This window comes from Erigeron canadensis, chromosome 5 (genome assembly GCF_010389155.1).
Source record: "Erigeron canadensis isolate Cc75 chromosome 5, C_canadensis_v1, whole genome shotgun sequence".
Classification (NCBI taxonomy): domain Eukaryota; kingdom Viridiplantae; phylum Streptophyta; class Magnoliopsida; order Asterales; family Asteraceae; genus Erigeron; species Erigeron canadensis.
In genome coordinates this window covers 40,952,181-41,024,269 of record NC_057765.1, presented here as the reverse complement: position 1 = coordinate 41,024,269, position 72,089 = coordinate 40,952,181, and the positions used below count along the sequence as shown (strand labels likewise).

Below are 72,089 nucleotides of genomic sequence, written 5' to 3'. Positions count from 1 at the left end.
AGAATTAATTATGTGCAGACATATAAAAGATCAATTGCTTGGAAGTAAAATGTTCTACGTGCAGATCCGTAATGCCTAAGGTGTCGGCAATTTTAAAGAATGGATGTACCATACAATTTTACATAAAATTTTATACTCCTTTTATTCTATTATTCGAGTAAAAAACTTAATGCTAAAGAATTAGCACCATCATAAATGTGAATATAATAAATTACTAGCTTATAAACCCAGGTAATACCCGGGGAGATTAAAAATACACTACTCACATCTTTATAAAAAGTGACAATAAAAATAAAAAACCATATGACTATGATCTGACTTTTTTTCAAAATAAGTGATCAACACTTAGACGAAAATACATTTACGTAACACAATATATCGTATCGTTTACTATACTCATGTCTAACTGTTATTAGTGAACTCATACTAATAAATGATACTAATGAAATACAATTATGAAAAAATAAATAAATTTTACATTAGATTTGGTTAGGTTTTAAAAAAAATTAATAGTAGAAGGATTAAAAATGAAAAACTGAAAGATGATATCATAAAACAATTAAATGAAAGTAAATAAATTTCAAAAGAAATTCTAAAGATGCCATGTAAGATATTTTTGAAAAATAATTATGTCATCAAAATTTTATTTTATTTATATAATAGATAGATTTATAAGGAAGAAGATTTACAATTATTAGTTAATATATAATCTAAATAAAATTACTATTGTTATTATACCACCATTTAAATTCATATTTTAGAATAAGAGCAACTTAATATAAACTAAACCTATGTCCGCACAATGCGGAGGCGTTGGAGATAGTGATGGCAGAGTTCGTGGTGGAGACAGTGGTCGGGGCGGCAGTGGGGACGACAGTGGGGCGGCGATGAGAGCGGCGATGGTGGTGAATGTAAAAATAATTGATGGTAAAGTAGCGTAGTCATTTTAGGTGTTGAGAGATCTATATTGTAAATTATTTCATTATGGGTATTATAGGTATATTAGAAGGAGACGTTTAAATTGGTGAATAAACGATAGGGGTATTTTTGGTTTTCAAAGACAGAAAATCTTAAGAAAAAAAGAAGGTGATTTATTTTATTAGATAGTATTTGACAAAAAGGGGTGAGCCAAAGTTTTGGCTACCTTTTAGTTCTTTTTGGCAAAAACACGTGGCGACATTTGATTGGCCAAAAATAGCCAATTTGCCAAATTGTAGTACTACACCTTTGCCCCTAAGGGCGGAAGAAGTACCCATCGGGTAGGGCTCGGTTTCAATGAACCCGATCGGTTACATTGTCGCCACCTATTGGGTATCGATCGGGTATGCAAAATCGGGTAAGAAATCGAGCATGTAAGCCGATGGTTGGGTATGCAAAGTTGACCGTTGGCTTGTGCCCCCACCCTTTACACCAAAAAAAAGGCTACATCTCTTTGTTTAAAAATAAAAAAACTTTTTTTTACCATCTTTTTCATTTTTTCACTCATAAAAACCCAATTTTTCTTTCATTTTTTACACTACAACTTCCATATAACCAAAATTTCTCCCATTTTCACAATTTCATGTTCACACACACTTTCATCCAATATCTTTCAAACTACACACACATCTTTCCTTCTTTAATTCTTAAAATGGCAAACAACAACACAATGTAACTTTGGGATTGTGAAATGGTTATGCAAGAGCACATGAAAAACGATGTCAACCACCGATCTCAAGTAAACAACGTTGAAATCAACCAAATTGAAGCTCCCACTCGGGTTTGTAGTGCAGCCGAAAATGAGTATCTTGAATATCCATGAGGGAAGATCAAGTGGCTGGATCAAGTTATTTTTCAGCTTATTGTCGCCTCTTCAACGCTGACAGCCACACCAGACCATGTGTGTTTATGCCAAGGCAATATTGGTGGTGTTCAGTATGTAGATTTCGATACTGACCCGGGGGAGTAGTACGTATCTCCTCCACCCGACGACCCTGTCGGGTCTCCTAAATACTACCGATACATTCATCGCAACGACGACGACAATACTATGGACTCTGACTATTCGAGTGTTAGTCTTATTAATTTTTAGTATTAAGAATTGTTTTTATTATGTGTTTTTTAGTTTTATTTATGTATTTTAATATTATTTATGTATTTTAGTATAATCAATTTTGTTTTATTTAAGTTTTAATGGAATTATGTCCTATGTTTGTATGGTTTTAATTATATGTACTAAAAATTGAATGAAAAGAAAAAAGAAATTGGGTAAGATTGAGTATGTTATGTCTAGGATTTGAGTAAGAATTGAGTAGTTGTGAGTCGAAAGATTTTAATTGGTGGATGAATTGGGTAAGATTAAGTAAGAGTTATGTAATCCCTCCACCCTAAAAGCATTTTAAAAATTACGAATACTTATGTAATCATGAATTTAAATACAATGGTAGCATAATAATATTTGTCAATTTAAAAAGAAAAAAGAAAATAAATATATAATGAAACATAATGATTATAGGTGTTTACTTCTCAGCTTGATAGATGTAATAATGAAAACTAGAAAATTTTGGAGCCCGCGTTGCGGGTCTCAATTCCTTTGTTGAAACGGTTCGTTATTTTAGTATATATGCCGTGAATTTTAGACAACTTAATAGAAATAATTTTGTCATTAATATGTTTGTTTAAAAGTATGCAAGAAAACAAAACGTAACCCGTAGTAGAAACTTGAACGGGATGTGATATGACAAAAATATTAATATATTAATTCAGATATCAGGTGGATGCGATATAGCAAAATGCAAGTAGTGGTACGGGGTGTATCACAATAAGGTTGAATGACAATTAAAAAGTGTGAAAAAAACAAAAGAAGTAACCCGTAATAAAAAATCCGAAAAGGAAAAACAAAACTAAAAAAGAAAAAGACGTGACAAAATCCGAACAGGATGCAATGTGGCAAAATCCAAACTATAGGAAACGTGCGATGTGTCACTTTATAGCCGATGCGACGTGTCAAATTTTAATAAGCATGGTGACTATTGATAACCATGTAAAAAAAAAAAAACGAAAGAAAAAACTCAAAATGGGATCCGTAATGTCAGAATCTAAATAGTTATGCGGGTATATGATGAACCAATAAAAGAGATCATATACGCAAAAAAAAAGGTATCAAAAAACCAAGAAAAACCAAAAGATAAATAACCTTAACGAAAATAGAAATAACAAAGGAAAAATTAAATTTTGTGTAAAAGTTTCCAATATATTAATTCAGAACACAGAAGCCAAAAAACTATGATGAACACCAAGAAAAAACCCCAAACTGGATCCAAAATGACAATATCTAAATAGTGATGGGGGGTATACGATGAACCAATAGAAAGAAACACACAAGCAAAAAAATTATGTAATAAACCAACAAAAACCGAAAGAAAAATAACCTTAACGGGATCCGATATAGCAAAATCCGAAAAAACGCGGGGTATAGGTGGACCAATAGAAAGAAAACACAAAAGCAAAAAAAACTATATAGGAAACCAAGAAAAACCGGAAAAAAAATAACCTTAATGGAATCCGATATAGCAAAATCTGGAAAAAACACGGGATATAGGCTAGTCCAATAAAACAACGCCACATGGCACGTGACACTGTTCATAAGGCCCGCCATTAATGATAGGGTAATAATAATTAGTATGTTGAAATGTTCCCATCCATCAAACAAAGTTGACACACGTATAATGAACAGTGCCTTAAGATTATTGGGTAACAAAAATTTGATTTTGGGCCTAAACCTACTATACTTAGATCAAGTCTAAGGTTTGTAAAATATAATACAATAATATAATTTCAGCCGGGTCCGAAAGAAGTGCTTGAAGGCCATTGGCTGAAGAAAGTCGTAGGCTTAAGTTTTTTAAGTTTAAGACTTCAAACTTTAAAGGCTTTTTAGTTTGACAAGGCATGTTATGTACATTGTACATATTATTTTGTCGTTTTGCATATCATGTTCCATACCTAAACTTTGTTATCCGCCTCTCATCCATACATTAGAAAAAAACGAACCCTGGGTTTCTTTCTTTTCCAACACCTCCATACATCAAAAAAATACAGAAAATGGAATCATGGGTTTTTGTAAATCGCCTGTTATCCATACATCAAAAGACAGGAAATTGAATCATGGGTTTCTGTAAATCGCCTCTTATCCATACATCAAAAGAATCCCGTTTTTCGTCTGTTGCAAGTGCCAGATCTCTATAAAATGGTACACACATATTTTACTTGTAAATAACAAACAGATCTAGCAGACAATTTACAATATAGTTATATACATATATATTTCTTGATCTGTTTTTTTTTTTTTTTTTTTTTTTTTTTCTTGCATATAACCAACATATTGATTTTCACAGGATATACGAAGGTGGATTTGTGCGATAACATCTATCTGGCCTCATTCGAATCTAGAGATTTTTAAAAAAGGTACGCACAAGTAATTCTTAAAACTATAATTTACAGATCATGACATCTTGTTTTGTGTTAGATTCACTTATTATTTTGTGGTTGTTCTTTTAAACCTTTGCTGATCTGCAAATATCAAATATACATGTAAAAAGTGGATGATTAGTATTAACTATTAAGCCAACAGTTTGTGTTCACGTTTTTAGTTCTTTAATATATCTTAAAAAAAGGGCATAAAAAGTAAATCCAACAATTTTTGTTACATGATTAAGAGGATCTTTCTGTCACTGCAGAACTGCAACATAACCTTTGCCTCGTTTCAAGTTTTTTTCCCACTTCTTTAATACTCTAATATTCATGGAAGAAAGTTATAGAGTCACGATCCAAACAAACAACTATGTTGTCAATGTACAATGCAATAGCATCTTATTGTGAAATGATCAACACGATAAAATCTATCATTTAAAAGAGAAAATAGTCTACCAAGAGTACTAGAATCCAATTCACCACTTAGTTTCTATCTTTCCCACGCCTTTGCTCAAAATCGTCTTGATTACCTGTCGCAAAAATAAAAAATCTATGGCTCAGATATTATGTAGGGTAATATATAAAGTAGACAAGCTATTTTTCAAACAAGTAAATCGTTTAACATGTACAAAAGTTCAAGTTTGTTGAAGGGAACTAAAGTTTTAAAGTAAACATTAATAAATAGAGGCTAATTTGAAAACAATTATAATAGTACAATCATATTAATATTTCACAATTCTAAATAGTATGTTGCAATTACCAAATTTAAAGTATTCAAAGCCTACAAAGTTTCATATTTAAATCCATAGTAGTTAGACTCTTACGTGTCACGAGTTGACAGTCAACTCACTACAAGAACGAGGCGACTTTTACAATCCGAGTAATGATTTGAGTTACGAGTCAAAAAAGCTGATTTGAGTCGAGTCAAAAAGTACAAGTTGATAACTATGTTTAAATCCCACTGAGGTATTATGGAAACACATACATTTGCATACAGAATCACATAGACTGAAAAAAATAAATGCCAGACATATGTAAAATGAACTTACAGATCCAAATCTACTCTGTGATAGCACGGTAAGCACTAAACCACCATTCAACTTACTTGAACCTACAAACCTAGGGCTGACTCATATACCCCCTAAGTCGAAAATGGCCAATTCTATTATAGCACACAATGAAGAAATGCCATGAACTGATCACATTCCCTCGGGCGGTGTCACACCATTAATGCCCCCAAATCATGTGCTTTTAGTACCCTAGAGGTGAATTTTAGCTGGAATTTTTCAAATCAAGTTCAAGTTCTCTTATCTCAAAACAACTTGTAAACAACTTTTCAAAGATTCTTATCGTACGTACAAGATTTTAAAGCTTTTCAGGTCTTAAAAGACATGACAGTATGACACAATTAAACTAATGATTGGGGCTGTTAATGGGTATGTGTTTGCGGGTCAAAAGACTTTGACCATAACTCGTCCTGATAAGCATTCCCTGTCAGAACTTTCAATCTAAACCCAACACGTGTGACCCGATAAATGGCAGGTTGGTTGGCCAAATGGGTTGGTTTTAGGGAAAGTAGGTTGGCAGGCAAATGCTTTCTAAACATATCAGGTTATTAGCTAACAATAATGCTAATAGAAAGTAGAAATTCATTATAAGTAAAAAAGTAGAGTACATCGTAAACAAAACATTAAAACTACAAACTGTACCAAAGTATCATTAATTCATTAAAGTACATGGCAATTGATAACCAAGAGTAAATTATAGGGGATCAGCTTACAAACTAAGAGTAAACGTGTATAGAGGTTCAACTTTAGGTTATTTTAGGTTATAAGGATATAGGGAATCAGTAGTCGGATATTGGGCCATATGTATATGACTATATTCTGGAATATGGATATTATATGTAATTAAATTAAGATTAAAATATATCAGGTTCTAACAGACCAAAATCTAACCCATAAAAATCCGGTTGGCGGTTTAAATATACCCAACCTAAACCTAAATTTATTCAGACCGGGTATCCAGTTGGGGTCAACTATTGACAACCTTACTGATGATAAAGTTGCACTGAATGAACTGAAGGAATAAAAATCAAAGTTCTGACATTTAAATACAGTAGAATGGAACCTGTACCTTAGCAAGTGTTTAAACAGTAAATCCAACGATCACCAGTCTCTCAACAAGATCTACACTCAGCAATACATCTAAGTTTAAAATCTTAATAGTTTCCCAATTTCTCTAATATTTATATTTCTTAAGATTCAAAGTCCAAAGTTTTCATCTCCAATACCGGCATCAGAATTTCATGACAACATATTTTGATCCTATTTATATGTCTTTGTTATTAGTTATGTGATACTTGTTTCTATTGTATTGCTTCTACATGTACATATGCATGGAGTTTTAATACAACAATTTGTTTGGTGTTGTAGTTTATATATAAGTAAATCCTGTGTATATCCCAAAATCTATTCACCTTCTTTCCACCCTTGATGCGTAATGATTTAATTTTAAAGTTATGATTTTAAAGTATTAACAAAATGGTTAATAGTTGACTGAAAGAAATGAGTAAGACTGGTACTAAGGATCAAAACTACTTACAAATTGTTACTCAAATTAACGTAGTATAAATGAGTTTGATTTAAGATATACCTCATTCGTGAAAAGATTTGAACTCTAGCAGAAAAACCTTTCATACCCAGTGTTTATTACTATTATGTGTTCTCCCTCTATTTATTCTCCTAGAGTTTGTAGTGTTGTTTTGTTTTATAGTGAATGAATGAACGTATGAGACATATCTGTAGCCAAGATTTTACCAATACCTTCGAAGTTAATGGGGTTTCGGTTAGTGGATTTTGACCTCACGCTTCCTAATCTATCAGTCAAGTTAATTAACCTTTATCCATATCGGCAAATAGATATCTGTTTCTTTTAAAATGTCATTCGCACCAAAATTATTACTAGCAAATAGCAATATATTTTTTAAAACTAAGGGATATTTATATACTCAGTCATAGATTTCTATGTTATCTTAGTAACATATGTACATATCTATATGTATTTTTAGTTTGTTGCATACACACACACACACATATATATATTTTAAAAAAGAGTAAAAGTCTAAAGTTTTTGAGTTATTAACTCACCTGTTTGCAGCTTTTTTCAACCTTTCCACAAGGCAAGGAACATCTACAATGGTTTCTGAAAGTTTATCTGCATCTCGAGTGTTGTTGGTTGCGTAATATTGATGCAATCGACTGCAAAGTTAATAAACATAATAGTATAAATTATATGCTAATTCTGTACTTAATTTGTGAGGAAAAATTAATAAAAGCTTACTTTAGTTTGCTGAGTGTATTCAACTGCAAAGCATGAATTGGGTATTTCCCCCAAAGTTTCTCTAAATCATCACCATTTGTATCCCATTTAGGTAGGAGAATATCTAGGATCATCCTCATAGTGTAATCTGTGGCGAACTTCTCGATTTCTTCTAAAAGCTCAAGTGCGAAACTGGTATCCATTGGTTCCTTTTCTGCTATGGCAGAAAATAGCTGATCCAACAAAACTACAATTAGTTTGAGCAAGAATTATCTTTTGCCTTTGTAGTCGTAGTCTCATTTCGATAAATTTTTCTATAGGTTAGCATCTTTATTCTACAGCTCAGCCTAAGTCTATGAGTTTTTCCCATAGGTTTTTATGTGAAAACCGGTTTCCATAGAGGTTTTTATTCAATTTTTTTTTTTGTAGTAGTTACGTTTTCTTTTGATTTGTAGCAGGGGGTTTCCATGGGATTTGTTAAGTTTCGGTATTTAACTTAAATGTACTTTTTTCCCAAGATACTGTTGGTATTTTAAAGTCAACAAATATGATACGTGCGATATGAATTCTAATAAAAGACACAGATGGGGAAGAGACAAGTGAATATCAAAATAAAAAGTATAGGTCTATATCTAACTAAAAATGATAGCTAATAAGAACTTAATGACCAAATGAGGAATAATTATATTGGTGTCTAAATCTAAGGTTACTTTTTTTTTTGTTTGGTCATGTAGGTAATTTTCCCATGAATGCATGCAAGTTGGGGTATGTTTTAGATACCATCAGCACAAAGTCATCATCAGGTAGTTCTTGTACGCTGAGTTTCTTGAGGAGATCCACAATTTCCCTGTTTTAAAATTTTAGTCAACAATTTTAGACAAGTTTAAAGCAGGAACTACACAGAATGTTATATATATATATATATATGTACCCTATGAGCTGTCGCTTCCCACAGTAGAAAATCACATTCTTAAAACCTTCATAGTAATCACTCTCATCGAATCTTCGGAGATGGTTTAAGTACCTCTTCAGTAAAGGTAGTTTATCATCGGTGTATATAAACCTCTGGTAAAAATGAAAAGATATAAGAAAGTTTTAAGATAAGCTAAATGACACGAATCTTGTAATAATTCCTAAACAGTTGATTCATAGAAACACTTACCGTCATTCTGATAGCAGTCCGTGCTTGCATCTGCTGCCCTAATCTTTCACAGACTATTACAGCTTCACTTTCATAACCTCCCATGATGAGAACCATAGCGTACTGATTGTGTACTTCAATGTCATCGACTGTCTCATAAACTTTACGTGCTTTGTTTATGCTGCCAACTCTTGAATAACCTTTCAGTAACTCAGTATTAACTTCCACATCTGGTTTAATGCCACTTTTTTGCATTAGATCTACAACCTACAAAAGAATACTCACTGTCAAAATCATTGATCATTTGTTTTTTCATTTAACTAAAACTGGTAGGTTTAAAAGCCCGCAATGCGGTCAGTTATTCTGTTTCTGTCTAAGACAAGATCAGCAAACTGTGATATGGGGCTTAAAAAGTTCCAAGACAAAAATCTGCTTAGGACCCAATGGCTGCATGAGGCCCCAAAAAATTGACTATTATGTAAAGTTTGAAAAGAGAAACAAAAACATTCAAATAGGTAAGAGCTAGGATTTAAACCATGACCCTAACCTATAAAAACCAAACACCATACCACTTGATCTACAAAGCCTTTTGTTTCTTATTTCATACTTCAAATATATAGTAAATTTGGTATGTTATTGTTCATCATTTCAATCCTGGTGATATCATATATAATTTGCCTTACCCTTTGGATGTCTGCATCATCGAGGCATCTACGTAAAGCCTGACTTACAAGCCTTGGACCCTCGTTTGGTTTAAGTGACTTTTTAAGCTTTTTCTCTAATAATTCATCAGCAGGTTTTTTCTGGTTACTTGTAGGCTTAATGCTTAGCCACCTACGCTGTCCCAGACCATGTTTGTATATCTGAAATGTGCAAGTTGAGAATTAATGATATCACCATATAACATAAAAAAGATATACCAAAAGGTGCAAGTAAACCAAACCACACACAATACCCTATCCATGTAAATATATATATCATGTATACATATTATATATATATATGTAATATCTTGTATCAAAAGATGCACCTCTGATTTCATATCAGCATCCTTAATTGCTTGCGTTTTGATACATGCAGTATTTAGTGATGCGGAGTGCAAGCTATGAATTATTTCCTGGTTGACTCTTGAGCGGATATGAGAACCAGATACCGAGTTGCTACTCTCAAACTTCCTGACAGCAGCTGATAATGCAAAACAGATATTAGGTTTGAATTATCACTGGTACTACTTTATTTTATGCCGGAAAAGATTTATGCTGACAGAGTTGGTTGACAAGGTCAATAAAAAAAAAGAATTCTGGATTGGCAAATTATATGTTTATCTTATGCTGGCAGACTGTAGTTGGGCATTTAAATCCCCAAACTGTTACTAAGGAGATTGAAAACTTCTTAAAAAAATTAATGTGGTGTGGGGAAGTGTCCAAAAGAAAGACTAAGGTTGCATGGAAGGATTTCTGTAAACCAAAGGAGTATGGGTTAAAGTCTCTGTCTGCTTGGAATGATATGTTAGTAACTAAGCACTTACGGAACATCTGTACACCGGAAAAATCTTTTTGGGTAAGGTTTATTTACAGTATGAGGCTAAAGACTAAATCAATGACTGAATGCGGGTGGTTAATTCAAATGGCAAGGCTGCTGGAGCTGGAAAGGCATTCTAAAAGGGAGAAACATAGCAAGGTGGTAATATGGTATGTCGAAATCAGTTTGGAATGATATATGGTGTATTAGCCGTAAAAAGAAGACTCAACGCTCAGGATAATAATATATTTGTATTCCGTGAAAGATGAAATAGAAATAGGTTTTGGAAGAAAACACACAAACGATTTAGATTATACCTGCATCTGTCAAAATAGGTCCAGTTTTGGGTAATGCTGCAAGTCCTTGTGTACAACCAGGTATGCCAGACCATACTTTAGGAACTTTTTGTGAATTCCCCAAAATCCTTGGCAGAACCTATTATACAATATTAATCCACAATAATTATTTTGCAAGAAGAGGTTTATTTAAACTAGGTTTTAATACCGGTGCATGATCCACGGTTTGATGTGAAACATTGTTAAACTCAAATTATTTCGCTGAAATCGGCAATGTTTTAGAGTTATATAACTAATATTTTTGTTTATTATCATAAATATCAGAATCTAAAATCAACAATTATACAATTTTTTCCTACTTTTTGATGATGATAGATTAATAAGAACATATATTTTTCTATAAATAAATCTTTACTATATTTGATCTGAAGATGGAAAGCTTATTGTATTTAACTGAAATGGATCAAGTTATATATATACATATATATAATATATATACATATATATATGTTATATATAATTGAATTGAATGTGTGTAATTGAATTGTATATATATATAAATATATATCGAGAGAGAGAGAGATCGCCGCGTACCTGTCTTATCATTTTTGGGAAGAATTATTCAGGTGATTAATGTCGGAGTTGGAAAGCGGTTGCTGTAGAAATATCTTTTATTATTAGGGAAAGATGGAATGTATGTGGAAGAAGGATGCGTAATTATAGTGTATATACGGAAATTATTATTACCAATATTATTAAAATATAACAGAGCACAAAAATCTTTTGTGAGTTAATTACTGGAACACGTGTTTTCCTAATTATTTAATTAGAAAACCATCAATTTTTAAGTTGCGCGCAATTACATTTAATCGATTGGAAAAAAATTGGGTGTAAAAGTTTTATGTGATTTAATTATCCAATTTGACACGGCCATTTCTATTTTTTCTAAATATATAACAATAGTTGGAAGGATTCTTTATTTTTATAACATATTAAGTGTTTATAATTATATATTAGGGACCTGTTAATAAATTCTGTTAAGGAACTTGTTAAAAAGTACGATAAGGGACCTGATAATGTTTTCTATCGTGTCTTACCGTGTTCTGAACGTGTTTTTGACTCGTCTTTAACATGTCTTAAGTCACATGTCCAAATATATACAACTTGTCGTATCGTGTTTTAATAGGTACGGACCTGTTAAGACACAGATAATATTCGTGTCTTAACAGGTCCGACACGAAACACGCTAAGACTAAACAACGAAAAACGAAAAAACCAGGTCGTGTCGTGTCATGCTAACAGGGTCTGTGTCAGAAATTGTGAGCTCTAATTGGAAGAGTTAGTTTGGCTTTCATATGTCATACACACGATAGGGTTAAACACGAACACGACACGATAGCTAATCGTGTCAGTTTTTTGACACACGAACACAACACGATTTTTAACAGGTTACACGATAAGGGACCTGTTCAGAGTCCTATTAAGGGACTTGTTAAAAGGTACGATAAGGGACCTGCTAACGTTTTCTATCGTGTCTTTAACTCGTCTTTAACGTTTCTTAAGTCTTAACATGTCCAAATATATACTACTTGTCTTATCGTGTTTTAGTAGGTCCAGACCTGTTAAGACACATATAATATTCGTATCTCACACATGTGTAACTTACACATGATTTTCCGGCGGGCCCGTCGCCGGAAAATCATGGTGGTGGTCGGAGATGATGATGGTGGTATGTAAATTACAAAAAAGACGAGTCCCAAGTGTCCCTAAAATAAAACAGTCCCTAAAATAACTTTTCCCTATATATATATATATATTGGCAATCAAATGAGAACAAACTTAAAATGAGAACACTTAAAAACTACATTTTGATGCATTAAAAGTCCATAAAACTGACATAGTGCATAACTAATTATCATTATTTAAGTGTTTAACAACACATGGAACCGTCAAAATCGAAAAAAATCACGTTTTTTGTTGGATGCATCATTTTGATAATATGTTGGAACCGTCAAAATAAAAAAACGTGATTTTTTTGATTTTGAAGGATCAATGTGTTGTTAAACACTTAAATAATGATAATTTGTTATGCACTATGTTAGTTTTATATATATATGGCTGGGTTATTTGTAGTACATGTACTTTTTATAGTACATGTGTAACATGTGTAACTTAACTTACACACTTCTTTTTCCTTCTTCCTTCCATCTCCGACCACGACCACCACCATGATCATCTCCGACCACCACCATGATCCTCCGGCGACGGCGACCATTTTCGGCGAGAGTTACACATGTGTAACTACAACTTACACATGTGTAAGTTCACATTCCGGCGAGAATCAGGTTCGTTTTCGGGTGGATACGGTACTGGCCAGAGGCCCTCATCCGTTCTAAACTTAATCGTCAAGGGACGCATATGGGAATCGTATGGATTTGATGGGCGGCGATCCAAGAGATAGTGGCGGTGTGCTACGGTACGGGCTCCGCCCTTGCTGCCGGCGCCATCGTTGGGTGGTCGGAGATGATGGTGGCTGGTGGTGGTTGTCTCGCGAAGGAAAAAACCTAGAAATTTTAAACGCTAAAATGCTAAAAAAAGTTGTACTTACATGTGTAAGTTAGTTACACATGTGTAAGTCTCGCCGGAGATGGTCGCCGTCGCCGGAGGATCATGGTGGGGTCGGAGATGATCATGGTGGTGGTGGTGGTGGTCGGAGATGGAAGGAATAAGGAAGAAGTAGTAGGAAATACCTTGTACTTTTTGTACTTTTTCAAACCCCTGTACTAAAAATAACTTTCCTCTCTTTCTCTCTCTCTCTATATATATATATATATGGTGGGTTATTTATAGTACAAACATTTTAAAAAGTACAAAAAGTACATGTGTAAGTTAACTTACACATGTTTGTTCTTTCCATCTCCGACCACCACCACCACCACCATCATCTCCGACCACCACCATGATCCTCCGGCGACGGCGGCCATCTTCGGCGAGACTTACACATGTGTAAGTACAACTTACACATGTGCAAGTTAACTTTCCGGCGAGAATAAGGTTCGTTTTCGGGTGGATACGGTACGGGCCAGAGGCCCTCATCCGTTCTAAGCTGACCGTCAAGGGACGCATATGGGAATCGTATGGATTTGATGGGCGGCGATACAAGAGATGGTGACGGTTTGCTACTGTACGGGCGAAACCCTTGATGCTGGCATCGTGGTTGGGGTGGTCAGAGATGATGGTTGCTGGTGGTGGTTGTCTCCTGAAGGAAAAAACCTAGAAATTTTAAACCCTAAAATGCTAAAAAAGTTGTACTTACACATGTGTAAGTTTCGCCGGAGATGGTCACCGTCGCCGGAGGATCATGGTGGTGGTCGGAGATGATCATGGTGGTGGTGGTGATGGTCGGAGATGGAAGGAAGAAGGAAGAAGGAGGAAATACCTTGTACTTTTTGTACTTTTTCAAACCCTTGTACTAAAAATAACTTTCCTCTCTCTCTATATATATATATCTACCTGGATTACAAGATGAGTTTTTGAACTGTAACATGGTAAAAAAAAGCCACCTCAGCCTAAATAATGACTTACTGTTAAAAGTATGGGTTTTTCAGTATCACATCAGCCCCCAACAAACATTAACCCTACTGCAAACACACACACTCTCACACCCGCCTTTTTGTTACAAAGCACCGGCGGCCTCCCCCCTTCTCTCACCGGAAAAACACATACACATCCAGATTCGCGACCTCGACCATCACTGCCAACGATCCCACCACAACCACCTAAGCAAACGGCAGTCCCTCTTTTGTGTGGGTTGTTATTTGGTGAGTCTCTTCTTTTTCTTTTTTCTTTTTCATTGTCTTTGTAGCTAATTTACTGAATGTCATGATGTAGTGGTGATGATCTTGATTCTTGAAGAAAAAAGATGATGGTATAAAGGTAAAAAAGAAATTTCCTAGTTTCTAGGTCATGACAAAGATGATGGTGTCCGTCGAAGTGGTGTATCTTTTCCATTTTTTCTAACTTTTTATAGTTTTTATATTTTTTGGTTTGGTTTTTGTCTAATATTTTTGGGTTTGTTTTAGTTTAATTGGTTTTTATGATATACTTGAGATTCTTCGATGTGAATGATTATATTGTTATAATTTTGTTGGGGATTTGTGATTTTTCTATTTTAGATTCTTTGTTAATTTTAATAAGTAACAAGGATTTATTTTAGTAATAAAAGGGAACTATGAAAAGAGTTTCCAAGATTTTAATTTGTGCCTACAGTGATAGATTGCTTAGGCCGAGTTCAGTTAGCAGCTCATGTTTCTTACGCCTTCTTTTGTACAGCAACTAGATGGAATGGAAATTGTTATGAAAATATGTGTATGAAATTTTGGATGATGCTACTGATGTTGACAAGTTGGTACTTGATCTTCCTTTCTTGCTCGAAGTAATTAAATTGTTGTTGTTGTAGTCTATATTATGCACTGATATTGAAAAAACCGAGCTCCCCCCCCCCCCCCCCCCCCCCCCCCTCCTTTCTGGTTAAAAGAGCTTCAAAAATAGTGATTTTTTAATGTGGAAATTACCTATATAATAATGGGTAGTTTCTGTTACTTGTGAATATAGGGGTTTTGGTGAGTATGAAGAAATAGAAGTGGTCTGGGCAAGTAAAGTTGTATGTTTACAAATCTCGAAACCTGTATGGTGTGAAATAAATCTACCTCAAGACTTTGGAACTTACCGCTATTATAAATTTCTGTCCTTGGTCGGTTGATGCTACTAAGAGGAACATCAACTTTGTTAACAAAGATGCTTACTCCTACTCTTACAAGTTCATTTTTTGGTTGCTTTTCACCCTTTCTCGTATAAAAAAGCTTTCAAGTATATAATTGTTTGTTTATCGTGTATGCAATAAAGTTAATTCGTGGGAATCATTAATGTGAAATTGATGATGGGTCAGTTATCCATTTTGTGAGAAAGTGGATTTAATTGTAGATTGTACTAATCAAAAAAAGGATGTTTTCTAACCATAGAAATTTTTACGGCAAAATGAACGAGATTTTTGAATGTGTGTTTTTGCCAAGTGATTATTGTGATTTAGACGATTAACATTGATAACCAGTCATTTAAAGTTGGAGATGCATAAATGTTTACATTTAAACGCTGTTTGGTTCTGGAGGTGATCAAAATGTGGGTTGGCCTGAGAAATCCAATGAAATGGTCGGCAAAAAGTCTGGAACCATTATAACATGTTAAACCCCGGTCCGGTCTATGATCCCTGATATTTAGAAAAGTTGGTCCTTGGGTCAGGCACGGTCTGAAGGTATGCAAGAATAGTTCGTAAATTAGCCTAATCGTCGGGTTTTCTTGGATGGTTCTGTTTTATTGCATGTACCTCTATTTTGTCTTGATCATATGCATTTAGGCATTTATTCCATCTTATGCTTGAGCTTTATTTCTGTCTCATACTTTTTTTTTTTGAACAGCAGAATTTCTGTCTCATACTTAATAATGCTATTTGCAATACAGGTGTTGTTTTGTTCCTAATTGTAGTTTGTTCTATAAGCAACTTGATTGACTAAATTAGCCTAATTTTAGGTTGTCGTTGATCATTGATCCAAGTTGAAGCTCCTTATAGGCGTGGTATATGTATATCTTATGTGATGATGTTTTATAAGCAGCCACATGATTCTAAAATGATCTTTATTTTTGTTGTGTTGACATGGGACATTTAAAACTTGTCCAGGTTCGTCTTTGTAGGGATGCTGTCAACCGAAGGATAAGCTTTGCAACCACTGGGACATCGGCTGAGGTGTAGGCACTACTCATGGTCTAATATAGGGGTGACTGCATCAAATGGTAACTAACTCTAGACACTTTTCTCTTTCAGTTTCAACTCTTTTTGGGACAAAAAAAACCATCTGGGTTTCAAAGTTTATCATTAAAAGTAAAAACGAAACCAAGTTGGTCAAAAGTTAATGACATAAAAAGTTAGTGACATATATCAGTTGCCATTTTTGATGGATTTCCTTGGTCATATTACTTTCATACTTTGAATCAAGATTTTTGAGAATTGGTTACCAATCATAACTTTTTTTATATAAAATATCGATGGGTTTTTCTCGCAATCTGCCCAAAAAACTCGCTGTTTCAATAAGTTGGGAATTAGATCAAAGTTGGTTACGATCTTATGCACTTACCCCTAGATTGTGATATTGATTTGCAGTTTGTTTTGGTTTGTTTCATATATATTTTATTTTAATGAATTTTAGATTGTTGTACCAAAGTGCAGATTTTGACTATGTTGGTTGATGATCATGTAAAGAATGAAGATGGATAATAGTAAAGCGTAAAGGTACTTCAAAACTATTTTATCTTAGTAAGTTTTCTCTAAGATAAAACTTTTTAGCTGTTCTCAAGAGTTGAGTATTATATTGGCTGTTCTCTTTTGTATTGTGATGAAAGGTGTTCAGTGAAATGTCTTTGACTAAATGGAGTTTCATGGTATGCTTTATGGTATTGTTCATGTTACACTTTTGTGTCCAGATATCATAGACTTTGCTGTTCTTTTCAAGTTTATACAATGACCTTGGGAAAGTTGAAGAAGCTGTTGGTATTGAAGTAAAACAGTAGCCACACATGTTTCTTTGAATTTTTTACCCTAATCTCTTTTCCGTGTCTTTGTTAAGCTGTTGGTATTGAAGTGAATGTTTATCTGACCCAACAACATGTTTTCCCCGTTTAGTGTCCCATTCTACCTGAGTACATCTTCCAAACATCAACTAACTAGGTATTCAAGTCGTGTAACGGGTTAACATGGATGTCAAAGCAAGCAACCCATTATAGATGCGCATACCCATTTTAACGTGTTGTGTGGGAGAAAGATATAACTCCAGGTCCAAAAACTTTCTGGGTTTATGACAATGAGGGGACGGTGAGTGTGTGAGTTTAAATTTTAATACCACCTGAACAATAAGTTATGCTTATTGTTTCATCTACAAAATTCATATAAAGTAGTTTTCTTTGAACAGTCATAGATATTCATATGAAGATTACAAATATCATGCCTTGAATTTTATCCAACGGTCAAGATGTTTCCAAGTTGAGGGGATCCCCTTCCGACTATTTGCATTGACCTTCAGTTTGACAACTACAAGATGTATGACAAAACGATGTGATGTTCTCATTATTGGGTGATCTTTTCTTAACAATGGGTTGATAAGGACCCGAGCTTAGCTATAGCTTTTTTTTGAAGTTTTCAACCTGGATGACACATTATTAACTGTAGTATACCTTTCTAGGCTGGGTTTGAGCTTCAATCAAGCTGCTGCAACTTTGGGCTTTGTGTTTCATGCTTGAGGAGAGTTCACTGTAAGGCTAAGAAGTGAGTAATTCAAAGAACTGTTATACAACTTGATGATGTCATAATAATATGCTTTATATAACTTGTTCTCACCAAAGCCATGTTTGCTATAGGATATCTGAGGAAAAGTATGTCAAGGCCATCAACGAGGAGATCTTCAAAGTTGTCCATCCCTAGGAAGAACTTGACATTGATGTGCTCGTCCACAGAGAGACAGGTATATTTATATTAAGTTTCAATATATTATGCTTCCCTACCATTTGGCCAAGAAAGATGTCTAGAATTCATCTAATGTTTCAGAGACAGCCTGGTCAAGTACTTTGGGAACAATTATCTTCTTTTCCCTTCACCGCCATGGCGTCTATGGACGGGTGCAGTCATATGGATCTCGTTTTGTCAAGCCACCAATTATCTATGGTGATGTCAGCCAACCTAAAACTGTGACCGGCTTCTCGTCCTCCATGGCTCAGGAAATGACCAAGCGCCCAATGAGAATTATGAAGAAAGATATTAGTAGTCAGTTGGTTTATACTCTATACAAGTGAATGTTTTGAAACAATTCTATGATCACTCTTCTGCATCTCAATAAGGAGCCTCTAATATTATACGCATGGTATTCATTATAGTGGGCCGTGCAATGGCTATATATTCATTATAGTGGGCCGTGCAATGGCTACGTATATATATATATAACATCAATTCAACTAAAGATTCTCCCTTAATTTCTGTTGTAATTGTGGTGTATTTCGGGGCGAATGATGAAAATAAATAATCACACTATTTGTTTAACCATGATTGTTCATGAGATTGTGTTTCTCTCATATGCATCTTTAGGTTGTTCATGTAATAGTCACTTCCACTTTGGTGCTCTTTATTTTAAGTGTATGTTGGACCAGTTTTGGTACTAATTTAAAATTCAAAATCCAGGATTTTTAACACATCTTTTCCGAGCAGCTCTTAAAAGTTGGGTATCGCCACTATCGCCTGGCCCCGCTCATTGTTTATTTCAGCAATCGATTCATATGGTGTGACAGCCGTTATCACATTGTAGCGTATTTGTGCTGTGTATTTTTTTTCAATTCGCAAGATGATCAGAATTCAGGGCACATATTAACCTTTTTTTTTTTTTTGGTATTTTACTGTTTCGAGGATTAATCAAGATACTTCAAGTTCATCAAAAAGCTCAAACTCATGAATCTTTTTTGGGTAAATTATACCCAGTGAATATTAATCAAGTTTAACTTCAAACCAAAGTCCCCATGTTTTTTAGATCACAAGTTCTATTCGCCCTGATGACCATCTCTCTGGCTCCAGATTATCAAAGGTCACGACGACAGTGTATGTGTGAGTGTATATGGCCGTATAGGTGACGTGTGGCATATGTATTTTGTTCAGACTCATTTGATAATTTCTCACCACCGGATTTCGATACAAAGGTTAGTTATGGAACCAACTCACCAAGTATGCCATGGCTACCTCTCATCATAGTGAAAAAAGTTCCTCTGTAGTTTAAACGTCATAGTTATGACTTTTAGAGTTAACACAAGTTTTTTTCCAAATCAAGTTTACTCTTAACATATACTTGCAGGCTATTCTTATTAAAAATTTGAAGGCTTTTTGGTGACTTTTAACTTGACAATTACTACTTTTGACTTTGAATAAAATCCTCCGAGATATAGGAATGTGTCTAATAATAGCATTCTTCCACATATATATATATGGTTGGAGTCCCATCTGATGTTTTTCAAAAGAAAATAAAAGTGATTAAAGATGTTTGGAGACCCATATGGGATGAAGAGTTTACATTTCCGTTGACTGACCTTGAACGGGTATTATTAAGTGAACATGATGTGTTCCCAATTTCTTTTGGTTATGACCAGATAAACATACAACTTTCCATAAAATCAATTGGAATTCATCCATGTTGTGTAACACACGGGTTTTAAATTTAGCCCTCGTTTTATATAATTAGTAATTTGTGTTTTTTAAAAGCTTTTATCTGCCCAAACTAGGAGAAGAATGCAAGGGGAATGTAAAGAGACCCATATAATAGTAACATGTTTTACCAAAGTTGCACGTATACCACGATTATTATCAGTGGCGAAGCCAGCAATTTGATACGGGGAGGGCCAAATTATTTTTTTTTTTTATTTGGATAAGGTCGAAAAATGACAGCGAAATAAAATCGATTTAGTTTATAAACAGTAACATGAAATTTTAAGAACACCCATATAATTTTAATAATATATCGATGTACGGATTTTGAGATAAAGGATTTTGAATGACTTAGAAGAATAAAATGATTTATAAATGGGTGTGAAAAACATGAGTGGTTCAGATTTCAATAGAGAGGAAAAAATGAGTGGTTGAGATTTAAGATTATTATAGGTATTATTAGGTAGAGATGTTTAAATTAGTGAATAAGAGTATTTTAGGTAGTTCAAATCATCTTTTCTTAAAAAAAAAGAAAGGCAAAATACTTTATAAGATAAATATTAGATATTAGATATATAAATAATACACACTTGTTTAATTGGAATAAAAACTTACGAAGTAGTAAAAGAAAAAAAGAAATAGAATGAATAAACTAAAATACCTTTGTTAGATTGACATAAGAAAAAAAGAATGAAAACTATTAAACTTCCATAGTTAGGCTCTGTTAGTCCAAGAAAGAATGACTGAGAAAAACATGTTGTTGTGCAGAGTAAGAGACATTGATGGGATGGACCAATGTTATTTTTCATTTTATTGTGGTGAGATGGGTCAACTTCATTATAAACCTAAAACTTTATCAATCTTCTACATATAATTACAGTATGAGTAGTCTGTTGCGGCGGCCTTGGCCCATCCTAATGCCAATGTGGCTCCACCCCTGTTATTATTCACTTTAATATAGACAAAAACCCAAAGCAATAGAAAATAGGAATTTGCAGATCAAGCGTCATTGTAATCGAGCTTTTATCGACTTGGTGGGTGTGATGGTTGTTAATGTTGGCTAACTAGAAATATATACAAGAATGTAGATAAGAAGATTGAAACGGGTGTTGCGTTTCCAACATGTTTGTCTGTGAACAACACGGTCTCTCATTTTTGGCTTCTTGCCAATGATGAGACCATCTTAAAAGAAGTTGACATCTTGAAGATGTAAGTGGTGAAGGTGTTTAATCACCTTGTTTACTCAAATTCATGATTTATAGTACTGTTAAGAAGAATGTGAGCAACTGATTGTCGTTAGTTGGTTTTAGTTTGTGGTGTCATATAGACGGTTTTATAGCTTTGTTGGCAAACACACATGCTCTTTAGGAAGGTCCAACAGCAAGGAGAGCGGATCATGTTATCGTTGCCAAGACCCGGAAAGAAGGTATATCTCTTATATATTTCTACTAGTCTTAAGGCCCGATAAATGGATAAGTGGTTTCAAATCACATAGTTTATAATTTTCGTTTCAATACGTGGTGTTGTTATGATAAATTGCAAAGTATTTCACAACTATTATGTGAATTACTTCTGTTATGTTGACTAGAAGTATGTATGTTTCTTTTCTTAACATTAGAATATATCACGCGATGCAACATTGTAATGACGGTGGTAATGGCCGGTAGTGGCGTGCAACGGTAAAGGCAGTGGTGGCAGTGGAAATTGGTGGTGGTGGTGTAAGAACCCAAACCCCTTTTGAACAAAATCGAATAAATTTTTTTTTTTACCCCCACTGCGACTCAGTGGGGTTGTCGCAGTGGGGTTTGGACACCTCCCACTGCGCCTCAGTGGGAAATTTTTGATCTGCGAGTGAAAAATCCCCCACTGCGCCGCAGTGGGGTTGGACAGCTCCCAATGCGCCTCAGTGGGAAATTTCTGCATAAAACCTTTGTTCCAAAAATCACTTTCCTGCACTAAAGGACTTGGTTTCAACACATCCAAAACACCATTTCATTTCTAAACTTTTCAAAACTGAACCAAACTTGTTCATGACATATAAAACACCATTATATCAAACTTACCATTTATACAAGATTCAAGGTCCCAATTGATCAACAAGTGGGTCAATTACCCATCTTGGATAATTGTCAAATCATTTACAAATTTCATCAAATCTTGCATTCATGACATGACCACAAATCTTTTTATAGTTCACCAAAATAAATTGACCAAAGGAGACATGTATCATGAGCCAAAAGGTACCAAAGGGATGTTCTATCCAAATTTACCCAAATTGCCAACCTTTGAGATGTCAAGAACTTCCACTCGATCTTCACTAACACTTCTTTACTCTTGCTACTACCAACTCCTATAAAAGAGATAAACAACTAAAACGTAAGCTACGCTTAGTGAATACATATATATATAATATAATCATAATCATGTCATTTACAACTTTGTGCATCAAGCACCACATAAGGCCTAGCAAGCTAGCCATAACATGCATAACAACATTACACATACATTTTCAACATGGCCATGGATATTTTGACTAGTAGGAATTTACCCACCTACTAGTTCTTTCATACAATCAACTATGGGTCATAGGAATTTACCCACCTATGACCTCTTTAACAAGAATATGATTATATACATATGCACTCACCTCAAATTGGCTACTTGACACTAAAAGGCTACAATTTCACAATTCGATCTTCAACACCTATACAAGAATAAACATATAACATCTATGAGCTCCATGACTCAAATACCTCACATGAATCTACTTGCATTCATCAATTCTAACACTATGGTGTTTGGCTACTCAACATTTTCCAACAATTCAAATTCTCATAAAAGAGCTTTCTTTCATAATTTCTAGCCAAACACCACACGCTATGATATTCTTCTCAAGGGGAATTTTCATTAACTTCAATTCTTTCAATCAAATTATCATTTATCAAACACATTTAGTTAGGGTTTCACTTGAAAATCTCCAATAACAAAAACCCCCAATTCTAATGCTAAGAACCCTAATTTCAATAACAAATGGAGCTAGGGTTTTGAGAAATCAATACCTCAAGGTGGAAGACAAGGATTATGGTTCTCAAATTCACAATTCTTCCTCTTTTCTTCCTAGGAAATTTCGGCCACCACCACCACCTTCACAATCCCCAATTTAAATTTTTGATTCAATTGATGGTGATTATTGTTTTTGTTCTAGAATTTCAGTTCTTTGATGTAGTTTCTATTGCATGGATTGTAAAGGAATTGAAGATTCAAGAAGAACATAGAAGAGTGGTAGTGGAAGGAGTTGAAATAGGAGAAGAAGTGGAAATTGTGGCTGGCTTCATGCCTGATAGCCACGTCCCATACCAATTTTAATGGGTTTAATACCCGCTAGCCACTAGAGTTCCAACTAAACTAACCCCTTAACTCAAAACAAAATACTAGGAAATTAATTTAATGGCAAAACTACAAAAAGGGTTAATTTTCTTTTACCTTAAAATATCGGGATGTTACAGGTGGTGGCGGCGAATAGTGTAGGTTACTGATTTAATTTGATTTTGAGAAAAATGTTGAAACTTAAGTGTATGTAGGTATATTGATTTTCAGATATATGTTTGTGTGTGTGTATATATATATTGACTTTCGGGAGATAATCAAATAAAAATAGTCTTAGAATAAGAACACGGTGAGATCACTTAAAAACTACATTTTGATGCATTAAAAGTCCATAAAACTAACATAGTGTATAACTAATTATCATTATCGAAGTGTTTAACAACACATTAGTCTGTCAAAATCGAGAAAATAATGTTTTTTGTTTTGTGTATACATCTTGTATGCATATTCATCAGAATGATGCATCCAATAAAAAATGAAAATTTTTCGATTTTGACGGATCAATGTGTTGTTAAACACTTAAATAATGATTATTAGTTATGCACTATGTTAGTTTTATGGACTTTTAATGCATTAAAATGATGTTTTCAAGTGTTCTCACCGTTCTTATTTTAAGAGTGTTCTTACCGGAGTGTTATCCCTGACTTTGAGATACATGTATGTATGTATTTAAGAATATTAAAAAAGGGAGTATGTGTATGTATTTAAGGGGAAAAAGAGGTAGGGAAAAAAAAGTCAAAAACTGAAGTATCATTCATGTGGGAGACACGTGAGGGTGTTAACGGAGGTGAAATGACAGTCAATAAGTCAAAAGACTAAATACAATGATGATCTGATCCTTAGGGATGAAACATGACTATTTGGCTAAACCACATAGACAATGTGTATCGATAACTCAAGATTAAGCTTAGTATTAAAATGGGATAATGGCATGAAAGTCAGGGATAACCAAGTATGACCAAAAGGTTATGTAATCTACCCAACTACTTGACTTTCTATGTAATGTAACAAACTTTGTTTTTTGGGTTAGTCAATGTAAGCAACCGGCTTGAGAAACAAGTTGTCGGGTGCCATTTTAAATTTTATTCCTTCTTTTATCAAAAAAAATTGACACCTGTTGCAGATATTAAGAATAGATTTAAATTCTGGCCATTCGGAGGTTGGTAGTTCCAAAAAAAACCCAACATGCCAAAGTAGTCGAATTTTTCTTCTGCTTGCCATTTGCAATTACAGGCTACACTAAACAAAAAATGAATTCTTAGAATAGACGGATTCCCTTCCTGGTCGCTACCATTCCTAGCAACTTCTCCATAAGGACCATAATATTTTGAGAAAATGAAGTATATGGCTGTTAGATACACAAGTTTAGGTGTAGATTCTCTCACATACCAATATTTTAATATATAGATATATATATAAATGCTTGGGCCCCATGCTTTCCATGGATTAAAAAAACAAGATCTGAAGGGTTCTATACCCAAGTTGGGTATCTAACCACTACATATTCCATACCCTCTAATATTTTATAGAAAACGTCTTTATACCTGCGTAGTCTAGAAAGTCTTAAAATACTAATCAAACACATATCCTGACAAACGCATAACAAATTTTTCCCCCAATAGCCTACACATTTTTCACTCAAATCAATATTAATATGATAACATTAAGCAAGATTCAGATGCAATGGAGTAATACAACTTAATTGAATATCATGGAGTTTATCAATTACAATTTTTTCTTGATAAACTTTAACAAAAACAAACATACAATTATAAAAACTCTAACTGAAAATATTATGATATTACCAAATAATATACAAAACATAATTAACCGAATGATTAAACTCAATCGAATATACTGGAATTTCATCAAACACTTGGCGTACAATCTATAACTTATATACATGCTTCGATCCACTAATAAAAATTATAAAACTTCAATATAAGGGTGTATACATGTTTGAATCCTCTTAAGATAAGAAAAATAATCTGCAATGAAGAAAATCGGGTATCATATCCAGCCTACAACGATCCACAATCCTTATTTTGCAGATTTTATCTTCTGGGTCGGAATATGTTTAAGGGAATTCTGGGTTGGAATGTGTTAATCGAAGAGAAATATTAATTTAGAGGGGAAAGATGTTTACTATGTTGAGAGAGATACAAGAATTTAACTTGAGTTAATTTAGTGTTGACTATTGAATTAACTATTAAAGTCCACATCACCCTCCAGGTCAGTTAGTATAGAAAATGTTTGTAAATTGTTGGTCATTATAGCATTACTCTAAATATGCTCCTGTCAGCCTACCCCTATTTAGCCGTTATGATGTAACCGTTAATACCTTCCCTAATCTTCATTCATCGTACCATAACTACTATCTATTCATTCAATGATTTATGTATTACGTTGTTTGATGATATACCACTTTTGAGTATAATCATTCTTGTTTCTGAATTCTGTTTATGTTCTTTAATCATGTGACTAGACTTTCGTATGAGTTGTTATCTGCTTCTATATTACACATATATGATTCTACATATTTTTATCAAGAGGGTATGGAGTATGTGACCGTTAGATACCCAATTTGGGTGTGAAACCCCTCACATCTTGTTTTTTTAATCTATGAAAAGCATGGGGCTCAAGCATTTATATATATATATATATATATTAATATTGGTATGTGAGGGGTTCCACACCCAAACTTGGGTATATAACAGCCATATAATCCATTTTCTCTTTTATCAATAGTATTTGTCTGTGTTACTGCTACTCTAGATTAGAACAGAAAGACTTACACGCTCTATATACTAGTAATCACATTTGACGCTCTATAAAAAAAATGAGCATACCGTATGTTAGATTTTGACCTCTGAGGTCAAACTGACCATTATTTAAGTGCAACGTCAACATGAATTATAGCTATAAACATCTAACACCAACATGTTTCCTTTTAGTCCACCTATGACAGGTTCAATTCACTAATCATATCCATCTGTCTCATGTAGAATTTCCAAACTGGCCTAAAGTTAAAACTTGGTGACTTTGACCTTAGAAGTCAAACTGACCACGTTAGAATGATTGGAAAATTTGACATCAAACTGCAAATCTGGAATATAGAAAGAGCACAATACCTTTTCATCATGGACCTCATCTTTATGACTCACATGGATAGCTCCTTATTCATAGATTCATATATGCAAAGGCCTAAAGTTATAAACAACTTTAAAGAATGTTTATTGTAATGGAGTAACTTAGGCCCATGGTAGCGGTCATAATATTGTAAGTACAAGCCATTATCATTAGTTCATTACCATTTACTACTATAGAAAACTCTCAAATCAAACACATGCTAAATGCTTTGCACAAAGACAAGAAAGCAAGCTCATATTGCTTTGAAGGTTAATCGAAAATGCCAAAGGTGTCTGAAAGGCAAGAGAACAATCTGTCATATAATTATCTATATAGATGGAGTAGACCTTATTAAAATCGAAAATCAAGAGTTGTTGACGGATGAAAACATTTCGTTGGACTGTTTGCTACACGAGTCTTCTGAAATGTCCATGGTTATCTGTTCATCTTTCTTAGCAATAGCTTTGAGAGCTTTAAGCCTCTCATATAACTCATCAGGAATAGGACCAGGTATTGAGGAGACCGCAACTTCATCATCATCATCCCATATATAACATACATAGGTTAAGTCTTTTTTCCACGGGTCCCAATCTAAAACCAACACAACACAAAAAAACATTGTTATTATCATCAAACAGAAAAAAACATATAAAAAAAAAGAGCGGTGACGAACGGTGCAAATTGCAAGCGACTTTAAATTCAAATTTGGCATCCATAACGACTTCTTCAAATTTGCCGCAACCGATTCGCTTCTCAATAGCTTCGGGGTCCTGTTCCTCTAAGCAAATCTCAAGGCGTTTCCGAGTGGTGGCTTCAACGGCTTTACGATAGCCCTCTTGCTCAGGTAAACTCTTAATCTCCTCCATCGTTCTTTTATATATTCTTATCAGTTCCCCCACCCGGCCTGCGGTTGATGATTCCGCCGCCACCGTCCCCTCTGACATCATCATCGTCATTGATGCCCTCGCAAACTTTCGTATAAACATCTCTCTGACGGCGGTTATTTTTTTATCGACTGATAGATTTAATGAAAATTATAGAAACCCAATTCTAGGCCCATTGATATGACTTTGATAGTTTGATGATATTAATGAGTTTGTTACAATCTCGGTCCCTATGGTCCAATATGTTACCTATTTCATGCGTTATGTTTTATAAATTGCTGTTTCGGGCCAATTTTTTGCACTCCGTCAACGGCTCGGTCCAAATTACCAATGTCGTTGATTTTTGAAGACACGTTAGTTGCAAACAAAAGGTATATATGTCTTTTGGTTTAATTCAAAGACCAAAAGTGTAATTAACTAATGTTGGTTCTATCTGATATACAAGTTAGTCATCAATTACTTTGATGAACTCCAGATTTGTAGCATCTTCAAGTTATTGAGTTTAGTATTAAATGTTATTAATGTAGATGAGTATTAAATATTATTAATGTAGATGGAAGGCTAAATTTTTACATGCATTTATTTTTACATCAGTATATTAATTTTTTCGAAGATATTGACTTCCTAGTTTTTGTGTTTTAATGTTCAAGTTATATTAAAGATTTAAAATAACTATTGTGAGTTACTTCTCTTATATTGACTAAAAACACGTATGTTTCTTTTCTTAACATTTGAATGTATAACGTGATGCAGCAGTGTAATGACGGCGGTAATGGTAGTGGCGTGCAGCGGTATGGGCAGTGGTGGCAGCGGGAACTGATGGTAGCGGCGACGAGTAGTGGAGGTTATTGATTTAATTTGATTTTTATGAAATGTTGAAACTTAAGTGTGTGTATGTATATTGATTTTCAGATATATGTTTGTGTGTATATATATATTGACTTTCAGTATATGTATGTATGTATGTATTTAAGAAAAAAAAAAGGTAGTGAAACGACTGATATACCCCTCACGTGAGAGACATGTGAGGATGTTAATAGAGGTGAAATTATGGTCAACAAGTCAAAAAACTAAATACAAACTTTATCTTCCTATAAAGGACTACAATGACGTTTCAAACATGACTATTTGGCTAAAACTTGTACCTTCCATATTAAAAGCCCGCCCCCTGATTTTCATGGTAAATTTACAAACAATTTATGCACCTTAAACACAGCCCTAAGGGCTGTATTTAGCAAACCCCAAAATCTAAACAAAAATAACATTTGCTTTTCAATACATAGAGCATAAACATAGAGATTAGAATCTGAGATTGGATCTGAAGGCGGTGCTTTGGAACCCAACTAAAAGACCCAAATACCCTCGCATAGCCGCATGGAAGGCGCGTGAAAGGGTTAACGGAACCCATTTGACGGCCATCAATATTAATGATGGACTGTAGAAGGATCATATGAAGTCATAAGGACCAAAAAAGATGTTTTGGGTAAGCCACACTTGAAATTAACGCTATACTCTGTCTCCTAGGTTTTGGGCCGTGTAACATATATGGGTCCATGTGTTGAAGCAACATAGATGCGCCCTAGAAACCTATACGGCAAGGTACAAACGCAAAGAGAGTTTAATCAAGAAGCTAGTTGTCTACGTTTCCGGCTGATTGAGATGGAGAATCTTTATCAAGTATTAATCAAAAGTAGCTTTAAAGGTAACATGACAATAACCAACTGTTTTCTAGGTTCTTCATCATCTATCCGGCATTTAGGTCGAAGGTTTGGTCCTCATCCTAATTATAATATTAAATGGCGTCATAATTCGAGTTCTTGTTCCTTGGATAATACTCGTAATTATGATAGAGTGATCAACTTGAACGATGCACTCGAATCGTTCGATGTAATGATCCGCAAACGACCCCTTCCATCCGTCGTTAAGTTTACTCGATTGTTGCATGATGTCACCCAACTAAAACATTATGCTTGCTCCCTATATCTTTTTAAACAATTGTGTGCACTTGGTGTTCCTGTCAACACTTACACTGCCGGCATCGCCATAAAGTGTTATCATCGAATGTATCGCACCAAATACGGTCTTGCAGTCTTAGGCTCTTGCTTCAAACAAGGTGTTGAGCTTCACGTGTCCACTTATAATACACTCATGAGAGGTTTTGTTCTAAATAACACTCACCTGGCTGAGTATCTGTTCTGCGGTTTCATCACAAGTAACCGACTACGTGAACTCAACTTAAGCAGCTACAAGATTATGATTAAAGGGCTTTGTAAGGTCGGCAGTAACTTTACAGCCATCGGTTTGCTTAGGCTTCTCGATCATGGAATATTAGATGGTACTTTTAAGTATGATCTTTCCATATATAACACCATCTTTGACGGTCTCTGCAACGATGTAATATTTATTGATTATGCATTCAAGTTATGGAAAGAAATGGTCCACCACAAAGCCATCCCACCTAATGTCGACACATACAACTCTTTGATTCGTAACCTCTGTAGGTTAGCTCGTTGGGACGAGGTGTGTAGAATTCTAAAAGAAATGGAGGATGCAAAAATCTCTCCCAAACTCAGGACCTTCAATATCATAGTCGATGCACTTTGCAAACAGGGTAAGATAGCCGAAGCCCGGGCTGTTATCGACATCATGGTTGATGAGACCAGTGGACGCAAGTATCCTCCTAATGCAGTCACCTACAATCCATTGATAGATTTTTATTGTTGGACAAATGAAGTGAGTGAAGCAAGGAGAATTTATGATTCGATGGACTCCCAAGGCATCGAACCCGACTTTTTTACTTATCACATGTTTTATCTTAGGTATTTCATTGATAAAGACTTTGAAAAGTTTCAGGCTTTCCCCAGTGTTGGTTCAGACCTCTCTAGCCAATTGTCGTACTTTATACTTTGTCGCACTGGTTTAGGTATACCAAGATTTCCAGAAGAAGAACTTTATCACAGTCTGTTAATGAAACTTAAGTATGATAGTGCACTTGCTTTATTCCATCTGATGAATCGCAGCGGGCTGAATAGAGAAGTTGAGGTGCACAGAATCCTCATGGATAGGGCAAGCAAACACAAGAGGTTTGATGAAGAAAGGCGTCTTTATCACGTCGACTTACTAAATTTGGATATGTTTTTGAATAACCTTTGTTAAGTTGTATTTGTGTTGAAGGCATACCTGTTATTCTGTTATGCAGGCAACATAGTATCTTGGCTCCCCTGCTATATGCGAATTTTAGAATCTTGGTCCCTATGGTCCAAAACGTTACCTATTCCATGCGTTATGTTTTATAAATTGCTGTTTTGGGCGAATTTTTGCATTCTGTTAACGGCTTGGCCCAAATTACCAACGTTGTTGATTTTGAAGACACGTGAGTTGCAAACAAAAGGTATATAAGGACTTTGATGGATTGTAGACTTGTAGCACCTTCGAGTTATTAGAAAGATTGAGCTTAGTATTAAATATTATTAATGTAGATGAAAGTAAGGTTAGGCTAAATTTTTACATGCATTTGTTTTTACATCAACGAGCATAGTGCCTACGCGTTACGGCGGCGGTGGTGGTGGAGATCGAGGAAGACGGTGGAAAAGAGGGGCGACGGCGGAGGTTAATAGAAGGTCAATGAAAGTGTGTTATGATAAAAAAGAATGGGGGAAATGAGGGTATATAAAGATTTTATGTTTAAATAGGGGTATTTTAGGAAGAAAAAATATGCTTAAGAGATATTATAGAAATACTAACAAAAGTGCTCAGTTTTCAAAAATAAAAGGCCAATATGCTTTATAGAGGTTTATAGATATTAATTTATTCAAGATATTGACTTCCTAGTTTTTGTGTTGCCTATTATAATGAATAAAACAATTATGGGGAAAGTGAAGGTGTAGTTGTCTCACATCCAACTTGGGTCAAAAAAATCTTAATCTTTTTTTTATTATTATTCCATACATTAATCTTGTATATCATCTTCTCAACGAACAAAGCAAACTAGCTAGAAGTCATTTTCTATAATTCAAAGAAGACTAGATCAATTAGAAACCTCAGAAAAATGGTCTTTATCACATTCGAACATCCTCTTTGTTGCGACACTTGTTGTTCTTGCGATTTCAGTTTCTACGACGGAATCCATTGTTGGTGATGCAAGTAGATGCAGTCTCGACTTTGATTACCAAAGCTGAACAAACGATAAAATTTTCGCCATTGGAGATACACTTTGGTATGTGATATTCCCATAATATATACTTAGTTCAGTGTTTCTAATATCATTTTCTTGCATTTTCTGCACCTTATACATACAAAAAGTAATTTATTGTTCATTTTTTTTATTTTATAGTATTCAATTATGCGTCCAATGGAGTACCCACAATTAATGTGGTGAAAGTTAACGGTATTGGCTTCCAACAATTAATGTAGTGCTACATCATCTAACAATGGAATCTTGGAGGAGATGCCATCCCCCTTTTAACAGCGGCAAGAAATTTGTGGTGTCGCAAACCATATATAGTGAGTTGAGAGGCATGAGCACCTTGGCAACACCAACAATCTATGCGTTTTTAGTTGCATTCTTCAGCAGTCTTGCGTTGAGCTTTGTTTCATACTATTCTATTTCCCGACATTAGTAATTTTTATTACTTGAAGCGCATGGTTAACTTGTTGATCTTTGTAGATGGTTGATATTGTTAGAATATGTTTAAGCCTACGGGGTCATACCTCAACGTGAATGTAACTATAATTAATTAATATATTAAATGTAATTTATTGATTAATTTGATCACGAAATAATTAATTTAAATAAGTTAAAGGATTAATTGTATTTAAATTAATTAGAAGGATGATTAAATGTGAAATTAGGAAATTAGTGTTAGACCTTAATTCCCTAAAGGGGGCCGGTTTTGAGAAGCCTTTTAGGGCTTTGATTAAACTTGCTAACCAAGTTATTAAACCCTAAATATATTCCTATATATAGAGGGCTATAATCTAAGCGTTTAATATCCATTCACATATGACAATAAGATTTGTAAAAATCCTAAATATATGATTCCTTCTCTCGGTCGAAAACAAGAAACTATATATCCTACGTATCAAGTTCCATACGTGGGACTTATATCTATAGTTAATTAATGTTATGACATAGCATTAATTATGGTATTGGTTTCTCATTTGACGGCAATATCTTTTAACACAGAGGGGTTGTGAGTTTGTGATCAGGTACTAGCATACATACATTCCAACGTTGTGTGTGTAATCGTAGAGAAGTTTAATTCAAACCTTATTATAAAGGTTTTTTGATTATTCTCTCCAATTTAAGGTACACGTTTTCTATCTTGGTTAATTAATTAAATTACATAGATCTTGTCTTTCGTTGCGTGCTTTGTGATTTGATAATAGTTATATAACCCAACAGATATGTTAAACATGAATTCGTTCTTAACTTGATATTATTTCATTGACAAAGGTTTGTACTAACTAAACCATAAATTATTTTATGCAGCTATGCACGATAGACCTTTCCAACAGATGATTCATTTTATCAATGCTAAATGTAGAATTAAATTATTGCAATGGTAATTTTTTCAAAGCGAATCTTCAGCTGGGAAAGAAAAAAAAAATCAAAATCGATAGCAAAAAGTGAAGGTGTCAGAGGAAAAAACGTTTACAATAAGTGAAACAAAATAAAACATTGCCAATTTCTGTTGTACAAACTTTTTTTTGGTCCCACTTTAATCTAAAATTTCAGATTTCAAGGTTTTACATGCTTGTATGCTTTTTAACAAAATAGAAGAATGCTTTTTAACTTCAGATTTCAAGGATATATTCACGTACAGTCGTACACTCACACTCAAACTCACACACTCGCACCATGACACACACACACACAGGCACACACAAACACACATGTACATGTCCCCACATCCATAAACCTTTGCTAGATTGTCAAGGCAATCTCTTTATCCTGGGTAAAGGTATGGCAGTCTGTAACTACTAACTAATGATTGGGTATTGTATTTTAAGGGCTATATGGAGTATATGCACACAATAGCAACATAACATAGGACCAACTCTCAATCTATTTCACTACCTAGTCTTGTTAATTAATATTTTTGTTTAGATCATATCATCAATCCCCCCAGGAAAAGATAAAATTCAAAACATCCTTTATTATTGATGGCCAAAGTACTTTGAAAAGGCCTAAACTTCTGAATCCCTTCTATTATTGATATCGGAGCCGAACAACTTTTCTTCCACCTAAAACTCTAAAAGCATTTATCGCTTCAACGATACCAAAAATAGTCTAGTTAGATGTTAGAAGCAACCTCCCTAAGCCTATATATGAATATTGAAGACCTATTATATACAAGGGAAGAACATTTACAAGAAGTAAAACAAAAAATGAGATTGCCAAATTCTGTTGTACAAACTTTTTTTGGTTACTAGTTTCACGAGTTTGCCATGGTTTCACCTTTACGCGCCAATATGGCTTGAGAAGCAGGAAAAAGGGTTACAAAAGACCTCTACCCTCTCAAGTTTCAGGGAATCAAACCTTCATGTTACTCTAACAATAGCATATGCTCTTCATGATCCTGCAACTCAATAAGCCGCTTTTAGGCATAAACTGTAACTATAATGGTGGTAACATTCGTTAAGACAAACTCACAAGCAGTGAACGATCTGAAGCGGTGCAAGTGTCCTCTGTTCTTTTGAAGCATCTGCCAAGGTTCGAATCATTATACCCCTGAAAAACCAAGCAAAGAACATAGAATAGACTATCATCAGTTGTATAAAGAAAACAGTATGCAAGATGTCTCGTCTGATGGGGACATGAAAAATGGGCATGGAAATTAGAACACTAGTGCGCAATTGGACCATTATTTTCATCAAATCATCAAATCCTACCTTTATGTGCGCAAAAAGGAGTATTAATAAAAAGTTGGGTCATTTTTGAATAATCATCAAATCCTACCTTTATGTGCGCAATTGGACCATTATTTTCATGGGTCATTTTTGAATTGTATGAAAGTTTGAAACTTGGGTCGAATTGGATTGAATTAAAAGATGATTTTGGAGATTCTGGAATTTGGGGGTTTTGGGAATTGGAGGGGAATTAATGAGGTGGGGTTTGAAGGATTAATGGGAAAGTGTGAATGTGAAGGGGAATTGTATTTGTGAACTTAAATTTCACCCCGTTTGGTGTGAAAATGGGTTAAAATTACAACCCCATAAACTGCTACATTAAAAAACTTGACTCATGTTTCAACAATAACACGATATAGTTATTATATATAATATAGTAACCCCAATGTCTCACTCATAAAGCTTTGACATATGGTAAAGATTGTCAAAAAACTAAACAAACCCGTTTAAAGAAAAAGGAAACTGACACAAACATAGGCTTATTTCTAACTGATCTATATGTTAGTAAGAAATCTCAACAACTCTTACGGAATTTCTAACTATCTTTACTTAGATAATGGGTAATATCTCCTGGGTCTTATATCTAATTAACCAGTATCCTTCAGTCAACTTGGTTCGCCTAACGATTCTCTTGATAAGTTATTCAAGCTTTTGAAACAAATAGACACTAACAATATCCATACCCGGTCCGTAGAACTTAGGTAGACTAATATGATTCTCTGTATGTCTTCAGATATCTATAACTAATGGTATCTACCTCAATACACGGATCAAGAGCAAACCAAATTTAAAGGCACATGATGCCTCCTCGTCACAAAATCCAGTTATAGTCCATACATATATGCATTTAGAGTAAGAAATTAAAAGGACTCAGTAAACGCTATATGAATGTTCAATTTAGATGCATTTCCATCTCCAAAGATTGATCAGATTAATGATATCATATCACCCAGATAGGCATATCCAAAATCAAGTAAACAAGCACATGAACACGAAGAAAGAGATATCTTACGTGTAAATTGCAACAAGAACTTCTGGCACCATTCCGACCAATGTTCCACACAAGTAAGGCACAAACTTAACATCAGTCACCACCGCACAATAATTGTATAACGCATATGGAAACGGTGATGTCACCGAACTAAAACATTATGCTTGCTCCCTATACTTTTTGAACAATTGTGTGCACTTGGTGTTCCTGTCAACACTTACACTGCTGGTATCGCCATAAAGTGTTATCATCGAATGTATCGCACCAAATACGGCCTTGCAGTCTTAGGCTCTTGCTCCAAACAAGATGTTGAGCTTCATGTGTCTACTTATAATATACTCATGACAGGTTTTGTCCTAAATAACACTCACCTGGCTGAGCATCTGTTCTGCGGTTTCATCAAAAGTAACCGACTACGTGAACTCAACTTAAGCAGCTACAAGATTATGATTAAAGGGCTTTGTAAGGTCGGCAGTAACTTTACAGCCATCGGTTTGCTTAGGCTTCTCGATCATGGAATATTAGATGGTACTTTTAAGTATGATCTTTCCATATACAACACCATCTTTCATGGTCTCTGCAATGACGTAATATTTATAGATTATGCATTAAAGTTATGGAAAGAAATGGTCCACCACAAAGCCATCCCACCTAATGTCGACACATACAACTCTTTGATTCGTAACCTCTGTAGGTTAGCTCGTTGGGACGAGGTGTGTAGCTTGCTAAAACAAATGGAGGATGCACAAATCTCTCCCAAAGTCAGGACCTTCAATATCATAGTCGATGCACTTTGCAAACAGGGTAAGATAGCCGAAGCCCGGGCTGTTATCGACATCATGGTTGATGAGACCGGTGGCCGCAAGTATCCTCCTAACGCAGTCACCTAGAATCCACTAATTGATTTTTATTGTTGGAGAAATGAAGTGAGCGAAGCAAGGAGAATTTATGATTCGATGGACTCCAAAGGCATCGAACCCGACTTTTTTACTCATCACATGTTTTATCTTAGGTATTTCATTGATAAAGACTTTGAAAAGTTTCAGGCTTTCCCCAGTGTTCGTTCAGACCTCTCTAGCCAATTCTCGTACTTTATAGTTTGTCGCACTGGTTTAGGTATACCAAGATTTCCAGAAGAAGAACTTTATCACAGTCTATTAATGGGACTTAAGTATGATAGTGCACTTGCTTTCTTCCATCTGATGGATCGCAGCGGGCTGAATAAAGAAGTTGAGGTGCACAGAATCCTCATTGATAGGGCAAGCAAACACAAGAGGTTTGATGAAGAAAGTCTTTCCCACGTCGACTTAAGTTGTATATGTCTTGCCCCCCCTGCTATATGAGAACCTTTTACCTATGTGTTCGAACCTTGGGTCAATAAAATCCAAACCCGGTGGGGGAATCGGATACCAAAATACTTCAGGTTGGGTCCGGAGTGCTTAACAAGGCATGGGATGGGTTTCGGTAGGGGTGTTCAAAAAATTCCGAACCCGAATCCGCTATCCAAAATATCCGAAAACCCGATCCGAAGTTATCCGAAAATTATTCCGGATATCCGAATTTTCGGATTCGGATATCGGATGAAATTTTTGAAAATTTCGGATATTCGGATAATCCGAAAATTACATATACATAAATAATGATTTTGGTCTTGGGCTAAGTTACTTTTCCATATGTTGGGCCTTTATCCTAACAATCTAACGGTTGACGACTCACGAGTACTTGGTCTAAACAAAACCCTGATCCTCATTTTGTTCCATCAAAGATTCTGACACTTCACTCCACTGCTTTCCTTGGCAATTCGCACGCCCTCCATTTCATTCCAAGTAAGATCTTTAATTCATGTTATTATATTTAGTATCGAGTTAGTAATAATATATTTAATCATCTTTTAAATATTACAAATGTCTAACTACCTTTATTTAATCTTCCTTGATTTATGTTTGCAATCAAAAGCTGTCAATTAGCTATATTATTAATAATATTATTGTTCTTCTTTTTCTTTTTTCTTGTAGTCGCATTAAAAGCAGTCAAAAATGTGTGCAACGTAGAGAATTGAAGATTGCTACTTAGGTGTTTTTGTTTAATTAGAAAAAGAATGATGGATGTTTTCTTTAAAAACTTATTTGTTAAAACTAAAAGTAATTTCGGATATTTGGATAATCCGGTATCCGAATCCGAACTTTCGGATATCCGAAATTTCTGATTCGGATGGGCAAATCTACTATCCGAATTTTCGGATATCCGAAATTTGGATATCCGGTTTTGAACACCCCTAGGTTTCAGGACACTTACCGGTGATTTTATTCGGGTTCGGGGCAGGGACATGTGACATGTCTACCCCGACTCGACCCGACTATAACAATATTATATTCCACACACATGTATACATACTATTTTATTATATTCTTCAATAAAACTAGGTCGGTTTCGGGTTTTCTAACGGGTTTCAGGTCGGGTTCAAGTATCCTTTTTCTTATCGAGTTCAGGTATGGCACTACCCGCCCTCAACCTGCTCCATTGCCATTCCTAGTGTATACGGTACTCGCACAATGGATGTTTGTGTCCCATATTTTAGGGCCAACAAGGAGAAATTTTCCTCTCGTTGGCTTGTGAAGGGCTATAAATCTCTAATATAACCAAATGTCTTTGGGATCGATCACTCGCAAATATGGCCATCTGCTGTATGTGCAAAAACCTTCCTGTTATAGCCCATGTCTTCCACATTCAGCCTAATTGCAAAGTGTAACGGTGTGAGCAATTGAGCATTTGTAAAAGATGAATGGTGATAAATGCTTTTAATGTTCCAATTATTACTATTTTTTACTTTAATTTATCTTACAATATTTATATCTGAATTTTTCATTTATTTTTAGGCGTACATTATCTATATCTATACTCCCTTATAAAGCATTTTTCTTTTTATCCAAAAAGCCCTTTTACTATAAATATGGTTCCCAAAATGACCCTCCACGCACTTCAACACTAAATTACCGTATCTACTCTTATAACAAATTGTCACTCCAAAAATAAAATTTTGCGGCAACGTGCGGATATTATGCTCGTAATTTATAAAGTGTTTTGGGTTGCATATACCTAATCTTAATTTTTTATTATCATAAATCTCACGGGTAAAAAAAACTAGTATATAACTAAATATTTAAAAACTCAAAGAGTTAAAGCCGAGTCCTTGTGTAGTCGCCTTTACTGGACTTGCCCAGATTCTCAATTGTTTGACATGTTACTTATACAGTAACATTTAGCCGATTAGAGTCAACCAGTGCACTTATAACGTCTTAGGAGAAGAGACATGCAAAATGAGTTGACAGATACCTTTTGATGTAAAATAGTGAGAAACTATTTTTGAGTCTGGTATTGTGATTGTTTCGACCAAGAACCTGACAACGATATACTGATTTTAAGGTCTAAAAAAAGGATAGACTATACCAAAACTAGAACAAAGTTATGATTCAAAAAAGGGAGGAAGAATGGTACCAAAACAAGAAAGTGGTTGTTCCTCGAGACCCAAGTAAAATTTCAAAGTATCTGCAAGCTTCACTCAACATCCAGTGTTATGCAACACCCTTTCAGGTTGTGTAGTAAGATATTAAAGGCAAATTTTGGCCTAAGAAGTATACTCTACTTATTTATTTATTTGCTCGTAATCATGTTGCTAGCAACACATGGTATTTCTTTTTGCACGTACTCTGTAACCGTTGTAGTACCTCATCTATTTTAAAAGATCAATGTTATCAGGCTCTAAGCATGCTTACTTCACTGCAGCTAGAAGCCTAGAATTGCAACAGGACCTAAGCCCATGATAGCAAGATCCACACCAACAACCACAAAAGTCAAAACTCTGACATATTTTTCCCTTCCAAAAGTTTAATTGTTTCCCTGATGAAGTTGCTATAGCAGTACACCTATGAGACTTAGACCTATTAAAACATACCAGCATAGTTTTTGACTTGATAAAAAAGAAAGAAGTTTTGTATTCCTACAATTAACAACTCACTGCAGCTTGATAGTTGATATATTGCAGCCAATTTGCATTCAATTACACTTTGTGAACCTGGTGCTAGAACTGTATCAACTACATCCCCGACCTCGTCAGGATTCAAATTTATCTTCTCGACTACTGCCTAACCAACCATTATCAGATAAAATTATAAAAAACTAAAGTTCAAGTTACATAGTTTCACATAAATAGCTAACCAAGTAACCAATGATTTCAAAAAAAAAAAAAAAACGCTACCATAGTAATAAAAAAAAAAAAAAAAAGATACAACCATGACCATTAGTATGCATACACCGATACACACAGGCACAAACATACAGTTATACTTATTTCAACTTATGATGTGAGAACATATAACACATAATGATTCTTGGAGTAAAAAATCTGACCTTTATAAATTCATAGATATACCATTAACCAATGAAACCAGAAATCAACAAAAGATAATTGAAGTCCATTAAAAACAAAGATTTAAGAGTGCCAACATTCTAAGACTTCTGAGCACCAGCTGACAATGATGACGACGACAATATAGGAAAGACATTTAAATAAGATTTTAGCAGAGAACGTATTATCTCCATTGCATACGAATCTGTTTTATCCCATGAACATGAAAAACCTGTTCTATTTTTTGGGGGTTTTTTTGGGGGTTTTTTTGGGGTTTTTTTTGGGGGTTGGTGGTGATTTTGGTGAGAGTTGAGAGGAACATAGCTTAAAGCTCCACGAATGTAACCGAGTTTTGTCACAATTAATATAATCGAGATACCCCTGCATAAAAACATATAGCCATTAGTTTAACATTCAACAATATGAGTGATAATAGGGAAGATTCAGGACGGGTAGTACCAAATACCCGAACCTGATAAGAGAAATGGTACCCGCCTCGATACCCAACCTATTGGAGCACCCTATTGGGTCAGATAATTCACCCCGATACCTGATACCCGTTATCAAACCAAACCCCGACCAGAAATCTTTTTCAAAAACATTTGAGGTTGAATGAGTTCATTTGGGCTAAATTTCTCTAACGGGTCAAATGGGATTTTAATCAGAAAAATCAGCTTGAATAGTTGGGCCAAGACTCGAAGGGCCCCAAAGTGTATTTAAAATGCATTGAACCTCCTAAACTGTTTTATTTTAAAATGTAATTTATCGTGAGAATAATATAGTTTCCATTATACTATTTGATATATTGAACTATATTTAGCACTTAAAAAAAGTGTTTCCAACCTTCTTTGACCCTCCATTAACATTACCTTTTATGACCCAATACAAATTTGACATATTACCCAACCCGCATGACCTGCCCATCTTTGCCACCTTTAACTACTAAGGTATACGTCGACAAGAACTTATAAATTTGTAGGAACCTTTTTGACCTTTAAGTTATAGTATAATTTATGGTTTGAGAAGGAAGATATGATGCAATGATTTAATGAGATGATAACTTTGTATATGTGTTAGGAAATTTCTAGCTTGGGTGCTGAGCCATGTGAAGGTGAGTCACTTACAGTTATTGTTTTTGAGATAAAGAAGTCAGAGGTATGTAATTTAAATCACTTATGATATTATAAACTTGAGACGAGAATGCAGGAAAGACTTGACAAATTAACTAATACAACTCCACTGTTACGGTGATTAGATTCCATCCTACATTAAGATAGAGCATGAATTCTGTTTTCTAGCTGTAAGTTAGTAAGTAAAAATCTTACAAGAATTCATCCCTGTTATTCTAAATGTGTGCTTTGTATTAAAAATATATTGATATGTTGGTTTTGAAGGCCCAACCTGACATTAGATGGCCACCAGTATGATACTTCCTCTGTGAGTGAGCTGTGACCCCGATTGACATATCCACTAATCTTTTTTGTTGGAATTTTGATTTATTGGGTTCTGTTTAGATTGGTATTTTTTCCGTTATCACTGTAGGTGCTATGTGCACGTTGTCAAAAGCGAACGCGAACTCAAAACGCAAAGACCCCAAATGTGGCCTAGGCGAGAGGCGCAAAAAAAACACGGTCCCAAAAGAAAAACACACTAAAAAAAACAAAAAACAAATGCCATTTAAATTACTAAATACCATTTAAATAACCCATAACGCACCCAACCAAAAAGTTCAACATGATTTTTTTAAACCAAATTACTTTAAATAACCCATGATGCATACAATTACCCATCATAAGAAGCATATAATGATTATAAATTAATCTGTAACTGTAACCTGTTGTACTATAATCATTAATCTGTTATAAAGTATTATTATATAATCTGTTGTAATATGAAGCATGTTAACTGCAAATATAATCTTTTTTTTCCATATGTAAAGCTTGTACTATAATTTGTTGTATAAAAGATGCATATAAAATAACATGAATTGAGAAACGTATAAAAGTAATATCAATTGTACTATATACTTTGATGAAAAAAGAAAAGTTTGATGAAGTATGACTTGATGATACATACTGAGTGATTTTGATTTTTGGAACAAAGATACTCCTCTTATATACCCATATTATACGTGAGTATCTTTTCTCTGACATGCATACCAAACGCTTATATTGAAATCTATAAGATGCCGCTTAATAATGTATGATTTACTAATGTAAATCAGTGACTTACTAATGTATGATTTTGCACTCTTTTGTAGGCATGTGTCTTTTATATCCTACGACTTAACCCACACAAACGGTCTTCTTAGTTAATTTAGGGAAGCAGATTTGCTAAATTGACTCATCTGATAGCTTATTATATACTACATTTATTTTGATATGACACATCTTACATTCAAAGACAGAATCCTAAGCAGCATTGTAGAATTGGTTTTATAGTAGAAATAATGGTACCATGTGGGTTAAGTATGACTGAAATCTATGCTGTTTTTACATCCCGGTAATTACATCGCGTTGGCTACTTGACGATCAGTCATGTTTTGCCTGATCAGAATTGTTGCATTTGATTAAATTTATAAACTCTCATATCTGGCTTACTCAAGTCTTGCCTTCTGTTTTGAATGTTATTAATCTTATTAATTAACTTGCTAATGGTTTCCTATATATATATATATACATTTCAAGTTGCCTAATCTAATTGTGCGTTGCATATATATTTGACCAACTATAGATGTTTCAAAGTATAGCCAAGAGTTTCTATCTCCTTGAGTTCATATTTTGTCAAATTTCTGATTTGAATTCACATCTATTTAATCATCTATTTGTATGTTTCAAAACTATTTATGGAGTTCACATTACACACTTCCATCATCTAAAGAAATATATTCTTTTACCGTCTTTTCATGTTTCATTATACACTATTTTAAACCGTTGTCAAAGACCTAGTATATATATATACATATATATATATGCAATCCCTATTCAACAAATATAACTAAAATACAATAATTGGCACAAATGAACTAGTACCTGTAGGATACTCGTAGCTGCAAGCATGTCAGTGTCAGCTTTTTTCTGTTCTTTTTCGCCGGCTGCATACTCCAACTTGTTTATTAATAGCTCTGCAATCTGTTATACAATTGTAAATCAGCGTATTTGTTATATTTTAACTATATAAAAAAAATGTAAATGCACACCTTAGTCATATGATTTTCCCCCCACGTTGTAAAGCGCAAGTCTCCCAAATCCTGCATTTGAAATAGCTCTTCGGCAAACTTTTCCACAGTGCCAGTCTAGCATAGACGGTAAAAAACAACAAATATTAGCATTCTTTTAGCTCTTTAGCAAAAGTACCATTTTTTTTATCTAAATTTACGATATTTGAAACTTACGTTATCAGTTCTCTTCAAGTTATAAGTAGGCCAGCCAAGCACAATCCCCGAAAGGTTGCGCTCATTAACCTTTACAAAAATTAACAATTACATTATCCGTTTAATAAAAGAAGCACATAAAAAAGATATGAATTATACACGGGAAAGAAGAAGTTAAAAACTTACGAGATCTCTAATGACTTTCTTGACGTCATCCTTATCTCGATTTAAGGTCCTACACAATTCAAGTATAAACATATAAAGCACAAGCATAGGGGTGAGCATGGGTCACAAGTGACCCAAAACGAAAACTACGTTAATAAAATTTCAAAACCAAAACTTCTGGTTATTCAATTCAGTTTTTGATAAAAATTTAACCGAGCTATGCCCATTATAAACAAACCTATAAATCTTTCAGCTTAACTTGTAACATTGGACCGAATATTTACTATAATGATGAGACATCCAGAAGTTAAACCCAAATTTGTAGGACGACTATATTATCACAAAGAATTAAAATTAATTCCTAGGCACCAAACGAGAATCTTAATGGATTCAGAAAACTTGCAAGGGCGCATCTTGATTTAATGTAGCTATTTGTGTACACATATTATGTTCTCACAAGTCGGTTGGGCATATTTAGGATGGCTAATGCTTTAACATGAAAACCATAACCAAACCAAATCAGTTTGTTAACTACTAAACCAAAACCGGATAGATAAACCAATGATTTGTACTTTTGATTACTTAGGTTTACAATGAGACATCTATGTATAATATATAACATTACACTTTAGTACCTCACAAAATATATGCAAATGTTACCTGATACAAGCATTTATATAATTAGTCTAAGACGAATCGTCGATTATAAATTTGGTAAGGAATCAGCTTACATACACACATATTTTAATCTTGATACCAATAAAAGACCATTGGCCTTAAAATCCAAATGATTAATCAAAAGCTTCAATTTACCTAAAAAGAGAACGAATTTTCTTTGTGATTACTACTCCTAAACATGTGAATCTTACAAAACCCACACGATAAAACAAATAAGCTTAATAAAGAAACTGAAAACATATTCTACACCAATACATAACCCTTCCATTAAATCTCTCAACAATGTATCCCCGTTGTGCTGACCCCAAAACAATTACTAATAACTTTTTTGGGCTTTGTCTGCCCTTGATTTCCTATTTTGTATTTTTAAACACCATAATGGAAACTTCTACAATTCATACAATTTCATATATGTATATATGTACTTTTAGCATTTGTTAATCTGATTCATCCACTTAATGATCCAAAAACTAGAAATACACTACTTGAACAAAACTTGTAAGTAGAGTACCGCAAAGGCCTAGCCACTTTATGGCCCTCACTGGAGATGGATACCCCAATGAAACTCAGTCCCACGTCCATTCCAACCAGGGGTTTCTTCAAGTAACCCTTCATCTTAATCAAATGTTCATACATCAGGTTCGGTGCCAAATACCTCATCCTGTTAAACAATGAACACATATTAGCCAAGCTTTCTCTTTCTTTTCTATTTTATAACATAAAAAACTACAAAATCTGAAAAAGAAACAAGTAAATATCCTTGTATTACCTTGTACGGATCGAGGATGTAACCAAGTAAAGAAAACAGGGGTATATGATGGAGGGAAGAAAAGGGTATGAGGCTAAAAACTAAGATGATGCTGAATGGTTTCTGACCTAGATTGGCTCTTTTTAATACTTCTTGTTTGGCAGTTTGGGGCAAATAATATTTGGGGCTTTGGGCAGTTTGGGCCAAATAATATTTGATCTGATGGATGGACTACACAATGTCTCAACCTGATCTGATGGACTAATAATATTTGATCTATTTAGAGGTACTTTATGAAAGAATTTCTTATTTTCATTTCCACAATATCATATCTACCTATATCCTAAATCACTATAACTAGAAAATCATTACTGACTATTTTTAAACTCAATAATGACTATTATACCCTTCTTTTTCATTGTTAAATCTCACTTTTTTTTATTTTGTTTGTTAAAATCTCATATTAATTCAACTAAATGAACCAAGCAAACACTCATGAAGAATGTTACTAATTCATGAAAACAGGTTTGAATAGCTGAATTAGTAGACAATGTTTCCCAACTATTTGATGTGGTGTCATGAACGAAAAAAATGTAGGAGATTTTGGCACTTTGGGAAGAAGGTGAAGAAGTGCATCATGGTCTTAAATGCATAAAAAGGTAGGCGCAATGCGACAGCGAGGCCCACCTAGACCGCCTAGGCCCAGGCCCACATACAAATTAAGCGGCATCTTACAATTAGTTCAATATAACCAATTGGTATTCCAATGAGAAATTTTATTGCATTTCAGAGAGAACGTATATACGGGGATATGAGAGGAGTATATGTGTTCCAAATATGAAAATAAATCAGAATTTCTCACTAATATCATCATATCATCCTTTATCAACATATTTTCCATTCAACTTCACGAGAGTTTTCTTCTATTTTTCTTAAACACAGATTTCCTATATTACTAAGCCTCTTCTTAACCACTTGTGCTTTAGCACAGTGGCCACCGTGTCGCCAAATTCTTCGACTAGTCCCATATGGCGCAAGGTCGATCCCCACAAGGGGGGTTAATTTGGTAGTTTACCTTGACGCTATCCCAACACAGGGGTTATGCAGGTGCCTTAGGCACATGGGACTAAGGGGTTCCTATCAACTTACCTTTTTACTACTAAAACTCAGTTTTCAAGAATTACCAAGACTATTTCCATTTTTCTTAAATTCAGTTTTGTCAAAGGTTTTGAACAACTTGGTTTTAACTATTTGTGTTGAACTCTTTGGTTGAATGCATTCTGGGTTATTTAGATGGTATTTAGTAATTTGAATGACATTTGGTTTGTTTTTTCTTATAGTGCGCTTTTTTTCCATTTGGGGTCTTTGCATTTTGAGTTTGTCTTCGCGTTTGACAACTATGATTACTAATGAACTTAAGGCTTTATTTATATTTAATTAGGTAGATATGAATAATTTAAAAAATATATATATCATTTTTTATTTAAGTTGGGTACATCTGATATTTATATAATTAAAAAGGAAAAATATGAAATTTTCATAATTTTATACTAGTAGTTACATTTAGACCCCTTTACTTACATAAACATTTCAATTAGGCACCAACACTTTATAAGGAAATGACATATTTACCCTTAATAACTTTAAGATACAATATCATAAATAAAGTATTATCGTTTTATACTTAGGGCCTTAGAGTGTTATGGATTGCTCATTTATAAGCCTTCTCAAGACAAAAAAAAAACAAGAAATGCTTATGCAAAGCATTTATTTCTACAAAATAAGCTAATAAACGGTTTTTATATAGTTTTCTTATCATTTATGAGGTTAAAAATAGAAGATAATGAGAAAAGTAAGCAAATTCCAAATACCCTTTCGTATATACCATTATAAAAAGATCCCCAATGGTAAGTTGGTAACATTAAAGTCAATTTTGTGGAGTATGCCGTTGGAGAATCGGTGTTGTGGCTGGTTTTATACTTTTTGCATTGAGTGAGTGGTGTGTTGATTTTTTTTCTTTTTGTCTATACTATATTTTATGTGATATTAACTAAAATACAAAATTGAGGTATAAAATCGAACGATAAACTGTAAAATGTGGTTCAGTGTTATGTTCAATGCCGCAAGATAAACTAAAAAAATCATGTATGTATATATATACTCAAATAACTAATTGTACATTTTTAATCTTGCAAATTATAATGAATTTAGCAATTTTAATGCCTTTCTTATTTTTTTTCCCGTCGTCCCTCAGTTTCAAAATCATACTAGACGTGTAGTATAATGATAATTCACAAAAATCATACAAACTATTTACATAGCAAATAAGAAAAAAAAAGTACCCACCAATAAAGATACAACAAAGAACAAAGAACATTTTTTATGTAAAGTGGGGATTTTAAAAACGGAAAATTCATTATTTTTCATAGTCGCACGAATCAAAGAACAAAAGATACGAATGAAAAGATGTTTGTGAACATGAAGCTTGATTAACTGAAGTTGTGTCACTTGTGTGTAAGACCCATTATCCGTGAAGAGATCCATTTTTGGCTTAAAAAAGAATTAATTATTGATGAAGAGGGTTTTAATCTATGAAAAATCATAAACATTTGAAATAATACTAGATAAAAATGCTCATAAATTCATCAATTGGTGATCGTACTTTGAAATGTTTTTGATTTTGAACATAAAGCCTTATTTAGAGGTTAGATTAGTCATGATTCGATTAATATAACTTATTTAAATTTTAGAGGTTAAAAGTGATTATATTATCCATTTGTGTATATGTGATATTAATTGGTTTAGAAAGGGTAGATATGATACTAAAATTTTATGTTAAGTAAATGTGATATCTAAGCATGAAGGGTTTCATGATTTTATAGACATGTTACAACCAGAATTCCAAATCCCAATCCCATGAGGAGCCGTTGTAACCAAAGATTGTTTAAAATTATGTGTAAAATAACAAAAATTTGAATTTGTATTTTGCTAAAACAACACAAAGAATTTTTCTAAAAACTGATTTGTAGACATCTAGGCAAAATATTAGTTATATGTGCTAGATGGCTCAAAAATCTTAGTTAAATGTGCTAGATGGCTCATATTAATGATACATACATAAAAGAATACTGAACTTTTTTCCAGCTTGTAGCCCCATCCATCCTGGTGAGATAGTAGAAAAATATGAGAAGATTTGAAGAGAGGATTTAACATTTGATAGAGAAGTATGTTCGATGATGAACAATTGCACATGGGACTTTACGCCACCATCTTTAAGTCTTGTGTAAAAGAATTCGCTCAGCCTTAGAAGCATGTGTGCCTTGATGTTGAAATCAAATGGAATTCGACTTGGATGATGCTAGAAAGTGCAGTCCAGATTCAAGATGCCTTTGGTAAGTTGAAGGAGTTAGATAGCAAGTATAGAGCTGAATTTGAATCATTGTAAGGTATACCCACAGTAGGAGAAGGGAATTGTGCCAAGAGTTTGTTGCCTTATTTCAGAGGTTATTATACTTCAACATTGTAAAATTCTAGCTTAATCTATCTCAGTGGTGATGGTTACTTTGATGAAGTCTTTGAAATAAAGCAACCATCAGAAACAAGAGTTCTAAGAGTGAAAATCTTACAATTATATGAATAGAGCTATATGTCAAACATGAAGATTCTTGATTCAAGACACAAACATAATTGGCTAAGAGAAAAGCCAATTATGTGAGGTCGTCGATGATGACCCGGCCACTTTTCTGAGAGATCAGTACATAAAAGCCTAACAGAAACCTAAAATCCTACAGCTGTAAGATCTGATGAAATGAATAGGTATCTAAAAGACCATAGATATTCTGCCGAATCCTGCATCAATTGTAGCATCATAATCTGCATTTAGTACTCTAGGAGATGTTCGGGATGCCTTTTGTAGTCCGTTGACTCCTGTGGCGTTGAGGCATTAACATGTTCACAAAATTGGCGGCTTAGGTCCCAAAGTGTTCCATTTGATATAGCGAGGAAAACCTTGAAGACCTTGAAATATACCAAGGTGGTATGATTTTACTTTATATGTATTGAAGTTTGTAGATAACATTCATCTTTTGTTTCCGTATAATTTATTCGTTTTTCTAGGATTGAAGGACTTGCCTGAAGCTCTATACGCCATCATTGTTGATGACTAAGGCATGCTCAACATGACTTAACAAAGGTAATCCTTCTACTTAAGTTACAACATTTACAGATGCTATTGGCCCTTAAAAGAAGATTGAGAAACAAATGAAGCATCGAAGTCCTTTGTCACACTTGGTGTTTGTGTTCTGGTGTTGTGCTATGGTATACCTTTATAATATTTTATGTGGTCTTTTTTTATTAGGTAGTAAGCACAAGATTATTTTGCGAGTGTGTGGAGTATTCTGTTGAAAGTGCATTAAGACAACTTTGAAGTCTTGTCGATGTACCTTATAGCTGATATTTTGTTTCGATGTGGTGATTATTTTGTTTTAAGATGGATGTTAAGCAAGAACATGATTGTATTTTAGACCTGCTTTATGTTGACATATTTCACTGCTTTAAGCTTGATCCATCTCTTAGGGTAATTATGTCGAAGAGATGTATTAAGCTTTCTGCTATGATGAATCGTTTGGTGTAATCCCAAGACTAAACTTTGTGTACAGAGTAACAAACCCCACAACCACATCAAGTAGTGATTACTGAACTAATTCCAAGATTAACTATGATATTAAAAAAGGTTACGAATGAAGACACAAGTTATCATGACATATACAAAACTGTGCTAACCTGGAAGAAGCGATTATATATCTTTAACCTAAGCTTCTTAAAGCCTACATCCATCTTCCTTCGGTAAAAAGGAGTTAGTCCTGACGGATGCACAACAAACATTTAATCAGCCATCGATCGGATCAAAGTACTATCAGAAACAGTCATACAAGTAATCTACTAACAACATTATATATATGATATAAATTAAAAATAATAACCATATCTCTTTTGATAATATAAGGAAAACTTACAAATCTTTGAAGATGGTTATTTCACCATTTAAAACACACTTGATTTGATCTGGGTCACCCATTGGATGAATCCCCAAGAAAAAACAATATGGGTGTAACGAATAATTATTTGTATTCTCATATTAGGGTTAGAGCAGGCTAGCATCAGGTAAGGTATATATATGATATGATATGATGTACCACCCCCATATATTGGATCCCGCCTACAGCGAACCACCGGGGGTGGGCAACCGACGGTCTGTAGGTAAACCTCTTGCAAAAGACGGAGGTTGCAGTGCACGCCATTTGCCCTATCCCCAGAATCGATACAGCGTAAATTTTATTTTTTACCATTTATAGTTGTATTTTGTTTTACCATTTTTGATGTATTATTATTTTTTACTATAATTGTTATTTTTATTTTTACTATTTAGGTTTTGTTACCATTTCTGGTTCCTTTATTTTTTGCCTTTTATTTTTACTTGCCTTTTTTACTATTTAGTTTTACTTGCCTATTTAGGTTTTATTTTGACTTGCCTTTTATATATATTAAAAAATAACTAAATTAATTACTTATTAACCAATCATAATTTTTAAAATATCAAAATTAAAAGTTGATAACATTAATAATTTAACTATAATATATTATTAAGATTAAAAATCATAATTATTATTATCCAAATACTATTTATATTAATATTTATAGAATAAGTCTAATTATATTATATTTTATTTTTATCAATAATTTACATTTTTTACTCTCATTAAGTATTTAATTTATAATTATTATGTTTTGTAGTTATCAATTTGAGAATTTTATAACCTCAACATAGTATGTCATATAATTAACTTATTAAATCATATAATATACGGATAATTTAGAAAGGGAGATTTTCATGTATGTCCCATTTTAAAGACATAATTATATATATGTCCAAAACATGCTTTAAAAGCATTGTATTTATGCATTAAAAACTTACACCTAAGACATGTATGTAATTATGTCTTTAAAATGGAATATATATGAAATTTTCCCATTTAAAAATATGTTATGACAAAGTTATTTAGATAATGGGATTTAAAAGACAATGCATAAGTTATTAATGTTTTTTAAAAAAATATAAAGACATGTGTTTTTTTTAAAGAAAAAAACATTATAAAGTAACAAAACTAAAAATGCAATACATTTTAAGAATTAAAGTGAATTAAATAGTAAAATTTAAGAAAGAATTTGGGGATGACTAATAAACTATTTTTATAAAATGGTGATATCATAATAATTTTTCTTTTATTTAATATGGATATTTATAATCTTTATATCTTGTGATAAAGGATTATTGATAACTTTAAAAATTTTAGTGATATTAATAATGAGATCCATAAAACTTATACTTGTTCCTATTAAATCAAGAAATTATAACTTTTGTCCCTTAAATCTGTAAATTTTCACACACTTAATTTATTAAAATAATATAAAAAGAAAGAAACCTAAAGTGGGCAATTTCTTCTTTTGATCACTTAGCCTAACGACTTCAGTTTTTTTTTTTCGTTATGCCATCACGTAAGAGCAAATTCATCTAAACACCTTTAGAATACAAAGTTAAAAATGACATACATGAAAGATGAAAAGTGAAATTTCATATTCAATTATCATCATCTGCAAGAACATTTATGATTTTTCAATACTCAAAAAAATATGTATTTTTGTTGTAATTTTATCACTGCCACTATATATATAAAGTCAAATCCAAATCAAGCAAATACCAACTTTGTGTTTATATACATTCCAACAAGATTTAGGATCATAATCTACAACTTTTGAAATAGAAAGGACACCATTGATTAGTACAAGAATTTCCATTTTTCATACATGAAAATTAGTTTAAAAATAATTCAATTACCTTTAATGAACTTCTTTTATAAGAAGGGCTGTAAGAAAATACTCAATTTGTCTTTAATGAACTAATTTACATTCTAAAATATAATCTTACTAATTTTCAGCTTAAATTCTTATTAAAATTTTTCATTACCACACTTTACTTAAATCTATAATCAACCTATTACCTACCCCAATAGTCGCCACGATCACTAGACTGCTGTCGTCATTGTCACCATACATTTGCGCGGTAAAGTGTTAAACATTAGATAATGATGATAATGAAAAAGCTATTACCATCTCACCACCGTTCGCCATCATGGTTGTTATTTGTTTACCATAAGATCAAAACATAAAAATTTCGAGTTCAAGTGGAATTCGTAATCTTTTAATTTGTAAAATTTAGGCTATGTTTGGCACACGCTTTTCAAGAGTTTTAGTTTTTATTTTAAACTAAAAACTCTTAAAGTGTTAAAAAGCTTTGTTTGGATACAACTAGCTTTAGCTTTTACTTGAAAGAAAAAGCTTTAAAATGAAACGCTACTTGAAGTAGCGTTTCAAGAGCTTTAGCTTTTCGATGAAACTTGTAATCCAAAAAGTAACACAAATACCTCTTGAAGTTGTAGCTACAGCTATCATATCAAACACTTTAAAAAAATAAAAGCTTTAGGCTATAGCTAACCGCTTCGTTAATAAGCTATAACTTATGGTTCCAACTAAAAGCTACAACTACCGGCTAAAGGTTTTTTTTTTTTTTGTGTCAAGCATACCCTATTTTGTCCCTTTGAACATCTGCCAACATATTTCTTTCTTATTTTTTCCATAACTAGCATGGTGTCCGTGCAAATGCAGCGGTAGTCATGTCGGCAACGACGTGGTGAGGGTGACTGTTGTGGTAGAGGTGGCGTCAAATGGAGTAGATCAATGACGGATCCAGAGATTTGAATAAAGGGGGGCACAAAAAAAAAATTCAAACTGAAAACTATGTAGTCTGGTTCGTAAAAATAAATCATGTTCTCATCTCCAAGCATAAAGTTGTATGAGTTTAATTCGAATAACATATAATGTATTGTGGCTTCTGTTCCCATCTATGTTTAGAGAGGTTTGAATTTGCATAGTTAAATTCAAAATTTTATAAATAATTTAAATTCTATACATGTTGAAACAAGAAAATTGTAACTAAGTTAGAAAAAATAGTTCGTAAAAATAAATCATGTTCTCAATCTCCAAGCATAAAGTTGTATGAGTTCAATTCGAATAACATATAATGTATTGTGGCTTCTGTTCCCATCTATGTTTAGAAAGGTTTGAATTTGCATAGTTAAATTCAAAATTTTATAAATAATTTAAATTCTATACATGTTAAAACAAGAAAATTGTAACTAAGTTAAAGAAAATAGATACCAACCTAGCTATTTATTGGAATTTGAAGAGGAGAAACGCTTGACATCACTTCATAACACAAGGAAAATATCCGTGAAAAACGTTTTTGTTCGTTCAATTGTAGGATTTTTTAAAGATCAATTGTGTCTTGTGGATGTGGGTTTAAGGGTCTAGTTAATTTAGGTTGGACCTAATGTGTAAAAAAAAAAAACATTATGGGGTATTTGAGAGTGGGCCTTCCCCACCTACTTACACTTTTCATCGGGTAGATAATTGATATAAAAGTAATTGATATAAAAGGTTAATAGAAATATCTTAAAAGATTAAAGGTTGCTAGTATAATTAACCATTAAGGGCATTTAAAATAATTTTTCTCATGTAAGGGCTATTTCTTTTATAATACACGAGAGTAAGTACCCGCGCGTTGCAGCGGTGAGATGTTGGAGGTGATAGGTCATAAAATGTGATAAGTCATAGAGTGTGATAGTCAAATGCTTTAACCGTACGGTTTCCGCCTTCGGATTTAAAAATTGGTCGAAAGTATATCGAATGACATCTCTAATGAAAGAGCATGGGATTTTAAGAACACCCATACAATTTTTATAATTTATCGATGTACGGTTTTTGAGATAAAATATTTTGAATGAATCAGAGGAATAAATGATTTATGGAGGAGTGAGAAAAAATATGTTTGGTTAAGATTTGAAGAGAGAAAAATTATTAGGTAAATATAGAATAGATATGGGGCATTTTGGAAAAGCAATGCATATAGATAATACATCTATATCTATACTATATTAATAAACAAACTACATTCCCTTCTTTTCAACTCTTTACCTTCAAAATACCCAAAATATCCTTAATTTTCAACACAATCATAACTCATACACTCAAACTATCAAATATATCCCTAAAATATTTTACATCCATATTTATCCAAACTATCTATCTCTTTTATTAATTAATTTAAATATTTCCACCTAATATCTTTATAATATTTACAAAAGATACATTCCATAACCATAAAATAACTACACTACCATTTACGTCAATTACTTTTAGATTAATAACCACATTGTTACTACCACCGTCACTAGCACCACCCATTGCCGCCACCGCCGCGCAATGTACCTATCTCGTTATAGATAATTAATCCTAATAAATAAGGGAAGTGATATATCTATAACGATTTTTTGTCATTCATAACAAATATATATATTATACTGTACAACTATCTAAAACATAAATGGTTGTGAGTGGCTAAAAGTTGTTATAAATATATCACTTCCCACAAAGTGTTGCTGTTGAATAAAAAATTGCGCCATTTCCTTTCTGTCAAATGTCAAAACCATATTTAGTTAAAACCATATTCTCATTAATCATTCAAATCCCACCTCATTAATTCTCCCCAATTTATCCAAAACCCCCCAAATTTTCCAGAATTCCCAAATTCATCTTTTCTCAATTCAATCCAATTCGACCCAAGTTCTAAACTTTCATACCATTCAATTGTTATTCGAAATGACCCATGAAAATAATGGTCCAATTGCGCACTCTAAGGTGGGATTTGATGATGATTCTAAGCCTGATTACGTCATCATTACGTCACCCGATGGAAGCGGCAGTGGCGGTGGCTTGATTCCGGTGGACGGTGCTGCTGCTGCTGGTGAAATTATCAGTATATGGTGGTCGTTTTGGTGGTGGGGGAAGTTTGTTTTCTTGATTGTGTTTTTGGCGTTTTTAGCTTTTTGTTTCTTTGTTTGGATTGGACCCTATGTGATGGAAAAGGTGCATATCTATATCTATATCTATATCTGTTTATATATAATTACATTTCAATTATATCACAATAGATGCCTTATAAGCCAACTTTGGCGTCCATATATTAACACCTTGTTTAGAAACCATGCACTTTGTGTCGTTTGTAATTAGGTGAATGTCTGTTTTAGCCTGTTTAGAAGGGTTAGGTGTTTGGAAATGTTTTAAACGAAAATCTTGAAATCTATTGTATCTGTTTAGCTTAGAATGCGCCTAGAATGTGTTGGTAACATTGTATGTATATATTTGGTGGTACTTTTGCTGACGTGTCATCTTATCATGAGTCTCTAAAAGTACAACCGGATACATACAATGACAGTATATGAAAGTTGGATACACAATAAGCATTCTAAGTTGGATCGAATAGAGAACGAAGTTGAATACATTGCCAAACACTTATCACTTTCTAATTAATATTGTTTCGTATTACTCTTTAGTGTAGAAGCAGATATAATGCGGAACTTGGTAAACATCTTGAAAGTTATAAGACAAACTAAAATAGTAACTTGGACGATTGTTTTGGAAGAAAAGAAGTAGTAATAAGAACGAATGATTTTATGGTAGACTTAAGAATTTGTCATATTGTTTTACAGTTTTATAAATATCTATGGAAAATTGTTAAAGTTCGAGTTTCAAGTATTGTGTGTGGAAGATGTTTTTCAGGAGATTATACCTATCTTAAACTGGGAGACTGGGACATTCAGCAAGCCGGTGTTAGCACTTATAATATATGCTTCGGTTGCGTTATTCCCTACTAAACTCATACCATCAACACCCTCAATGAGAATTGCAGGAATGAGTTTTGGCTATGGTTTGGGATTTCTGTTGATAATGAGTGGTGTCAGTATTGGTGTATCACTTCCTTAATTCCTTGGTTCCCTATATTATCACAAGATTCAAGTAAGTTTTCTCCTTTCGTTAGGATTAGTTTATTCATCTCCATGGATGATGATTTAAGGTGGGATTTTTTTTGGTTTGTCATGCAGGGGTGGCTAGAAAGATATCCAAAGAAAGCATCAATTATAAGATTAGCAGGTGAAGGAGATTCGTATGATCAGTTCAGAGCTGTCACGTTATTAAGGATATCACCGTTTCCATATGCGTTATACAATTATTGTGCGGTGGTGACTGATGTTAGGTTTGTGCCTTATTTGTGTGGAACATTGGTCGGAATGGTGCCAGAAGTTCTTGTGGCAATTTACACGTAAGATATCTCTTTCTTCGTGTTCATGTGCTTGTTTACTTGATTTTGGATATGCCTATCTGGGTGATATGATATCATTAATCTGATCAATCTTTGGAGATATAAATTCATCTAAATTGAACATTCATATAGCGTTTACCTTGTCCTTTTAATTTCTTACTCCAAATGCATATATGTATGGACTATAACTGGATTTTGTGACGAGGAGGCTTCATGTGCCTTTAAATTTGGTTTGCTCTTGATCCGTGTATCGAGGAAGATACCGTTAGTTATAGATATCTGAAGACATACAGAGAATCATATTAGTCTACCTAAGTTCTACGGAACGGGTATGGGTATTGTTAGTGTCTATTTGTTTCAAAAGCTTGAATAACTTATCAAGAGAATCGTTAGGCGAACCTATAAGTTGACTGAAGGATACTGGTTAATTAGATATAAGCCCCAGGAGATATTACCCATTGTCTAAGTAAAGATAGTTAGAAATTCCCTAAGAGTTGTTGAGATTTCTTACTAACATATATGATCATTTAGAAATAAGCCTATGTTTGTGTTAGTTTCCTTTTTCTTTAACCGGATTTGTTTAGTTTTTTAACAATCTTTACCATATGTCAAAGCTTTATGAGTGAGACATTAGGGTTACTATATTATATATAAGTATATCATGTTATTGTTGAAATATGAGTCAAGTTTTCTGATGTAGCAGTTTATGGGGTTGTAGCCCTTGAGCATACTTTAAGCCACTGCTAAACCTTCAACTGGTAAAGTTTCAAACTTTCATACAATTCAAAAATGACCGATGAAAATAATGGTCCAATTGCGCACATAAAGGTAGGATTTGATGATTATTCTAAGCCTGATTACGTCATCATTACGTCACCGGATGGAATTGGTGTAGCGGTGGCGGTGGTTTGATTCCAGTGGACGGTGCTGCTGCTACTGCTACTGCTGGTGAAATTATTAGTATATGGTGATGTTGGATATTTTAGTGTAATTGGGTTAACTTGTTTGATCAATAACGTCATAATAATACATCATATAGGATTGGTGGTGCGGAGTGCACGCCTATTTGAATTTATTATGACCTTAGGGGCGAAGCCCCTAAGGTACGGGGGTCCGGGGGCAGCGCCCCTGGGAGCGGGGTCCAAGGGGCGGCAGCCCTGGCGGGGTCCAAGGGGCAGAGCCCCTGGCTGGGGTCGAGCTTAAGGGACCAAAAGTGACAACTCGAATTATCCATGTAATTAACTGCCGTTTAGGCAGTTATGGACCAATTTATCTATATCAATATCCCGTAAGGCATAATTTGATCATTCTTTTCTTATCTCTTTTATGGTTCCTTTCTCTAAAAAAAAACACACAGAACATTCTTAATTCTCTGAATTGTATCCGATTGAATAGTTTGGGTGAACCGCCAAATTGATTCAATCTGAAAGTGATTACACGCCTTTCAGAGTTTGATTATATCCACTTGTCTGTTCGTTATTCACGAATTTCCCCAACAGGTGATCATTTTAGTGGTGGGAGAAGTTTGTTTTCTTGATTGTGTTTTTGGCGTCAGTATATGGTGGTTGTTAGGTGTTGGAAATGTGAATATATCCAAATATAGGGTATATGTTAAAAAGCAAAAAACATATAAGCAAAGGTTTGTGCTTGTGTCTGTGTGTCTTGGTGTGAGTGTGTGAGTATGAGTTTGAGCGTATGTGAATATATCCAAATATAGGGTATATGTCAATAAGCAATAAACATATAATTATGTAAAATCTTGCAAACTGGAGTTTTAAGATTAAAGTGGCACAAAATAAAGTAGTGTACTGTGTACTGTTTGTGTAAAGACCTTACCTACACTAGTGTTCTAATTTCCATGCCCATTATAGGGGATTTTCATGTCCCCACCAGACGAGACATCTTCCATACTGTTTTCTTTATACAACTGATGATAGTCTATTCTATGTTCTTTGCTTGGTTTTTCAGGGGTATAATGATTCGAACCTTGGCAGATGCTTCAAAAGAACAGAGGACACTTGCACCGCTTCAGATCGTTCCCTGCTTGTGGGTTTGTCTCAACGAATGTTACCACCATTATATAGTTGCAGTTTATGCCAAAAAGCGGCTTCGTGAGTTGCAGGATCATGAAGAGCATATGCTATTGTTAGAGTAACATGACGGTTTGATTCCTTGAAACTTGAGAGGGTAGAGGCCTTTTGTAACCCTTTTTCCTGCTTCTCAAGCCATATTGGCGCGTAAAGGTGAAACCATGGCAAACTCGTGAAACTAGTAACCAAAAAAAGTTTGTACAACAGAATTTGGCAATCTCCGTTTTTGTTTTACTTCTTGTAAATGTTCTTCCCTTGTATATAATAGGTTTTCAATATTCATATATAGGCTTAGGGAGGTTGCTTCTAACATCTAACTAGACTATTCTTGGTATCGTTGAAGCGATAAATGCTTTTAGAGTTTTAGGTGGAAGAAAAGTTGTTCGGCTCCGATATCAATAATAGAAGGGATTCAGAAGTTTTGAATTTGGCTATCAATAATAAAGGATGTTTTGAATTTTATCTTTTCGTGGGGGGATTGATGATATGATCTAAACAAAAATATTAATTAACAAGACTAGGTAGTGAAATAAATTGAGAGTTGGTCCTATGTTATGTTGCTATTGTGTGCATATACTCCATATAGCCCTTAAAATACGATACCCAATCATTAGTTACAGACTGCCATACCTTTACTCAGGATAAAGGGATTGCATTTACAATCCAGCAAAGGTTTATGGATGTGTGGACATGTACATGTGTGTTTGTGTGTGCCTGTGTGTGTGTGTCATGGTGCGAGTGTGTGAGTTTGAGTGTGAGTGTACGACTGTACGTGAATATATCCTTGAAATCTGAAGTTAAAAAGCATTCTTCTATTTTGTTAAAAAGCATATAAGCATGTAAAACCTTGAAATCTGAAGTTTTAGATTAAAGTGGGACCAAAAAAAAGTTTGTACAACAGAAATTGGCAATCTTTTATTTTGTTTCACTTATTGTAAACGTTTTTTCCTTTTTTTTTTTGAAAAGTTAAACGTTTTTTCCTTGACACCTTCACTTTTTGCTATCGATTTTTTTATTTTTTTTGCTTTCCCAGCTGAAGATTCGCTTTGAAAGAATTACCATTGCAATAATTTAATTCTACATATTAGCATTGATAAAATGAATCATCTGTTGGAAAGGTCTATCGTGCATAGCTGCATAAAATAATTTATGTTTTACTTAGTACAAACCTATGTCAATAAAATAAAAACAAGTTAAGAACGAATTCATGTTTAGCATATCAACCATCTACAAAGATCAACAAGTTAACCATGCGCTTCAAGTAATAAAAATTACTAATGTCGGGAAATAGAATAGTATGAAACAAAGCTCAACGCAAGACTGCTGAAGAATACAACTAAAAACGCATAGATTGTTGGTGTTGCCAAGGTGCTCATGCCTCTCAACTCACTATATATGGTTTGCGACACCACAAATTTCTTGCCGCTGTTAAAAGGGGGATGGCATCTCCTCCAAGGTTCCATTGTTAGATGATGTAGCACTACATTAATTGTTGGAAGCCAATACCGTTAACTTTCACCACATTAATTGTGGGTACTCCATTGGACGCATAATTGAATACTATAAATAAAAAAATGAACAATAAATTACTTTTTGTATGTATAAGGTGCAGAAAATGCAAGAAAATGATATTAGAAACACTGAACTAAGTATATTATGGGAATATCACATACCAAAGTGTATCTCCAATGGCGAAAATTTTATCGTTTGTTCAGCTTTGGTAATCAAAGTCGAGACTGCATCTACTTGCATCACCAACAATGGATTCCGTCGTAGAAACTGAAATCGCAAGAACAACAAGTGTCGCAACAAAGAGGATGTTCGAATGTGATAAAGACCATTTTTCTGAGGTTTCTAATTGATCTAGTCTTCTTTGAATTATAGAAAATGACTTCTAGCTAGTTTGCTTTGTTCGTTGAGAAGATGATATACAAGATTAATGTATGGAATAATAATAAAAAAAGATTAAGATTTTTTTGACCCAAGTTGGATGTGAGACAACTACACCTTCACTTTCCCCATAATTGTTTTATTCATTATAATAGGCAACACAAAAACTAGGAAGTCAATATCTTGAATAAATTAATATCTATAAACCTCTATAAAGCATATTGGCCTTTTATTTTTGAAAACTGAGCACTTTTGTTAGTATTTCTATAATATCTCTTAAGCATATTTTTTCTTCCTAAAATACCCCTATTTAAACATAAAATCTTTATATACCCTCATTTCCCCAATTCTTTTTTATCATAACACACTTTCATTGACCTTCTATTAACCTCCGCCGTCGCCCCTCTTTTCCACCGTCTTCCTCGATCTCCACCACCACCGCCGCCGTAACGCGTAGGCACTATGCTCGTTGATGTAAAAACAAATGCATGTAAAAATTTAGCCTAACCTTACTTTCATCTACATTAATAATATTTTATACTAAGCTCAATCTTTCTAATAACTCGAAGGTGCTACAAGTCTACAATCCATCAAAGTCCTTATATACCTTTTGTTTGCAACTCACGTGTCTTCAAAATCAACAACGTTGGTAATTTGGGCCAAGCCGTTAACAGAATGCAAAAATTCGCCCAAAACAGCAATTTATAAAACATAACGCATGGAATAGGTAACGTTTTGAACCATAGGGACCAAGATTCTAAAATTCGCATATAGCAGGGGAGCCAAGATACTATGTTGCCTGCATAACAGAATAACAGGTATGCCTTCAACACAAATACAACTTAACAAAGGTTATTCAAAAACATATCCAAATTTAGTAAGTCGACGTGATAAAGACGCCTTTCTTCATCAAACCTCTTGTGTTTGCTTGCCCTATCCATGAGGATTCTGTGCACCTCAACTTCTCTATTCAGCCCGCTGCGATTCATCAGATGGAATAAAGCAAGTGCACTATCATACTTAAGTTTCATTAACAGACTGTGATAAAGTTCTTCTTCTGGAAATCTTGGTATACCTAAACCAGTGCGACAAAGTATAAAGTACGACAATTGGCTAGAGAGGTCTGAACCAACACTGGGGAAAGCCTGAAACTTTTCAAAGTCTTTATCAATGAAATACCTAAGATAAAACATGTGATAAGTAAAAAAGTCGGGTTCGATGCCTTGGGAGTCCATCGAATCATAAATTCTCCTTGCTTCACTCACTTCATTTGTCCAACAATAAAATCTATCAATGGATTGTAGGTGACTGCGTTAGGAGGATACTTGCGTCCACTGGTCTCATCAACCATGATGTCGATAACAGCCCGGGCTTCGGCTATCTTACCCTGTTTGCAAAGTGCATCGACTATGATATTGAAGGTCCTGAGTTTGGGAGAGATTTTTGCATCCTCCATTTCTTTTAGAATTCTACACACCTCGTCCCAACGAGCTAACCTACAGAGGTTACGAATCAAAGAGTTGTATGTGTCGACATTAGGTGGGATGGCTTTGTGGTGGACCATTTCTTTCCATAACTTGAATGCATAATCAATAAATATTACATCGTTGCAGAGACCGTCAAAGATGGTGTTATATATGGAAAGATCATACTTAAAAGTACCATCTAATATTCCATGATCGAGAAGCCTAAGCAAACCGATGGCTGTAAAGTTACTGCCGACCTTACAAAGCCTTTAATCATAATCTTGTAGCTGCTTAAGTTGAGTTCACGTAGTCGGTTACTTGTGATGAAACCGCAGAACAGATACTCAGCCAGGTGAGTGTTATTTAGAACAAAACCTCTCATGAGTGTATTATAAGTGGACACGTGAAGCTCAACACCTTGTTTGAAGCAAGAGCCTAAGACTGCAAGACCGTATTTGGTGCGATACATTCGATGATAACACTTTATGGCGATGCCGGCAGTGTAAGTGTTGACAGGAACACCAAGTGCACACAATTGTTTAAAAAGATATAGGGAGCAAGCATAATGTTTTAGTTGGGTGACATCATGCAACAATCGAGTAAACTTAACGACGGATGGAAGGGGTCGTTTGCGGATCATTACATCGAACGATTCGAGTGCATCGTTCAAGTTGATCACTCTATCATAATTACGAGTATTATCCAAGGAACAAGAACTCGAATTATGACGCCATTTAATATTATAATTAGGATGAGGACCAAACCTTCGACCTAAATGCCGGATAGATGATGAAGAACGTAGAAAACAGTTGGTTATTGTCATGTTACCTTTAAAGCTACTTTTGATTAATACTTGATAAAGATTCTCCATCTCAATCAGCCGGAAACGTAGACAACTAGCTTCTTGATTAAACTCTCTTTGCGTTTGTACCTTGCCGTATAGGTTTCTAGGGCGCATCTATGTTGCTTCAACACATGGACCCATATATGTTACACGGCCCAAAACCTAGGAGACAGAGTATAGCGTTAATTTCAAGTGTGGCTTACCCAAAACATCTTTTTTGGTCCTTATGACTTCATATGATCCTTCTACAGTCCATCATTAATATTGATGGCCGTCAAATGGGTTCCGTTAACCCTTTCACGCGCCTTCCATGCGGCTATGCGAGGGTATTTGGGTCTTTTAGTTGGGTTCCAAAGCGCCGCCTTCAGATCCAATCTCATATTCTAATCTCTATGTTTATGCTCTATGTATTGAAAAGCAAATGTTATTTTTGTTTAGATTTTGGGGTTTGCTAAATACAGCCCTTAGGGCTGTGTTTAAGGTGCATAAATTGTTTGTAAATTTACCATGAAAATCAGGGGGCGGGCTTTTAATATGGAAGGTACAAGTTTTAGCCAAATAGTCATGTTTGAAACGTCATTGTAGTCCTTTATAGGAAGATAAAGTTTGTATTTAGTTTTTTGACTTGTTGACCATAATTTCACCTCTATTAACATCCTCACATGTCTCTCACGTGAGGGGTATATCAGTCGTTTCACTACCTTTTTTTTTTCTTAAATACATACATACATATACTGAAAGTCAATATATATATACACACAAACATATATCTGAAAATCAATATACATACACACACTTAAGTTTCAACATTTCATAAAAATCAAATTAAATCAATAACCTCCACTACTCGTCGCCGCTACCATCAGTTCCCGCTGCCACCACTGCCCATACCGCTGCACGCCACTACCATTACCGCCGTCATTACACTGCTGCATCACGTTATACATTAAGAAAAGAAACATACGTGTTTTTAGTCAATATAAGAGAAGTAACTCACAATAGTTATTTTAAATCTTTAATATAACTTGAACATTAAAACACAAAAACTAGGAAGTCAATATCTTGAAAAAATTAATATACTGATGTAAAAATAAATGCATGTAAAAATTTAGCCTTCCATCTACATTAATAATATTTAATACTCATCTACATTAATAACATTTAATACTAAACTCAATAACTTGAAAATGCTACAAATCTGGAGTTCATCAAAGTAATTGATGACTAACTTGTATATCAGATAGAACCAACATTAGTTAATTACACTTTTGGTCTTTGAATTAAACCAAAAGACATATATACCTTTTGTTTGCAACTAACGTGTCTTCAAAAATCAACGACATTGGTAATTTGGACCGAGCCGTTGACGGAGTGCAAAAAATTGGCCCGAAACAGCAATTTATAAAACATAACGCATGAAATAGGTAACATATTGGACCATAGGGACCGAGATTGTAACAAACTCATATTAATATCATCAAACTATCAAAGTCATATCAATGGGCCTAGAATTGGGTTTCTATAATTTTCATTAAATCTATCAGTCGATAAAAAAATAACCGCCGTCAGAGAGATGTTTATACGAAAGTTTGCGAGGGCATCAATGACGATGATGATGTCAGAGGGGACGGTGGCGGCGGAATCATCAACCGCAGGCCGGGTGGGGGAACTGATAAGAATATATAAAAGAACGATGGAGGAGATTAAGAGTTTACCTGAGCAAGAGGGCTATCGTAAAGCCGTTGAAGCCACCACTCGGAAACGCCTTGAGATTTGCTTAGAGGAACAGGACCCCGAAGCTATTGAGAAGCGAATCGGTTGCGGCAAATTTGAAGAAGTCGTTATGGATGCCAAATTTGAATTTAAAGTCGCTTGCAATTTGCACCGTTCGTCACCGCTCTTTTTTTTTATATGTTTTTTTCTGTTTGATGATAATAACAATGTTTTTTTGTGTTGTGTTGGTTTTAGATTGGGACCCGTGGAAAAAAGACTTAACCTATGTATGTTATATATGGGATGATGATGATGAAGTTGCGGTCTCCTCAATACCTGGTCCTATTCCTGATGAGTTATATGAGAGGCTTAAAGCTCTCAAAGCTATTGCTAAGAAAGATGAACAGATAACCATGGACATTTCAGAAGACTCGTGTAGCAAACAGTCCAACGAAATGTTTTCATCCGTCAACAACTCTTGATTTTCGATTTTAATAAGGTCTACTCCATCTATATAGATAATTATATGACAGATTGTTCTCTTGCCTTTCAGACACCTTTGGCATTTTCGATTAACCTTCAAAGCAATATGAGCTTGCTTTCTTGTCTTTGTGCAAAGCATTTAGCATGTGTTTGATTTGAGAGTTTTCTATAGTAGTAAATGGTAATGAACTAATGATAATGGCTTGTACTTACAATATTATGACCGCTACCATGGGCCTAAGGTACTCCATTACAATAAACATTCTTTAAAGTTGTTTATCACTTTAGGCCTTTGCATATATGAATCTATGAATAAGGAGCTATCCATGTGAGTCATAAAGATGAGGTCCATGATGAAAAGGTATTGTGCTCTTTCTATATTCCAGATTTGCAGTTTGATGTCAAATTTTCCAATCATTCTAACGTGGTCAGTTTGACTTCTAAGGTCAAAGTCACCAAGTTTTAACTTTAGGCCAGTTTGGAAATTCTACATGAGACAGATGGATATGATTAGTGAATTGAACCTGTCATAGGTGGACTAAAAGGAAACATGTTGGTGTTAGATGTTTATAGCTATAATTCATGTTGACGTTGCACTTAAATAATGGTCAGTTTGACCTCAGAGGTCAAAATCTAACATACGGTATGCTCATTTTTTTTATAGAGCGTCAAATGTGATTACTAGTATATAGAGCGTGTAAGTCTTTCTGTTCTAATCTAGAGTAGCAGTAACACAGACAAATACTATTGATAAAAGAGAAAATGGATTATATGGCTGTTATATACCCAAGTTTGGGTGTGGAACCCCTCACATACCCAAGTTAGGGTTTGAAGTTGTAGGGTTAGCCTAACCCTACAACTTCAAACCATATACTAAAGCGCGGGTTGCAGGCCCCGTAATCACACTTCCCCATCGGATTTGATTTTGAATAGGTTTAATGAAATTCCATATATCCAACAAACAAATGAAATTCCATCAAAAAATGGATAAGCAAAGTATTTTTACCCATGATTGTTAGTTTTTTTTATATGATTTATATTTTTCATATGATAAAAAGTTGTATCCTTGATTTTTGTTGTTTAAAGTTTCTTTGAAAAGTTTTGCTCACAAAGTGTTTGATAAAATATCTAAACCAAAGTGTATGTACTAAATCAAATATGATTATATACGTATTTACTGTTTATGTTGAGTCCCAATGCTATTTGTAAATTTGGTGATGACAAATCTGATATATAAACACTTAGAAATATTTTGGGTCTTGTAATCTGATCTGGGTCAGAGGAAGCTGACACAGCTTGCGATCTATAATGACCCAGATCATGCTTCATATGTTGTAATTGTTATATCTCATGGAAGCTAGTGTTGTTCAAGCTGCATCAATTGGTCCTAACATTCAGTCCAAGTCGAAGAGGAGGATTGAAGATAGAAGACCAAGTTGATAGTGGAAGTCAGCTTGGAATTAGCAGTCAGCTTGAAGAACACTTAGACAGATTTGCTTCTGGCAAACGAGCAATCTGTGTCTGACAATCGGGTGAAGAATGACGACCTAGATATTGTTGATAAGGACAACTGACGTGACTAGGAAGGTTCCTAGAATCTAGGTTGGTGACAAATACAAATGCGTGTCCATATTCTTATTGGACGATCAAAATATCGTGTTGCAGGTTTTGGGGACCACGAGTACTATGAAGGCACGATTTTATATTCCTTGATCAACCAACAGAAGAAGAATACGTGGCTGAATTGGATACCATGAGAAGAATGATTTTCGCCTATAAAAAGCCACATTCCTTGTTAATCAGTCAAACAATCAAACAATAAGTCGTTAATCAAATTAACCATACAATCAAACAACCACGTATGTGTACACTTTTCAACCCGAATCTCAATTGAGTAGGGAGCTACGGAACTCACCTTGGTCGGCAAAAGCAAGCTAAGAATGAGTTAAAGTCAAGTTGTAATCGTTCAATGAGCTCCACGTGTCCACGACCTATAATTAAATATAAATACATATATGCATCAATACACGTCATTAAATTAAGTTAAAGCCCTAATTCGTGTTTTTAATGGTGACTCAAGTCGTTTGAAAAGTTCACGGGACTCAACAAAGTCATTAAAGAAGTCGAGAAGTAGTTTGCAACAGTTTAAGGCCGTCCACAAGTCACTTTGTGACAAAAGTTATTATTGTACAATTATATAGTTTTAAGTTAAAACCCAATGAGGTTTTTAAGTACGATTCAGGACTTTGACCGACTCCCGCCACTCGGCATGGTAAACAGGGAGGTCAAGAACTAGCTTAAGACGAGTTAAAGTTATCTAAAAGTCGTCTCGTGTCCACAATTTATCACTACGTTTATTATACACATTCTTATACGATTATATGTTAACCTTTCATGTTCATCCAAACTTTTGGTGGCACACTCGACTTTGAACAGCCCTAAAGACACATATAGGACTCCATAGGAATCAAGGAATGACTCGATTGAAAGCTCATCCGGACCCAAGGAAACTGGAAGAAAGTTGGAACAGAACAGAAACTAAACAGGGCAGCCACCGTCTGGAACGACAGCTCCACAACTGCAGAACACAACAGCAGCAGCAGCTGAACGCAGCAGCAAAATGCAGCAGCAGATCGCAGCAGCAGAACACAGCAGCAGCGGGACAGAGCAGCAGCAACAACAGAACGCAGCAGCAGTCCCATGAGCCAAACACACCCCAAACCCATAGTTTTACTTGAAAGTCGACTTGTGGTGACTCAAAACCCGTTTTTGTTCATCCTTGGACATAAATGAACAATAATAAACGTGTTTAGATGTAACCCACACCATAATTTTGATCTAGAACAGCCATTACATTTCCAAACCCGTTTTTGATCCAACTTGTTCACCATTAACCCTAATCTCGACCTAATTATGTTTATGAACTTAAATCTGACCAAAACTCAAACATATGACTCAAAAACAAGTTAAATAACAAGAAACGATAAGGATGAGCTAGAATTTACCTTCGAAAAATCTCCACAATTGCTAAATCCGAAAATAACTCAAAAGGGGAGTTTCCTTGCACCTTATCAACTCAATTTTTAATATGTTGTTACCATGAGGATGGTGATGATTATTGTAGCTTAAATCTTGACCTAAGTATCATAAATGAGGTAGTAATTTAGATAGAGAGTGAGATAGAGAGTGTGTGTTAGGGTGGGGGGAGGGCTTCCCCACTCCTCCCCTCCCCTCCCTGATTTTTATTCTCCTCCCCTCCCCGAAACCTAGGAGCACTTCACCACCTCTCCCCTCCCCTCCCCTCCCCACCCTTTTTTATTTAATTTCATTTCTATTTATTTTTAAAAGTAAAACATTTTATTTAGTAAATTAAAACTAATACAAATATTAAATATAAAACAAACAACAAAATAAAACATCAAAGTACAATATTAAACGAAACGACAACACAATACATAAATAAACTAGCGATCGATGCCCGGGATGAATGTGCGATGAATATGGTCAATGAGATCCATCTTAAGATCCTATTGAACGTTTGGGTTCTGTATCTCAAACAGTCGTTCATCCGATGGTTGTGGCGCAACAGGGGGATCTGGAATGTAATCAGGACTTATAGCGTGGTCCTCGTCTTTTAAGATCATGTTGTAAAGAATACAACACGCATACATAATCTTACGGATGGGGGTTTCTTCCATTTGTCTTGCCGGTTCTCTAAGTATTTTCCATTTTTTTTTATAATACCAAAAGCTCGCTCCACATCCTTCCTTGCAGCCTCCTGTGCCTTAGCAAATCGAATCCTTTTCTCACCGGTTGGATGGGAAATCGTTTTCACAAACATCGCATATCTTGGGTAGATCCCATCCACGAGAAAATACGGGTACTGATATTCGGTTCCATTTACAGTGAATGGAACCAACGGTGCTCTGCCGTCTTCAAAAGGATTGAACAAAGGAGATTGGTTCAACACATTAATGTCGTTGTTTGAACCGGCAACACCAAAGTATGCGTGCCAAATCCAACAATCCTGTGATGCAACTGCTTCAAGCGATATCGTCGGCCCGTGATGGTCACCTCGCGTGTACTGGCCACGCCAAGCTACTGGACAATTATCCCAACCCGAGTGTGTACAATCAAGACTCCCTATAAACAAGTAAAATATATATATATATATATATATATATACATTATTAACTAAACTACGTAAAATATATATATATACATTATTAACTAAACTACGTAATATATATATATATACATTATTAACTAAACTACGTAAAATATATATATATATATATATACACATTAAGTAAATATATATTAAGTAAAGATATACCTAACATGTCGGGGAAACCATGATAAGACGCATGATGATCAAGAATGCGTTGCGTATCAGTACGCGTTGGCCTACGCAAATATTAATGCCGATACAACTTAATGACTCCATCACAAAAAGCATTAAGGGTGTCACGTGACGATCTTTTCGACATATTTAGGTAATCATCTAAACTGTCGGGATTACTACCGTATCCTAACTGGCGAACTGCAGATGTGCATCTCTGTAAAGCCGAAAACCCCCATTTACCATGAGCGTCGATCTTCCTTTGAAAATAACTAAAATTGTTTTCCAAATCTGAAGCTATCTTCACAAACAACCGTCTACTTATACGAAACCTTTGTCTAAAAAAAGTCTCATTAAATTTCGGTTCCTCGGCAAAATAATCTCGAAAAAGACGGTTGTGAGACTCACTGCGATCGTCGCGTCTTGTATACGTTGTTGAAGAGGAGGCAGTATCACGGACATCTTGTTGAATCGCATAATGCGCCATTGTGAATAGATTAATATACAGTTCCGTCTCGTCGGATGAACTCGAGTCCGATTGAAAATTTGGGGGTGTTGGGCCTTGATTGTCAAGAAATAAAGGATTGTTGAAGAAAGGGTTCATGATTCCGAAAATATAGATATATGTGTGTGTGATTTGTGTGTTGAAAGAAAAAAAAAAGAAACAGAAGTGCAGAATGAAGAAACAAGGAAGAAAGAAAGAAGAAGGAAAGAAGAAGAGAGAGAGAGAGAGAGAGAGAGAGAGACGTTGCGCACGTGCCCCCCCTTTTTTTGTAACGGTCAACTTTTTCGGCACCCAAACCGGCACCGCTGTGCCCAGTCCCCTTCCCAACCAACCGGTACCGGGGGGTCGGGCCGGTGTGCCATCCGGTACCGGCCCGGTACCGGTCGGTGCCTACTCCCACTCCGAGCACCCTTAGTGTTCTTGCATTTTTAGTGAGAGAAAGAAGATAAAGAAATAAATGGTTGAGTAGAGAAAAGGGTGGAAGGATTTATGAGGATAAGGTTGGGATTTGGGTATGGGTCTTGGGTGAGGGTTAGGGCCTTGGGTTGACCCATCACAAATTATAAGTTAATTAATCGTCATCTTGAATCGTCTAAAATCATATAGCAATTAAGTAGTCAATCGACCTGATTATTACTTTGTACGTTATTAAATCACGAAACGACCCAATTATATTATTAATCATCTTTAACTAATTTATTACACACAAGGTCAAATATTACGGATGTTACATGAAACACGTGTCATATCATGGGGGAAAACATATATCCATTTGTTTTTTGTAAATACTGTTTTGGATAGGATTTTATTAAATAAATCGAAAATTTAGAAAAATCCCAAAAAGAAAAACAAGATAAAATAAATAAAAACGGAAGATAAAGAAAGGGAGAATGGTAGAGATTTGTTCACTTGTTTCCTTGAAATATTTCGTGTGAATAACTCGCCCTATATAACTCTAAAATCATTACTAATTATTTATAAAGAAAATGATTAATCATCCTAAAACTACCAAAACACGACATGTAGATTCCACTAATTTTCTTTCCTAATCTCATCTTTTGATTTTGTCACATGTATGAACTTGTAGTTAGGAGGATTTTTAGGAGACTTAATTAGAAAGATATATTATTTCCCTTTTTTTTTTTTAACTCTTTAATGACTATTATACCCTTTTTTTTCCTTGTTAAAATCTCATATTTACGGGGAACAACTTGATTCAACCACCCCAAACCAATCCCGCGCAAAAGATATAAAACACCTAAATTTGTACATGTGTATATATAATATACATAAGATTTACAATCTTGATTGAATCATTGAAAAATGGCAATAATGATTATATTCATGTATTTTTTTTTTGTTAGCTTTAAAAAATAAATGCACAAAATACACCGATCCATATTCGTAATTATACATACAATGATACAAGCATTAAGAAAGATGCAAAAATATAAATGACACAACACTTTTTAGCCTTCAAATACGAAGTTAAAAGTGAATAAAATAGAACTAATAGAAAAATATAATATCTATGAATATAAATAGTAACTAGTTGACCCAAGTAAACACTCATGAAGGATGTTGCTAATCAGCATATTGAGAAGAGGCTTGAATATATAATTGAATCGGTAAATTTTGTTTCCCTATTTGATGTGGTGTCATGAAATGAAAAAAAAAAAGAAAAGAAAGGAAGTAAGACTAAAAGGAGTGGGGCTATTCACAAGTGGGGGGACTTGTGATATTTGGCATCACGTCATCACGGGGGAATGTAAAGAAAAGTGGGGAGTGGGCGAGGGGTAAGGGACTTGTGCCATTTGTTACACCCCAATGATTGTATCAAACACCTGCTATACAACTCAAGAAATGCTTATCATCTACAACCAACAATTACTCTCATGGTTTATAAGTCAGCGGAGGAGCTATGTGATGGCCACGGATGTCATGGCAACCCCACAAATTCTATAAAACTCTATATTTTTAGTACTATTTAGAAGTATTTAATTAGTTTTAAGGTAATTGACAACTCCAGACTAGAGTCATTAAATTTTGTAGTTTAAGTTTAGTATCATGAAAACTGTTTGGCGACACAAGAATAAAAATCCTGGCTCCGCCACTTATTCAGAAACAAATTGATTTTAACCTAATACATATTCCGAAAGTTTAATTAGACTTTTGTTGAGATAACTTTTATTTTCTTGAAAAACATAATCACTAAAAATTTTTTAGTTCTAAAGATTTTAAAGAGAAATTAGATACGGGCACCTAAAATTTGATTTGCAGTGGAAAAATTCTAAAGCCTCGCACATTGAATAAACCGAAAACCCTCACATGTTTCAATTGATCGAGATGCTTGATTTCCATTTTGCAATTAGGCTGGTAAAAGATTAGAACAGAAGAGAAAAGGCAAATACAAATGGGTTTCTAATGAAACTATGTAGTTTTGAAGATAACTATAACCAAGCTCACGTACTTAAGAGGTTGATATATTACTGTATATATAAATATCAGCGTGATACATTGACAATAGATTATAGCATGCAAGATGCCGGCGATGATGATAAGTGAAACGGGTTTCGAAATATAAATGATACATCTTGGAATAAGAAAAATACTAGCTAGTAGTTTATTAAACCTTGGTAAAAAATAGAGGTAAGTATTTAATTCATTTTGAACTAAGGCAAAATAAATACTTCCTACATACTACTACTTCCACTACGTAATTAGTAGCCCTCTTTGCATTTTAATAGTGTAAATTCTACCCAATGTCTTCACGCGTTTTAATTTCACACTATATG

At 34.3% G+C, this 72,089-nt stretch overlaps 5 protein-coding genes, 2 long non-coding RNA genes and 1 pseudogene across 19 annotated transcripts; 4 read left to right on the top strand and 4 right to left on the bottom strand.

Annotated features, from left to right (window-relative positions):
• Positions 1 to 3,994: 3,994 nt before the first annotated feature.
• LOC122599002 lies at positions 3,995 to 18,868 on the top strand. Of its 13 annotated transcripts, XR_006323829.1 has the most exons (11): positions 3,995 to 4,228; positions 4,374 to 4,443; positions 8,505 to 8,573; positions 9,992 to 10,809; positions 14,337 to 14,549; positions 14,620 to 14,664; positions 16,463 to 16,575; positions 17,009 to 17,071; positions 18,018 to 18,100; positions 18,193 to 18,296; positions 18,380 to 18,868. It is a non-coding gene; the product is annotated as an uncharacterized LOC122599002 (long non-coding RNA). The 13 variants fall into 13 exon arrangements; XR_006323830.1 differs by lacking the exon at positions 14,620 to 14,664; XR_006323834.1 differs by lacking the exons at positions 14,337 to 14,549; positions 14,620 to 14,664 and having other exon boundaries at positions 3,997 to 4,228; positions 9,992 to 10,471; positions 10,546 to 10,809.
• A 7,854-nt stretch (positions 18,869 to 26,722) lies between these two features.
• Positions 26,723 to 27,577, bottom strand: LOC122601956 (probable NADH dehydrogenase [ubiquinone] 1 alpha subcomplex subunit 5, mitochondrial). Its single transcript, XM_043774684.1, has 2 exons — positions 27,204 to 27,577; positions 26,723 to 27,121 (listed from the first exon to the last, which is right to left on the bottom strand). The coding sequence occupies exons 1-2, from the start codon at positions 27,514 to 27,516 to the stop codon at positions 26,895 to 26,897; spliced, it is 540 nt and encodes a 179-aa protein (XP_043630619.1). The 5' UTR covers positions 27,517 to 27,577; the 3' UTR covers positions 26,723 to 26,894.
• Positions 27,578 to 28,986: 1,409 nt separating this feature from the next.
• LOC122601827 (putative pentatricopeptide repeat-containing protein At1g12700, mitochondrial) lies at positions 28,987 to 30,570 on the top strand. Its single transcript, XM_043774563.1, has one exon. The coding sequence runs from the start codon at positions 28,987 to 28,989 to the stop codon at positions 30,568 to 30,570; it is 1,584 nt and encodes a 527-aa protein (XP_043630498.1).
• A 2,984-nt stretch (positions 30,571 to 33,554) lies between these two features.
• Positions 33,555 to 34,615, bottom strand: LOC122602366. Its single transcript, XR_006324230.1, has 2 exons — positions 34,376 to 34,615; positions 33,555 to 34,147 (listed from the first exon to the last, which is right to left on the bottom strand). It is a non-coding gene; the product is annotated as an uncharacterized LOC122602366 (long non-coding RNA).
• A 5,153-nt stretch (positions 34,616 to 39,768) lies between these two features.
• LOC122600870 (putative pre-16S rRNA nuclease) lies at positions 39,769 to 49,991 on the bottom strand. The gene is made up of 8 exons (XM_043773648.1): positions 49,702 to 49,991; positions 49,469 to 49,548; positions 44,450 to 44,599; positions 43,282 to 43,330; positions 43,117 to 43,185; positions 42,922 to 43,017; positions 42,755 to 42,853; positions 39,769 to 40,103 (listed from the first exon to the last, which is right to left on the bottom strand). The coding sequence occupies exons 3-8, from the start codon at positions 44,596 to 44,598 to the stop codon at positions 39,960 to 39,962; spliced, it is 606 nt and encodes a 201-aa protein (XP_043629583.1). The 5' UTR covers position 44,599; positions 49,469 to 49,548; positions 49,702 to 49,991; the 3' UTR covers positions 39,769 to 39,959.
• A 4,275-nt stretch (positions 49,992 to 54,266) lies between these two features.
• Positions 54,267 to 58,513, top strand: LOC122600496 (annotated as a pseudogene).
• A 2,130-nt stretch (positions 58,514 to 60,643) lies between these two features.
• LOC122601826 (pentatricopeptide repeat-containing protein At1g63130, mitochondrial-like) lies at positions 60,644 to 61,505 on the bottom strand. The gene is made up of 3 exons (XM_043774561.1): positions 61,207 to 61,505; positions 60,857 to 61,120; positions 60,644 to 60,740 (listed from the first exon to the last, which is right to left on the bottom strand). Exons 1-3 carry the CDS (start codon positions 61,503 to 61,505, stop codon positions 60,644 to 60,646), a joined length of 660 nt encoding a protein of 219 aa, XP_043630496.1.
• Positions 61,506 to 63,753: 2,248 nt separating this feature from the next.
• Positions 63,754 to 64,729, top strand: LOC122601933 (probable NADH dehydrogenase [ubiquinone] 1 alpha subcomplex subunit 5, mitochondrial). The gene is made up of 2 exons (XM_043774664.1): positions 63,754 to 64,137; positions 64,220 to 64,729. The coding sequence occupies exons 1-2, from the start codon at positions 63,825 to 63,827 to the stop codon at positions 64,444 to 64,446; spliced, it is 540 nt and encodes a 179-aa protein (XP_043630599.1). The 5' UTR covers positions 63,754 to 63,824; the 3' UTR covers positions 64,447 to 64,729.
• The last annotated feature ends 7,360 nt before the right edge of the window (positions 64,730 to 72,089 follow it).

Coding starts and splice junctions, on each gene's coding strand:
- LOC122601827 (XM_043774563.1), top strand. CDS start 28,987: ATGCGCCCTAGAAACCTATACGGCAAGGTACAAACGCAAAGAGAGTTT.
- LOC122601933 (XM_043774664.1), top strand. CDS start 63,825: ATGTTTATACGAAAGTTTGCGAGGGCATCAATGACGATGATGATGTCA. Junction 64,138..64,219: donor AGTCGCTTGCAATTTGCACC/GTTCGTCACCGC, acceptor TGTTGGTTTTAG/ATTGGGACCCGTGGAAAAAA.
- LOC122601956 (XM_043774684.1), bottom strand. CDS start 27,516: ATGTTTATACGAAAGTTTGCGAGGGCATCAATGACGATGATGATGTCA. Junction 27,122..27,203: donor AGTCGCTTGCAATTTGCACC/GTTCGTCACCGC, acceptor TGTTGGTTTTAG/ATTGGGACCCGTGGAAAAAA.
- LOC122601826 (XM_043774561.1), bottom strand. CDS start 61,505: ATGGTCCACCACAAAGCCATCCCACCTAATGTCGACACATACAACTCT. Junction 61,121..61,206: donor TTTATTGTTGGACAAATGAA/GTGAGTGAAGCA, acceptor GTTTTATCTTAG/GTATTTCATTGATAAAGACT. Junction 60,741..60,856: donor AGGGCAAGCAAACACAAGAG/GTTTGATGAAGA, acceptor TCTGTTATGCAG/GCAACATAGTATCTTGGCTC.
- LOC122600870 (XM_043773648.1), bottom strand. CDS start 44,598: ATGAGGTATTTGGCACCGAACCTGATGTATGAACATTTGATTAAGATG. Junction 43,331..44,449: donor AAAGTGGCTAGGCCTTTGCG/GTACTCTACTTA, acceptor TGAATTGTGTAG/GACCTTAAATCGAGATAAGG. Junction 40,104..42,754: donor CAGCTACGAGTATCCTACAG/GTACTAGTTCAT, acceptor GTTTTTATGCAG/GGGTATCTCGATTATATTAA.